We start from the raw sequence: 72,089 nt of genomic DNA, 5'->3' as shown, positions 1-72,089 counted from the left end.
ATAATCACAAACTGTGATATGTGATGGGAGGGAGGGGTGAGGAGTGCTAGACTCAGGGATGGGGAAAGTAGTGCTGTGGGAAGATGTCTCCAGGAAGGGATCATTGCACAACATAGTTTGCTCAGAGAATACCAAGGGCCTGAGGTCCCACAGAAGAGCTGGCAGCCTGAGTTTCAGGGGCACAGAGTGCCAGGGCTGCCTGGGTAGGGGCAGGGGGGTGCAGAGAGGGAGCAGGCAGAGCCTGTGCTAAGGCTGACAAGCCCTTGATTTTGCCCAAATGATAACCTGCTGAAGGAAATGATCTCCCAGGCCCCCAGACCTCTCGTTTAATTGCAAACCACGCAACCTTAGCCGAAGCAAGATCTGCAGATAGTCAGTGCTGTCATCGCCTCCGCCAGCCCTGGCTGGCGTCTGCCCCATTCTATGCCCTAAAGCAGAGGCACATGCACGCCTTCAGGAGGACACTGGGCCATGGGGGGGTCGGCACCTAGCCTCTGTGGATGTCAGAGAGCCGGGGACCCTACAGGGATGCCAGTCCCGGGTAGGTGGCCTGTCCTGTCCTATGCCCAGCATTCACAGCCCTCAAGGACTGCGGCAGCACAGGACAGGGCAGCATTGCCTCTGGGGGCAAAGTCACCAGGACACCCTCCCTCTGAGGCTCTGGAAGAGATGTTCCAGCTGCTCAGAATCATGGAGAACTCCAGAAAGGCCCCAAGTCTGGGGTTCCCAGGAAATGGAGTTTCAGAGAGGGCAAGTCGCTACTTCACGCTTTCACCCCGGAAGGTAGAGACAGGTCTAAACATCTTTGCCCTTTGCCACACTTCCATCCCTGTCCGTAACACACAAACGTGGCCACCTTGGGCTGCTGGCTGCGGACCTCATGGGAGGCAGGATTGTCATAATGAGGGGCTGGGTCTTTGGGACATAAAAACTGGGTGCTCCTTATGTCGAGAGCCCACATTTCAACAGGAAGGAGACCTCCTCCTCCTCTGCACTCATTTCATAACCTTTTACTTCTTAATTACATAAGAAATATATGTGTATTGCTGAAAAATTAGAATGAAAAAGATGAGCAAAAGAAAATAGAACTCAGCAGCAATCTCGCTGTCAAGGAAAAATGACTATGACATTGTGCAAGGTCTCTCCCAAGACCACGTGTTTATACAGCCACAGTATATATATACATATACATATTTACAAATATGCACATACTATACTATAGAGATTTTCATGGCATGGAATATACTGCAATATCATCTTCGTGGATATCATTTTTGTGGCTGCGTAATCTTCTAATGAATATATCTGCCACAGTTTATTCAACAGATCTCCTGTTATTGAGTATCTAAGTTGTTTCCAATATTTGCCATGAAAAGAACCCTACAAGGAGCATCCTTAAAGCTAAACATTCATATGTACTCTGAGCACTTTTTTAGGAGCCCTGTAGTTCAGCTGCCAATTTCATTAATCAATAATTATTGGGGCATGGAAAAATAAAGGGGAGCAATATCTGTCTCTGCATTTAGAATCACAACTGGGGGTCTGTATCTGAATATCTGGGGGTGGTTCTAACAGAAAAATTTCTTTATTTTAGAGCTACTGTTAACTCTGGAGATAATTGCTGTAAAGAACAGCAAAAAGTTGTCCTGAGGGAGATTTAGTTCTTCTTGGGTCAAGGCCAGCATTATTTCACTATTAATGAATTACCTGGCTGGGCATGGTGACTCACACCTGTAATCCCAACATTTTGGGAGGCCGAGGCAGGCGGATCACCTGAGGTCAGGAGTTCGAGACCAGCCTGGCCAACATGATGAAACCCCGTCTGTACAAAAAATACAAAAATTAGCCAGGCATGGTGACACATGCCTGTAGTCCCAGCTACTTGGGAGACTGAGGCAGAAGAATCTCTCGAACCCAGGAGGTAGAGGGTTGCAGTAAGCTGAGATCGTGCCACTGCACTCCAGCCTGGGTGACAGAGCAAGACTCCATCACAAAAAAAAAAAAAAGAAAAGAAAACAAAATGAACTACCCTTAATTGACAGTTTCTATCTTAGTACAAATTGCAAAATATTAATGCAATGGTGTTAGAAAGGGGAAACTATGCAAAAAAAAAATCCTCATTCAGACTGAGTACAAACCCAAAACACCTTAGACTTTGGCACCCACAAAATCAAAGCTAACAATGGGTTCATTTTCATTTTTAAAAAGTCATTTACTATATACCCATAAAAAGTAGTGTTTTTAAAAAGTCCTCAATGGTTCTTTTGCCTTGGGTGGGGCCAGAAACTGCAGTGTCTCCAGGATAACTTTGTTTAGTTATTAATAGCAATCAGTGGACTTCTCTTTACATTCCATGTAAATAAAGGTGGTATCACTGGGCAGACTAGCCTGAAGCCTGGAATTCCCCTGAGCCCTGGATCAGTTAGGTAGGAGGGGAAGAGTGCAAATTTCTAAATGTCAGTAGCAGAGAGAGAAATGGAGAAGAAGGTTGTGTACTTACAGAGAGCAAGGAACTGTCCAGAAATCTTGGGTGATGGAACAAGTCAAATTCAGGGCTAGCCCAGACTGGCTTCAAACACTGCCTTAATTATGCAGGTCATTGTACAACTCTCTCCTTGGACCATCTAGACAAGGCCAGTAACCCCAGCCAGCCCCAGCCCTGGAAATGTGACCTGCAATTGAGCTCATGTGATTTCAAGGTCTTTCTAGGGATTCTCTACTTCTCTTTGAGAAGTAGCACTTGGCTATTTAATACCTACTGTTCGATCCTTTCAAGAAAGTAAAAAGGTCGCAAGTAAGAATAAAGGTAGGGAGGAAGCAGAAGGGGCTGGCTATCTTCAGGAGCACTGGTAAGTGAGGAGGCCTTGAATGCAGAATGAGGCCAGAGCCACTCAGAGCTGTCTTCATGGGGCAGAGCAAAGCTTCCTCTTTCTAATGGTGAAGGCATCTCTGAATTTCAGTCAGGCCTAAGCCTCAGAGGAAGTAATAGAGTACCTGGAAGAGATGGATCTCATTCTAATGTACTGAGCTTCCCCTGCTGTAGTGGACACTGTGGTGTGCTGTGGTGTGCTCCTTCAGGACCAAGGCATTCATTCCCTTGGATTCTAGGAGTGTTGGCTGCTGACGACTCACAGCTGAGGCCCTCTCCTGGACTTGCCTTTTGCCAAGGGAACTGCCTTGCCCAGAGTTACATCCTCTCCACAGGGGCAGTTCCCATCCAGAAACTGGCTGATAAGGTGGCACAAGACCAGCCCCTTTGCCTCAATTCAGGATCACTTTGGAGGGCTCCCCAGCTCCAGAGCTCCCTGCCATGGGCTGAGTCCTCTGTCGTGACTGCAGCACGGTTCAGTTCCTCCATCTGCCCAATTCAGCATCCTCCAGTAGCCCACAGGCATTGTTCCCAAGAGCATTCCCAGTAAACCTCTATCTGACAGTATGCTTTCCGGGAACCCCACCTAAGACTCTTGCTCACAATGTTTTTAATACCATTTATTGATCCTAGTCCTTGCCAAGCATGCGAACCACTTTAGTCACTGACCCTTACAAGGTCTCACAAGGTTGGTTTTAACATCTTTTTACAAATGGGGAAAAAAGCACAAGAGAAGCGCTAAAGGTTAAATCATTTGTCTAAGGTCACAAAGGTGGAGTTGGGATTAAAATCCAGATCAGCTCTAAGACTTGGCTTTTCGTAATTCACTGTGTTCTTCAAGGCCCTGCCAAATGCCCCTCTGCCTGCACCTTCAGGATGCCATTCATGATCTCCTTATGATATTCTCATTCTTTCTCTCTCTGTGTATCTTCTTGTTTAGCCTCTCTAGGCATTTGCATTCTACATTCCATATGAATTATAGATCCAGGGTACTTCCAAGCTCCCTGGGAGAGAGCCTGCATCATGCAGACTGGGGATCCACTGTACTGCCCATCACATTCATTGCCTGGCTCATGACAGACACACAGGAAATATTTAGCATGTTGAGTTGACTTTTCACACAAGTAGAATCTCTATTTTCTTAGGGTCTCTGGGTATATGGTTTATGAAACTATATGTCTACACTGGGGTCTGCATGACATATTTAATCCTTAGTAGGACACATATCAATGTGATATCTAAGGACTATATAATACCCTGATTCAACTTTGGGGTTTTAGTAGAGATTTCTAGAAAAAAAAATAAGAGTTCTCATTGAGGCTTTGAGTGTGACATGATTTCTGAAGACATATGTAAACAAATCCTGGGACATTAGATTCTGAAACAGAGTTCAATCCTAAAGGCCCAACATGACCACTACATTGAAGAATAAAAAAATCTCTCCATCTCCATCTCCGGCATCAGAAGACCCAATCACAGCTTATTACCTGGTGAAGCCACCAATCTCCAGCTGGTTTCCCGTAACTCATGTTTTCCCTTGTGGAAAATCATCATCACCACCATCTTTACCATCATCAACCAAGTCCTTGCCATGTGCCAGGCATGGAGCTAAGCGTCGTTGAGACATTATATAATTTGGTCCTCCTAGTAACCTTCTAAAGTGAGTACCATTGTGAGTCCCATTTTAAGAATAAAGAGGCCAGGCGTGGTCACTCATGCCTGTAATCCCAGCATTTTGGGAGGCTGAGGCAGGTGGATAACTTGAGATCAGGAGTTCGAGATCAGCCTGGCCAACACAGTGAAACCCTGTTTCTACTAAAAATACAAAAATTAGCCAGGCATGGTACCGTGTACCTGTAGTCCCAGCTACTTGGGAGGCTGAGGCAGGAAAATCACTTGAACCCAGGAGGCAGACATTGTAGTGAGCCGCGATCACACCACTGCACTCCAGCCTGGGTGACAGAGTGAGACCCCATTTCAAAAATAATAACAATAATAATAATTAAAAAAAGGAGTAGGCAAAGCAAATTGCCTAGTTACACCCTTGGAAAAGTGGAAGAGCTAGGGATCAAAGCCAAGACTACTACAGCTGAGAACTAAACAGACTCCCTGAGATGGCAGAAACACAGCAGTCCCTAAGTGATGAGCTGGGATTCTTACCCCCAGAGTTCCTAAATAACCAATAAACACCAAATGAATAATGATTCTGTCACACACTTTTTTGCTAATTCTTTTTTTAAAAAAAATCTTTGGTTTTTTGTTTGTTTGTTTTTGAGGCAAGGTCTCACTCTGTCACCCAGGCTGGAGTGCAGTGGTGAGATCTTGGCTCACAACAACCACCACCTCCCAGGCTCAAGCGATCCTCCCACTTCAGCCTCCTGAGGACCTGGGACTACAGGTGCAAGCCACCACCAAGCCTGGCTAATTTTTGTATTTTTTTGTAGAAACAGGGTTTTGCCAAGCTTTGGGAACCTGGAGCTTTTATAATAGACAATAAGCCTACCTGAACTTTGACTAGGCGGACATCAAAAGTAGGATAAAATCTCAGATGCTCCACAGTTCTTGAACATTTCCTCCATCCTGGAGCAGCAGAAACTCCCCCAGACTGAAAGTTCCAGTAAGGTCTTTCTGGGAGGTGTCACCCATGGCAACGACAGCTGTGAGGTCATTGCCTCTGACACTTTCTTCACCACTAGTCATCCCAAGAGGAAAACAATAAGAGGGAGGAAAAGAAACTCTTACAGGTGGAAGAATAAAAAATAAAAATAATGCTGTTGATGCTGATGATGAGGAGGATGAGGAAAATAATATCAACAAGGAAGACAACAGCAAGGTGGATGATGATGATGACAAAGGGCTGATGATGACATTGATGAGGCTGATGATGACATTGATGAGACTGATGATGACACTAATGAGGTTGATGATGATGACAATAAGGCTGATGATGTTGATGAGGATGATAGTGATGACAATAATTTCCAGAGCAGCCACCATTTGCTGAGCTTTTCCTGCCTGGTGAGCACACACATTGTTTCACTGAATATTCATAATATGCCTGCAAGGTAAAAAACTCCATATTCTCTCACTTCCTTTAAAAATCTTTATTCTACTCTGTCTTTTTAAACCACCACTCTGTGCTAATTACAATATGTAATCTCAACCCCAACAACACATTCCTGGACCCCTTACCTTGGTCTATTTTTCCGCCACTACACTGATCACCTTCTAACATGCTATGTGGCTTACTATGTTTATTGTTGATGGTCTCTCTCTCTCCCAGCTGGAATGGAAGCTCCATGAGAACCTGGATTTTTGTGTGTTTTATTCACTGTTGCATGCCAAATATGCAAAAGGGTGCCTGGTCATAACAGACCTTCAACAAATATTAAATACATAAATGAACTTAGCTTTATGTGTTTTGGGGAAATGTCACAACCTCCCCGGACTTTAGATTCCATGGCCTTAAAATGAGAGCTTGGCGGCATCTATGGCTTGACCCGTTCCTGAAATCCTGGAGCGCCACAGATGTCTGTGCATTAATCTTCCTATATCATTACTTGACAGAGTCATCATTTTACTTTTGTCAACTGTTTCAGGTTGGATTTTATTCCTTAATCATTCACTCGTTCATTTAACCAATTAAGCATTTTCGAGTTCTTCTGGACCTAAGCACTGTCAGTGAGCAGTTCCAGCAGACACCAGGAGCACGTGGGGTGGAAGTGGTGCTTGTCATAATGAGGTTCTGAAATTCTGACAGGTGAGAGAGAGCTGCCACCTCCCCAGATGGCTTCAGCTGTGCAGGAAGTGTGGAGCCAGGAGGCCCTCAGAACCTTTTGCTTCCATGGATTTGAAGTACTAGGGAGTCACGGGGCCTGGATTCTGTGGGGTCTTTGGCTCTGGGTTCTCTTTCCTTCTCAATCCCCCACTTTTATTGCCCCCTACTGACACATACTCATCTTACTTCTAAGCAGATGTCTATCTCATTGACACACTGAATTTGGATATGGTTGCACACTGGAGCAGAAGGAGGTGAGGGTTTAGGGTTCTGGTGTGCAGTAGGATATTCAATTCAACAGTCACATAGATAAAGAAACTCCTGAGTGCACGGCTCTGTTCTGAGTGTTGGGAATACAAAGATGGCTCAAGGTGCAGCATCAACCGTCACAGAGTTGTAGTCGTAGTGGGAGGCAGGTTTATAAGTAAAGAATCCACTTTGGGAGGCTGAGACAGGCGGATCATGAGGTCAGGAGATTGAGACCATACTAGCTAACACGGTGAAACCCCGTCCCTACTAAAAATACAAAAAAATTAGCTGGGCATGGTGGCGGGTCCTGTAGTCCCAGCTACGCAAGAGGCTGAGGCAGGAGAATGGCGTGAACCCAGGAGGCAGAGCTTGCGGTGAGCCGAGATCGCGCCACTGCACTCCAGCCTGGGCAACACAGCGAGACTCCGTCTCAAAAAAATAAAATAAAATAAAATAAAATAAAAAATAAGTAAAGAATCACAAAACAACACCGTGAGTGCTTGATCTTGCAGGGGGTAATGTCATTCAGAGAAGAGAGACAGCCAGGGAGCATGCTTCTGCCAGGACATCCACCATAGTCCACAAGAAGGGATTTTCAAGATGGGTCCCAAAAAAGTGATTCACAGATTGCCGAGTGGGGAAGTGTGGTGGGGAGGACAAAAAGTGGTCTGATAAAGGGAGTCAGTGGCTGTGAAGGCCTGGAGAGAGGAGGGCTTGCCAGGTTCAGAGGATATGCACTTGGTGTGGAGCTGGAGCACAGGGAGGTAAGAAGGAGGCTCCATCCCTGGGATTCAGCCCAGCATGTGTCACATAATGGTGCTTAATAAATCTTGATTGAAAGAGTAGATGAAGAAATAAAATGGGAAGAAAATACCTGCCAGACAGAAGAGTTGCAAATTTTAAGACCCTATCTTGTTTACCCATCAGGCTCCTCTGTTGAGAATTCAGGTCCCTTGAGACAAAGTCTGGGTCATGCTCTCTACGGAGGGAGCATCAGTTTCCAGCTCAGGCCTGGCAACCTGGGCCCTTGCACAGAAAACACAGGGAGGGTGACATGTCTCCCTCTGTGCCTGTCCACGCAAAGCCACCCTTGGCAGGCCTGGGGGCTTTCAGAGGCCTGTGGAGCAGGGAGTAACGCCATTCAGTGAAGTGATGCAGGCAGCAAAGTTCTTGGTTCTGCCACAGTTCACTTGAAAGAGACCACACATTTTATGGTGTCCGGGGCCCCACATGGTCAAGCTCTGAGCTGGTTAGGTTGGCGGCTGCAGCACCTGCACTATAAATTGTGATGTGTGATGGGTTTTCCAACCCCCAATTTCCTCTCCCCTCAAATGAGACAGAGGATCCACCTAGCCCAGAGTTAGTCACCATTTGGATTGGAAGCCTAACTTAAGAGACCCCCAGGCTAGGAAGCAGGTTACATTCTATTTAGTGCTCACTGAGCTCCTCTTAATATCCTGGTCAGTACAGAACAGAGCTGGGTATGCAGTCAGGGGAAATGGCAACAGATGGAAATCTCCACCCCCTTGTGGAGGCTGGAATCCCTTTGACTGAAAATAGGAAGGGATGGGATCCTGGGTGGTTATGGGTGGTCTCCCCACCACCCAGCAGGAGGCGAGCTAGCAGCCGTCCCCACCTGCCCATGTGCCCCTGGGAAGGCGAGAACAGCGCCGGGAGAACAACAGCCAGAGGACTCAGGCTGCCCGAGTCTAATCCTAGAGCTTCCTCAAGCTGGATCCCTGGATAGTCACTGCCTATGTTGGGCCTCAGTTTCCCCCTCTGTGCAATGGAGGTTAGACAACCTCCAAGGCTCATTCTGGCTTTGGAATTGAATGAACCCTTGGGCAGTGACTGAGGTGCTAGAGAGTACTTAGTGCACAGAGACGGCTCACGGTCTGCTTCTCAGCAAGGGCTGCCTCTCGCTTTCACCAGGCATGACAGTGCCACTGAATGGGGCTGTGCTGGCTGGAATAAGCCACCATGGAGGTGGAGGGTGATGGCAAGATGGTGTGGGGCCCAAACCTCCAAGTCTAGCATCTGTTGGAGCCCGGGGGAGGGGTAAGCAGCAATCAGGCAGGTGGAGAAGGCACTCGGGGAGACCGGGGAGCCCTGGGTGCTGGCTCCAGGAACCCACATCTGTAGCACCTCTGACTTGGGACAGCAAAGAGTAGGGGCAGGCCGGGCACGGTGGCTCAAGCCTGTAATCCCAGCACTTTGGGAGGCCAAGGTGGGCAGATCACGAGGTCAGGAGATCAAGATCATCTTGGCTAACACGGTGAAACCCCACCTCTACTAAAAATACAAAAAATTAGCCAGGCGTGGTGGCAGGTGCCTGTAGTCCCAGCTACTCGGGAGGCTGAGGCAGGAGAATGGCATGAACCCGGGAGGCGGAGCTTGCAGTGAGCCGAGATCATGCCACTGCACTCCAGCCTGGGTGACAGAGTGAGACTCCGTCTCAAAAAAAAAAAAAAAAAAAAAACAGGGGCAGGGGGAGACTGCTCCTGGGAAAGCATCGTGGGGAGGGGTCCCCATTAGTTACCTAGAAAACAAGTTGGCTTTGGGGCCTGTTTCAGGGACTTTCCAGGCCCACCGTCCCCACCTCTGGTGGCTTCCCATGTGGGGAAGCTGTGTTCTACTCAACAGCATCTGCACTTCCTGAAATGTATGTCTAAAAACTGGGCACCCCTCATTAGAAAGCCTTGGGGGAGAGGAGTAATGGAGACTCAGCTGCCTTTCCTTGCCATTAACCTTGAGTCCAGGTAGGAGCACAAGGCCCACTGGCCGAGCAGGTTCTGGGGACCGCCCTGTGTGCAGGAGCTCTCTGTGTAGCATAAAGCCACGCGGGTGAAGCCTGAGCCCCATGCTCATCCCGCCTTGGTCTTCCCATTCCATTTGTTCTCACCTTAATTCTGGGCCAGGGGTGCAGGCACGAATGTGTTCCCTGGTGGAACCTGCTGGGGGCCCCCTAGGCTGCTGGTGTCCACCCCCAGTGTGAAGGGCCTGGGTGGGTCTGCAGTCCCCTCTTTCAGTGGAAAGTTTCTTCGTCTTCACCTCTGCTCTTTTCTGTCACTGTTTTGATCAAACACATGTAATTTATGGACTATGATATACTGCACTTCAGAATTGATTTTTGTGCTCAACTGGTGTAAAACATTTTTGGTGACTAATGCCTCCAGGTGAGATATTTTTTCGTTATTGATGTGTGCATGGGGCTTTTGTCCCCACGTCGTGGGGACTTCTGGCCAGGGTCACTCCCTGGTTCCCTGCAGCAGGAACACTCAGCCAAAGGCGAGGCAGCCTTTTGAACTAAAGAAAATATTAATTTAAGACATTGTTTCAACATGAAATCACAGGAGCCTTCAGAACTCCCCGTTTGTTTGATTCAGGGCTGAGTTGCACATAGTGTCTTTAGGGCGAAGACTGGCCAACTTACAAAAAGTTTGTTGCCAGTGAACTAACAGAAAGAATTCTGCAAGGGCCCCCAGAGCTTCAATTCCCTCACACAATCATTTCCAGTTGATTTGCCTGGAAAATCTCTTGTTGGAGAAAGAAAAGCAAAAATAGCCCTGTTGCATCTTTGCTACCAAATCCGGCTGGGCAGTTACTGGTTTGTTATTCCTGAAGCAAGAACTGGGCCTTGTGGTCTGCCAAGTGTGAATGCACTTATGAGACCATAGGAACAAATGGATTTGAGGCTTCCTGGAAAATATGAATCCTGTGGTCATGATACATGTGACATTCCAACAAGAGCTCCCACTAATCCAGTGCCATGTGCCTTGGGAAACCTGTGGTCAAAGTGGCATTAGTCCCATTTTACAGATTAAAAAACTGAGGCCCAGGTCCTTCAGATAGGAAGGGGGTGGTAGAGGTGAGAGTCCAAGTGTTTCTGACCCCAAACCACACACTGTCCCGTTCCACCTGGCTGCCTGCCTGCCTGGGCTGGGCTGTCCTCTGATGCCAGGATGGCCCAAGCTTCCCTCCCAGCTGAGTTCATATACACAACTCAGCAAACAGTTCCCATCCCCTTCTGCTCCTCTGGGTAGTACTGGGCAGGGTTTAGTCATTGGAAATGAAAATCTGAAGGGTAGGTTTGCAGCTTCTAAAGGGGTCGGACTTCATAGGGAGTTTGGTGAGCAGAGTCCACGTTTTCATCAGGCACAGGGCTCAGGACAACCTTTAAGGGTCCAAGAAAGTGTTTTCATTTTTATTTATCTTAAAATTCAAAGAAAGAAAGAAATATAAGAATAATGAATGCATAATAAAACATCAAGCCTGGATTATATTCATCTTTAGACCAATGCAGTTGTGAAACAAAATGTTAATTTTTTTATGGAGAAAGGGTTTCTGAAGACAAAAGTGTCTAGGGCCCCTGAAAGTCATAACACAGCCCAGACCAGGAGGCAGGACAAGTAGAGGCATGGCCCCGGGTGTCACGTTGAGCACGTGGGGCAGGTGCACAGAGAGGGTTGGTAAGTACCATGGATCTGGGCTCCTGAATGCTGGGCTGGTCTCCCCTTCCCCAAATCCTTCTCCTCCCCCAGTGCTGAAGAGCTTCCCTGGGTAAAGGAGAGAGCCCTAGAGCCCCCACAGAGCAGACGACCTCTGCACAGGGTCTTTGGCATCCTAGAAAGCCCTGGTTCCTCACCCTCTGGCTTTTCCACTCACCAATCCCACCAGGAAGTGAGGTTAACCTTGAGGGGGGCTGAGACAGATGCCTCCAAAGAAGCCAGTCCTGACCCCATGCAAGCTGCTCACCCCCACCATAAGGGACAGTCCTTCCCCCACAAAACCTGCTCATCCTCACCGTAAGGGACAGTCCTGACCCCATACAAGCTGCCTATCCCCACCATAAGGGACCATATGGCACTTCATCTTCTCAGCTAATGGCAAATAACAGCATCTTAGAGATAACCTACAAAACCCCCTCATTTCACAGATGGGGAAACTGAGGTCCCATGGGGAAAGGAACTCAGCCAAGAGGAGTTGTCTCTGCATTTCTAGAAGACCCTCTCCTTTCATATCCCTGCCTGCAGAAGATTAGCCTCCATTTCACATGGATCTTTTAGTGATGGTTGCTTGGGCTCATCAGAAAGGCTTCCTGGCAAACAAAATAAAACAAAGTGATTCACTGTCTTTTATCCCCTGCCCACATTCACATCTTCCTGCCAGGCAGAGTGCTGAGCCCAGGACCCTCCAGCGGGTGTGGGGACCAGAGGCTCCGATGACATAATCAGGGATGGGGCACTTTCTCCACAGGTGCCATTTATTTTCAAGCATCCGTTCGATCCCTGCCGAGGGATGAAAACCACAGTGTCAACTGCCTTCAACTCCACTCTTTTGGAGGCCTGTTTGGTATTAACATCAAAGCATTCTGCATATTTATCATTCCTCCCTCGGCATTAAGCAAGACGTCTGACAGGCACACAAAAGCGCCATAGTTTCCACTTGGACTCCAGAAAGGCATCAGCAGGTTCAAACCCAAGTTGAAAATTCCCTCAAATAGGTATATTTTCTTTACTGGAAACCTGGGAAGGATTATCACTTAGCATCCTCTCCAAAATCAATTTACATCCACTTACCAGTCGCTTCTGGTATAAAATAAAGGAGCTTACGATTCATCATTCAGGATTTAATCAGTGACACCCAGCTAGCTCTGATGAGAACATTTCTGGGGTGGAGGATGGGATAACAGACAATACCCTGTCTTTGGTCTTACTTTTTTTTTCAAGAGCAATCATGCCTACTCTTTGAAATATAATGGGAACACGTTAAAATATAGATTCAAGTAGTATCTGACAAAGGAAAATATTCAACACTGGTTGTGCTCAAAGTACTTAAGTTTTCTTTGAAAAGTTAAGAAAAGGGCAGCAATCTGGAACTTTGGGAAAAAATAAGCGTGCATTTGTTCATGAAAGAAACATGAATAGAAACAATTTCTATCATGAGTGATAATTTTCTTACTTCGTATCAAAACTTCGTCCTGATTATTGATATGTGCATGAATGTGTTGGCTTTGCCTCCAGTGACAGCAAACAAAGCTTGTATAACTTTCAGATTTTTTTTTTTTAATATGCTGGTGGACTCTTTAATGTGCTGGAACCTAGCAGGGGGAGCCCTAATGAGGGGCTTCCCGGCTTATGCATCTGAGCACTGATCCTCGATGCTATGGCTTTTATCCTCTGCTCATGGTGGGACCCATGATTTCCAGGTGATTGACAAGAGCTGTGAGTGTTTCAGTAAGGTGCTTGGGTTTCCTAAGGAAGCTGAGTTTGAATATGGCCCAGCTATAGACTGTGGCCACAGTGGCTTTTGCCAGTAATGCTGCCAGTGGCTGAGTGTAGCACCTTCACTCTAAAGATGAGGGAACAAAAAATCAGAGCAGAGATGGGACCACCCAGCTCACCTTGCTGGAGAGAAACAGACTGAACCTACTCCCACTTGCAGCCCTGACCATCAGAGAACCCCCATCTTGCATGAGCACCCATCCAAGCAGCTCCCTGGGCAAGATGTTTTGGTGTACCTTAGAGAGGAGGAAGCAAGAGACCCTGAAGGAGTGATTTTCCCAAAGCCACAAGCTAAGTTGGCTGAAGAGCAGGGCTAAATTCCATTTGTCTGTGACCCTGTTGGGAGCTAGTTCATTACACCAGGCTCCACAGGCTCAGCCACGAATGTGGAATATCCTAACAAGGGAACAAGGGAGGCAGGCAAGGCTCAGAGAGCAAAGCCACCAAGGACCCCAATGCTAGTTGTTCATTCATTCATTCATTCATTCATTCGTGCAATAAATATTAACTGAGCACTTGATATATACCCAGCACTGGGTAAAGCCCTAAGGCTATGAAGAAGGAGAGGACATGGGCCTTGCCCTTGTGGACATCCCAAATTACTGGGGGAGACAGGCACATAACAGACAGTGCCAGTGAAGTTATGCATGAACCAGGGGCAGGAATGTTTCTCTGCAGTAATCCTGGGAAGAGCACGAGGAACTCGGCTGTGGTTGGCCAGAGAAGCCACACAGCACAGAAGGGAGCTGGGGCTGGAGGGGGAAGGAGTTTGTCAACAGCAGGAGGGGAAAAGCATTCAGGAAATGGCCTGTACAAAGGCCCAGAGGCAGGGATGGACTCAGCTACCCAGAGAATGGGCAAAAGTTCTGTTGAGACCCAGTCAAGGAAGCTCAGGCAGGGAGCGGTTACACAGAAATCCCCCACTCTCAATGGCTCTGCCCAGCAAGGTCTTCCGTCTTGGTTTGGTCTGGTGGTCCTCGTCTGCCTGAAACATGTTGTGGCCTTTGAGGCTTCTGTGGCGGGGGCTGGGGACACACAGCTCTCAACTGCCTTGGCCTGGAAGTGTCATGGGTCACTTTCTCCCATCGCCCATTGGCCAGAACTAGTCATATGACCCAACCTAACTGCAGGAGATGCTGGGAAATGCAGGCAGTGGGTGCATGCATATTTGGTAAGCACCATAGTTTTCCAGCAGAATGCATTAGGAGGAAGGCATAAGGGAGGTAGAGGCGGACGTGGGAAGTGGTGAGAATTGAGCCAGTCAGATGGTAAAGAGTCTTGAGGAGAAACTGAGCCCAGAGAGGTAGCTCAACCTGCCCACAGTCACCTAGAATGTGGCCTCCTGACCTCTAGGCCACCGCCCTTTCCATATCCACAAGAGTCCAAAGCCAGAGGAGCAAGCCTTCTGAGTGGCCAGCATGGGTGTCACCTGCCACTGCAGACAGAGCAAAGGACATGACAGCGTCTCCTCTCCAGAGCAGCCTCGGGGGCCTTGGGCGGATTTTGGATGTCTTCCCCCACCAGGTGAAATGGACCATGGATTGTTTCCTGGTCCATTCTAGCACACTGCAGTTTCACCTTCTCCCACAGGGGCAGCCCAGACCCTGGAGCCAGACGGTTTGGGTTCCAATCCCAGTTTTGCCACAAACTAGCTGGGTAAATTTGGGTAAGTTGCTTAACTTCTCCATGCCTCAGCCCTTCTTCGACAAAACAAAGATAATTGCATCGCCTACCTTCAAGGATAGTTTACTATTTGCAAAGCAATAGCTAACTACCTGGCTTCCACAGCATTTGAGTGCTCTAGAAGGTACCTTCCATGCATTATTTCATGTAACCTTCACTTCAAATCTGAGGCAGGTAGTTTAATAGCCCATTTTACAGACAAAGAGACAGAGCTGTATCAGGCCAGTGGCAGCTGAATTTGGAACTTGGGGCTACCTGATGCAAAGCTATTATTCTTTCCACAAAGCCCTATAACCTAGAGACACTGGCTGGCTGGGAGGTCAAGCTTGTCTGGGGTCTTGCATCTTTTTTGTATGGCCTGGGGCAGCCCTGGACCTCTCTGAGTCTCAAATCACAGACTGCGTAACACTCCAGACAAACTTGCTCTCTTTCTTCTTCCAGCTGAGGTACCAAGCATTGTCCCTTAAGAAGGTTTCAGAAGTTGACTTCTTTACAAAGCACATGAATGACCCCGCTCCTCATCCTAACCTCAGGCCCTTGGGTTTTACTGAACAAAATCCTCTGCCATCCTTCCTGATTTTTGTCCCATGATCCCCTATACTTTGCTGGGCTTTGACCTGCCTCTTTAAAATTTGCAATTACCAATAATTCCCTTTGTTGCACCCAAATGCGAACCACCATATTAAATTATTAAATATAAGTGTTTCTGAAATATTTTATCTTGACATGTATCTCCGGAGTCAAATGACCCCAGGCAGTGTTCATAATTAATTTCATCAAAAGGGAAAAAAAAAGTGCCGGCAAGGGACTCCCTGAATGACTCCCTGTCCTGGAGAAATACAGCTGACACTTGGCTCGCTTCTCCTTCCCTCCCCTTCCCCAGGACTCCAGGACCAGGGAGCCTGCAGAACTGCTACATCCACAGGAGCTCGGAATTTCAGGCCTGGGGGGAACCCGCGTGATCATTTTGGCAGCTCTTTCTTTTTCTGGCCAAAGAAACAGGCCCAGAGAGGAGTGGTGACCTTCCCAAGGTGGCAGAGACCGAGGGCAGCAGAAAAAGACATGGGGCTGCCCCCAGCCAGGTCACCCACCCCTCACTGTGGCTTGGCCCCCCGCAAGACTCCGAAGCCACCAAATAAGGCTTCTTCCTCCTTTGTGACCTTCAGGACCAGATAGGTTCATTTAAACGAGTAGGGGAGCAAAACTGCTTCTTAACATAAGAAATGCCCTGAAACAAAGGGCTTTTTGTACCCCTCCCCCACCAAGCTCAGAAAGAGAGATTAAGTTTGAGGAGTCACTTCCAATCAGAAAGCTACCATTTAATTACAATGCGCAGGAAATTACAGAGTGAATGGGCAGACGGGTGATAAGGGACTGCCCTGCAGGATGACAGGCTTGAAATCCAACCACTTCATCACAGAGCTACTTATCACAAGAGGCTGTCTGGAAGGCTGACAATCTGATTGTACTGTCAACTCAATTCATAATTAATATATTTATCAAATTAATTACTGAAAATATCTCCCTGGCGCTCGCCATAAAACAGTGGCTAGCTTCATGGCGGGCTGGCTTCGTTTTCTGCTAATAACCGTGCTGTCAGTTTAATGAGGGCAGGGAGCGGCCCCTGTTTTGCCTGCCTGACAGACAAATTGCCCTCTTACAGGGAATGATCCCTAGAATTTAAGAGAAGAAAAGAAATATGGCATTGTTTGGTGACAGCCGCAATCGCAGGCTTGTCTCGGAAACTTTGCATCAATTCTAAGATACAAGAAAGGGAGGGTGGGGGTGCTTTTGGCAGCTAAATAAATACTTTATGAATTCCTGACTGATCCCTTCATCAGAGCCTCTGGTGGCGCGGTTTCTCTGAGTCCTGAGTTAACCCCCAGCCTGGCCGGAATCTGCCAGTTGAGGTTTAGATTTGAGGACATAAATTGTAGGAGACTCTCAGTCGAGGACTTTTTGTGAAGCAGGGAAGTTCCCGTGCCAAGGATTCCCAATGCACAGTGAAATCCCTTCGATGACCCCCTTGACCATTTGATCTCTGGGTGAAACGATCATTTTCTTCCCTTCCTAGGGTGGGGATCCAGGCCTTGAGAGGGTTTCTGAGTTGAGATCTTTCCCAGGGGAAGTCTGCTCCCCTTAGGGCTACCGAAGAGCATCTGGTGAGCCCCAAATGCATTGCACTATGCTCTCAACTTCCAGCATCTGGGCCAGCACCAGTCACTGGGCAAAGTTGACTCTGCCAGTCACTGGCTTGCCTGCCCTTGTGGATGCCCACCAGCCCAGGTGAGCCAAGACATGTGGGCCCAGGAAAAGCGAGGGCAGCACGATGTAGAAAGTCCGTCACTTAGCTGGATGGGGCAGTGACCTCAGGGAGCTTCATTCATCTCTGCAGAACTTGCACCCGGGTCACAGCCACCATGGAAAGCCACAGTGAGCAATGTTCTAGTGCAACCAGCAGGCTTCCTGGAAGAGGCAGCATTTCAGGAGGTTAGCAGACTAGAAGAAACAGAGAATCTCGTTGTTCATCATTGGTCAGCCAGGCACTGGGTGGGCACTGAGAAGAGAATGGTTTGGACAGAGGACAGGACCTCCGGGTGGGGAGGCCGCCACACACTGGAGGCTGCTTTTGGAGGCCTGCGGGAGGACAGCACTCACTCTCAGGCCCTGCAGGCCCATTTCTATTCCAGCCCCATCTGCACGCACCTCACTGAGCCATGAGGCCTATGGTTTCAAGGCTTCTTTGGCGCACCGTGATCATAGCCTTGCGCTTGTCCTGGTCTCTGCTCTAATTGCCTCCCAAACCCCAGTCTTCTCGGCTCTCCTCATCCCTCTGTGCCTTGCTTCCCTCCTGCTCCCCAGCCCAGTCCCTCCCCTGCACAGTTTCTCCCAGCCTGTACTCCCCTCTGGGCCCATTGCTCTTTCTCACTGGAGGGAAATAGCAATTTTCCTCAATGAGCAGGAAAAACAATCACTCACTTTTGCCAGATGCCAGGATGAGGGGTCTCAAGGGCCCTGGAGAGGCTGCACCTGCCTCTGTGGCCAGGCCTCGCCCTCTCAGCCCAGCCCTTAGCTCTGTTTCCAGGGCCAGTTCTGGTACTGGCCAGCTCCTTGTCCTCAACCGCCCTCATACCTCTGAGCTTCTCTCTCAGCATGGGGCTGCTGTGTTCCCATGCTTGGGTCTGGCCTGTTGGTGTCCACTCACTGGTACTCCCCCTTAGAGCAGAGCAGAGAGCCCCCCTTAGGGACAGCCATGGGGGAAGGTGGTACCTTTGGAGCTCATGCCACTGACATGAGCAACCCACTTTGAGGGCAGAAGGTGCTTGGGCCAAAGAAATCTCCCTATCCGTCTAAGCCCACAGGTGAAAAACCAACCTGAAGGAAAGAGAAGAAAGAAAAAAAAAGAGATCAGCCTGGTGGGCGGGGGCTAGTGTTCAAATCAGCTTAGACAGTACCCAGGTCCTGCCCCAACCAGCGGCGGGCAGTGGACAACCCCAGCCTGCATCGGTGTGCATTCTTATTCTCCTGGAACCCAAGTCAGGTATGAGAACAAGCTTCCAAACGACCAATGAATGAATTAAACTATCATGTTAATACTTTGATTAACTTAAGTTTAATAATTATTTAGGGTACTTAAATGTGTGCATGTGTTCCCTGTTGAAGTGTTTGAAGAGCTCCAAAAAAGGATGTTATCCTAATTTGAAATTGTAAAATTGTTGAGGGAATTGGTTATCTCTTGTTAATATACAAATACATGAATGCTTCATTTTCACAATGTTGTTTATTAGACAAATAACTCACAAGAATTGATAGAGAAGTTTTTTCAAAATAGCTTGCTGTGTTGGGTGAGAATGCAGGTCGAGACGGGGAAGGACCTGGCCAAGTCAGCGGGCACTGGAAGAGTCGGTCTGTGGGGTCAGCAGGGGACGTCCAGCAACATTGTCTTAGGAGGCCTTTAGTAGCAAGAGATGTGGATAATTTATACAATGTTCAACTAGCTTTTAAACAGCCAGGTTTTCCTATACAGTGACTGGGTTTCCATAAAACAGAGACAAGGCCTGCCCACTTGGCTCGGGCACGGAGGGGATGGTGTTGTAAAGTTAATGCGGTGAGAAATGTATGGCACTCTGACATTAAACCCAACATAGGACATAAAGAACTGGGCCTGCTCTAAGCAATGGCAGCAAGGAAGGAGATTAAGCGATCTTTGCAGATGGAAACCATGCCTGCTGAATGGGAACAAGCCTGTTTTTGCTGCAAAGCTGGGAGCCAGAAGGGAGAGAGGTGGTCTCGTGGCTGCTTGGCCAAAAGGTCTGTGCTGCAACCACTATGTGGGTCTTTGAAAAGCCAACCCTATCAGCCCAAGTAATTGACCATTCCTGGACCCCAAAAGTCAGAGAGAAATTGAGAAACAGAAGAGCAAAAAAGAGAAAAAGTTTGAAGCAGTGACGAAGGCTGCTGCATGGGGGTCTTAGGGAGCAAGTAAAACATCTCAGGGGGCAGAATGATGCCCAAGATTGGAAGAAGGAGAGGAAGGAGGGAATGAAAGAATAAACCAATGGCACTAAAGCAACCTCAGGCTTTCTTCTGAGGTTGAGTGGTTGGCCACAGACAATTTTTATTTTCAGAGGAAAATGATGAGGTTGCCTGAGTCAGGAGACAGGGAAAAAACCCTATGACTGAAAAACTGGTTGGAAATGAAGAGAGAAAATATTACCTGAGGGTCCCTAACACCCCTTGCATCATTCTCACTGACGTACACTTTTAATTGGGACAAAGAACAATGACATAGGTCTCAGTAGAGGGGATGAAGATGCATAGAGCAGACCTCAGGGACAGGTGACAAAGCTTTCCCCAAGCCCACAGCCTCAAGCTCTAGGTGCTAAAGAATCACCTGAGAAGCTTAGACTGCAGGTTTCTGGGCTCCATCCTCACAAAGTCTGATGTGATAGGTCATAGTACATTTTAAAACATATCCCAGACTATCCAGATACAAAAGAAAAAGATATATGAGGATCAGGCTTTGAGAAACACTAGCCTGGTGGGAAATAAGAAAGGTCAATAAGTCAAGGGAATGGTGCCAGGAATTTCCCAGAGATGCTGAAGTTCTGGAATTAAAAGTTCTTATATGTAAGGGGTGGAACATGGGGCCTGTGTTTTCTTCTCCTTCTCCTTCTTCTTCATCATCATCATCATCATCAAATCAGACAAACTGGGAAAAAGATTGTGCTATCAAGAACCAGTGCCAGGTGAATCACATTTTACATTTCCTGCTGGAACTCAGGAAGTCCAAGACCCCTGTTAGGGCCAGCGAGGAGGTGCAGGCTGGCTGCCACACTTAGCAGGTGGGGAAGAGAGTATGGTGGCCACAGCACAATGGCTGCCCAGGAGGAAAGGAGAAGGGAATGAGGCAGCCTAGGAGGAGGACTTCTTCAACCAGACAGTCAGTCAAACACCAGTGCTCGCAGCTCCTGGTACTGAGGTGGGGCCGTGGCAGAGTCAGGAGGACCTAAACTGTGGTCCCCATGCTCTTGGGTCAGACCACTTCTTCAGCCACACACCAGAATCATCACCCAGTGGCAGCACAAAAGACAGAGCGATCTGACAGAGCGATAAAGGGAAGTCACGGGCCAGTGTGATGAATTGCTACCATGGTCCTTGGTGGTCCAGAAAGTGCTGGAATCATCTGGAATATGTTCAGAGCTGCAGCTAACTTGCAGCTCGGCAAACAAAAAACAAAACAAACAAACAAACAAAAAACCCAAAAAAATCACACACCTAACTCAGAAGTTGAGAGCATGAGTCTCTAGACAGAGGCCAAATGATAGCGAGAGAGGCATAGCAGGCAAAACCCTGGTCTAAGTAGCAACCTCCCAGCAGTGCTGTGTGATCTTGGGAAAGTCACTTCCCTTCTCTGAGCTTCAATTTTCCCTTTAGTAAAATGGGGGAGCTCAATATGATGTCTTCGAGAGTCCTGATATCTCTGAAAGCCTATAAAACCATTCTTATTTTTAAAAATAATAATCCCCCGAACTTTAGTAGCCTTAAAGCCTTCTGGACAGTAAAGACATTATAATTTCAGAAATAAAGAAGAATAAACTGCTTAGGAGATGTTAAAAATACTAAAAATAAGATTAAAATGAAAACCTGACCTCTATCAGAAAGCTTATATATAAACTGAGATGAACTCTGGTGACTTATGAATCCCCTGGCCCACCCCATATTGAAGAATCTTACTCCAGCCTGAGTCTCTTTATGACAATAGAATTTGGGGTAGTGATTTAATCAGTTTGCTTTCGAGAAAAGAGCAGAGCGAATGCTGAAGTTGCTCCTCCATTGATGCTTGTTCTGCTGGCTTCTCAGATTTCCTTGTGGACAATGACTTTCTGAGAATAAAACTCTGCACCAGGAATCACAAGGGAGTTTGAGACTGTGTGGAACACCAGCCTTAATTACCAGCTCATCACTGTCATGGTGAATTAATAAATATGTCACATCCAGCATCACTGTTGCTGCCTCCCACCTTGAGCAACAGCTGAGCTCAGCTGGAGAAGGAAGCCCAGACCCCAAGTTTCATGTCCTTTAGACTCTACCAGAATGTATCTGTGTTTCTCTCATCAAAGAACAGGGAACTGCCTAAAGACATGAGGATAATGGAGGCACCCAAAGCATGGTTTACATGCAATTAAAGAAGGACTCAGAAACTTTGTAAGCCAGACAGACCTGGGCTCAGTAACTTTTGAGGAGTTAGGTAAATAAGCTGCTTATCCTCTCTAAACCTGCATTTCTTCATCTGTGCCAGACATATGGCAGAGGCCCAGGAAGGGGAATGTGACACAGAAGATATCCCAGAAAATGGGCCCATATGCTCTTCCAGATGATCACCACTTCCCATTGTGACATGGAGTCCATTTTGACTCCCTTGAACCTGGGCAGGACTCTGTGACTACTTCAATGAATAGAATGTGCCAGAAGAATCCTATGTGACTTCTGAGGCTAGATTGGTGTCTTAGTCCATTTTCTGTTGCTATAACAGAATGCCAGAAAATTAGTAAACTCATAAAGAAAATGTGTTTATTTCTCATGGTTCTAGAGGCTGGGAAGTCCACGATCAAAGGGCAGGCATCCTGTGAGGACCTTCTTGCTGTGTCATGATGGAAGACATTACATAGTAAGAGATCAAGAGTATGCACATCAGCTCAGGTCTGTCTTCCTCCTTCTATAAAGCCATAAGTCCCATGTTAAATCAAACTAAAACTGGCACAAAGAGGCCTCTGTATGAGTTTCTAACTGCAACGTAATTCAGAATGTAAACAAACAAAAACCTGACTTAAGAACAAATAGCCGAGTCTCAGCCAACCACATGCAGCCAACAGTTCAAACCATGTTTACATAAGACAGATGGGTGCTGTAACCAATTGGTTGTCTCTGTACCTCACTTCCATTTTCTGTACATCACTTCCGTTACTCTGGCTATAAATACAACCTGAATCTGTGGTGGGGCAAAGCATTATGAATTATTTTTGATCAGAACTACTGCCCAATTCTAGAATCACAAATAAAAAAGCCAATTGAGAGCTACAAAACTAGGATTGTTGTAATTTAGCCTTTTAACATCCATCATGAGGGCCCCACCTTGATGACCACACATAATCCTAATTAATTCTCAGAGTCCTCACCTCCAATCAACATTTGAATTTGGGAATTAAATTTCTAATACACGAAATTTGGGGACACATTCAAGCCACAGTAACCATAAAAGGTAACAAGGCTTTTTGGCTCTTCTGGGACATGCACCTTGGGATCCCCAAGTTGACATTAGGAAATCGGTAACCCAGAAGCCACCATTCTGAAGAGATGGTGTGGAGAAAGTTAGCAGAGATAGAGAGAAATCCAAGGGAGGGCTGGGCACGGTGGCTCACGCCTGTAATCCCAGCACTTTGGGAGGCTGAGGCAAGTGGATCACTTTAAGTCAGGAGTTCAAGACCAGCCTGGCCAACATGGCGAAACCCCATCTCTACTAAAAATACAAAAATTAGCTGGGTGTGTGGTGTACTACTCAGTACACTCAGTAGGCTACTCAGGAGGCTGAGGCAGGAGAATCACTTGAACCCAGGAGGTGGAGTTAGTAGTGAGCCAGAAGATTACACCACTGCAACAGAGTGAGACTCCATTTCAAAAAAAGCGAGAGAGACATCCAGGGGACCCTAGCTGCTCCCCTGCCTGCCTTTGGAGCCTTCCTGACCTGGGTGCCAGACAGTGAGTGAGTGAGTCTTCAGAGGATTCCAGCCCCCAGTCTTTGAGCCTTGCCAGCTTTTGCCAAGTAGAGCAGATTTCACATTCAAAAGAAAAGTTAATGCTGTTGTTATTTGATGTTTGTCAATGGTTTGTGATGCAGCCTTAGCTGGTGGGAGGAAGACTCTATCTGGGTTGTCATTGTTCTGCATGGGAAGATGCAGGAAGGAAATCAGGATTGAGATTGGAGGAGGAGAGAAAGCTCACCTAGCGGTATATGGAGAAGACCCGAGAGAGCCAGAGAAGACACCTGGTTTATCTCTCCCAGCTCTAATGGATATGGATCATTCTTAGAATGAACTGGGGGTAGTTATCTGGGCAACAAGACACAAAAAGTACTGAGAAAGCTACCTGGAGGGTCAGAAGAAGATTCTGAGGCCCTTCTTTTTTTTTTTTTTTGAGACTGAGTTTCACTCTTGTTGCCCAGGCTGGAGTGCAGTGGCGTGATCTCGGCTCACCACAACCTCCAGAGGCCCTTCTTATGATTGCTCAAAGAAAAAGGACAGAGTAAGCCAAGTGTAAGACACTCGTCTGCCCTGCCCTGGATCACCCTAGCATCCCATAGAGACAAAGGCCAACCGACAAGGGAAAATCTACCTGCAGTCATAGCAGATGGTTCCATTTCAAACCCTCAGCCAGAGATTGGCAGACTATCCCTGCTGGGCTAAATCCAGCTTTCTGCCTGTGTTTGTAAAAAATTTCCTTGGAATAATCATGCTCACATGTATACATATTGGCTATGACTGCTTTTACACTACATGGCAGAGTTAAGTAGTTATGACAGAGACTGGCCCACAAAAACTAAAATATTTGCTTTCTGACTCTTACAGAAAGAGTTTTCCAGCCTCTGCTTTAAGCTATCAGAAGTGAAATTCTGAGACACAAGGAACCCTGCCCTCGCACCGTCTCTGCTGAGAAAGGCCCACTGGGGCGTGTTCATGCTGTTCCATGCATTCACTCACTCATTAAATCCTCAGAAACACCTAAGACACAGCAGGCTCCCAGGGCCACCTTGGAAACAGAAAGATGAATCTGCACAGTCCTTATCCTGTAAGAGATCACAATGCTATGCGAGAGACAGCAGCACCATCATGGAATTCAAGTCCAGGACAGTAAGAACCAAAATGGAGGCACAGCCCATAGGAGTCTGGTAGCTTAAAGAAAGGCAACCAATCCCATGTAGGAGTGGGACGCCAGGGAAGGCTCCTGGAGGAATGATAGTGGTCCTGGGTTCTGCAGGAGGAGCAGGATATGGTGAGCATACAGGGGCAAGGTGAGGCTATTGCGGCAGAGGGAGCAATAGGTACAAATGCAGAACTGAGTTGGGGGAGCATCCAAAAACAGGCACTTCAGCTCACCGTGCTGGGAGAGCCTGGTGCCTGTCAGGCAGGGGCAGGAGAAAGGGCCAGAGATGTAGGATGGGTCAGGTAATGGAGAGCAGCCAGGCTCTGTGGACAAGGTAGACACACAGATGCCAAGTACAGCTCTGTCGCCATGAAGGATCTGAAAAATACAACTTTCTTACACTGGGGAGAGAGCAGGATCCCATGGGCTATGCCTACCCGCACCACAACAGGGATTTCTATGCTGACTGTTTTCCTGTGTTTATTGTAGTCCACCCACCCTGGGACTCTGGCCCTTCAAGGGGTCAGAGTGCAGGAGTAGCCACGAGGAACTGTCCATAAGCGGTCAGGGCCATAGGTTCCCCCACCATGTTGGGGGACACCCTCGAACTGGTGTGTTCAGTATCATTTTTACCTTAGCAAGTTTCATCTCAGGTCAACTTTCAGGTGGGGAAAAACGAGTCGCTGGGTAGAGCACATGAATGGGGAGGGGGGCACAGCGACATGCCATGTGCCATCTTCAGGTGAGCTGCAGGTGACTGGTGCCCTGGAAACCTCTCTTTGAGAATGCATCAAGACACAAATCTCAAGGAACAAGTGGGCCTTTGTTGATGAGTCTGGCATCTGGGAGCGAGCAGGGAGCAGGCATTTCAGCTTTGGCAGGATCATGGTGGATTTAAACTTGAGGGCAGCTGAGAACAGCCAAACCCTTTTGTTTCTGTATAACGCACACTTTTAAAGTTGTGTGGTCCTCCCACTTTGTCTTAATTAGAAGCAGATAACTTCATTGCTGTTTCCATAATATTGTTGCTACATGCAGAAGCGTTTCATGAACACAATACTAATTATAAACTTTGTTCCCCCCACAACCTTGCTTATGCAATTATTACTGTTATTTTCATTATAATTATTATTTTTCCCTAAAGAACTAAGGAGAGTCACTGCTATAAAGAAGGAAAATTCTGGCCGGGCACAGTGACTCATGCCTGTAATCCCAGCACTTTGGGAGGCCAAGGCAGGCGGATCACCTGAGGTCAGGAGTTCGAGAGCAGCCTGGCCAACATGGTGAAACCCTGTCTCTACTAAAAATACAAAAATTAGCCAGGCATGGTGGCGGGCTCCTATAATCCCAACTACTCAGAAGGCTGAGGCAGAGAGAATTGCTTGAACCCAAGAGGCAGAGGTTGCAGTGAGCTGAGATTACACCACTGTACTCCAGCCTGGGCAACGGAGCAAGACTCTGTTTTGTTTTGTTTTGTTTTTTTAAAAAAAGGAAAAGTCTGGAGTTTGAGACCATCCTGGCCAACATGGTGAAACCCCGTCTCTACTAAAAGTAAAAAAAATGAGCTGGGCGTGGTGGCAGGAGCCTATAGTCCCACCTACTCGGGAGGCTGAGGCAGGAGAATTGCTTGAACCCTGGAGGCGGAGGTTGCAGTGAGCCCAGATCACGCCAATGCACTCCAGCCTGGCAACAGAGTGAGACTCCATCTCAAAAAAAAAAATTTTTTTCCCCCTCAGGCCTCAGGCCTGCTTTGGCCTCCCGAAGTTCTGGGATTACAGGCATGAGTCACTGTGCCTGGCCAGAATTTTCCTTCTTTATAGCAGTGACTCTATAGCATTGGTGGGGAAACGCAGCTTCTATGGCATCAACCTTGGGCTGGACTCCATTTGTGGTGCTGGCACCCCTCTGCCAAGAAAGCCTTGTTTCCCTGAATCAGGAAGGCGGTGATGCCTGGGAAATAAACATTCAGCTTGGGTGCAGGTCCTAGCTCTGCCCCAATGTCCTGGATGATACCAGACAGCAAGTCCTCCGACATCTGCAGGCCTCAGTTTCTTCATCTGCACAAAGGGAAGCTAGAGAACTCTTATGTCTTTCTTACAATAAGCACTTTGAGCTTCTTTGCAAAATAAAGCAAATTAAATTAGAAATAAAAGCCTGTCAAAAACCTAAAACCCTAATCCTCAGAGTTAAAAGATATAAAACTCTTTTAAAGGTCTACAATGCCCCTGCTGCTTTAGTCTCTGAAACCAGTGTGCAATTGGGTCAAGGATCTATAGATGGCAGCCTCTTGCTAACTAAGATCTGAGGGGAAAAAAATGTTTCCATTGACCTACACTTTGTCAGCAAATGGAATAGGGCAAGAAAGGCAACTGAAACTAGGCAATTTATTATTTATCTTCAGAAGTCAAATAAATCTCCCATAGACCAACGTGGCCATTGGGAATATTTAATCTTGAAAATAAAAAGTGAGTGTGTTTCTAAAGTAATTATTTATAAATCATATTTTCACTAGGAGAAAAATATTCCATAAGCAAACATGTAACTTGTGAAATATTATCATCTCAGCGTTTAATCTTGTGGCATAAATTCTACAAAAGCAGGTGAGTCCTCTTTGAGATTCTCCTCAAACGATTCCTCTGCCCCACTTCAGTGGCCCCTTCGATGCTGCTCAGGTGTGAAACCCTGATCCGATGGCATAAGAGATCTGATTTGAACATCGATCTTAAAAGAATGCATTTTGGATCTTTAACACCCATTTTGTGAGCCTCATACAACCAGTTGACATTTACATTTAAAAGTCTACACCATTTGAGAGAGTTTGACTTCACTGACAATCAAAGACATTCTCATTAAAACAAAGAGATACTATGTTTACATTCTTATTTGACTGAAATTTATGAATGACAGGTATTAGGTTGAGCCATTCAAAACAGTCATTTTTATAGGCAAAAAAATGGTTGGTAAAAAATCAGCAAGTTTATATGATTCAACCACTATGACAGGGTTGTTGGCATCACCGAGAAACCAGGCCAATGGGTCCTGCTTTTGTAGGGTGTGGTCCAGTGATAATGGCCAGGCCAACAGGCAATTTTGATAATGGAGGGCAGGTGCTATATTAAGGGCAAAACAGGCTCCTCCAGGACAGGAGCCAGGGAGCTGACCCAGGAAGGTGGGACATGACTTCTCAGACAAGAAGGACATGTTTCCTTTGCAGGTAAAGCAGGGGGACCTCTTGCTAGGCCAAGGAGATGGCAGATGCAAGGCCTGGAGGTGCGAGTGCACAGCAGTGTGAGGTCCTGGAAGAAACCCAGGGTGCCAGGTCAGGAAGGGGAGATGAAGCACAGTGAGAGGGGGAAGAGGGAATGCAGGAGACGGATAGGTTGAGGGCCCTCCGAGCCGTGATGGAGAGAAGCTCTCCATCTGAAGCGCAATGGGAGCCACTTTGGCTGACAAATAGCAAGACCGGATTGGCCATTTAGAAAACAAGAAATTCCCTCTGCCTGTAGTATAGAGAATTAAGTAATTATAGAGAGTTAAGAACTGGGGTGGAGAACTTTGACCAGCTGAAGTGAGAGATGCTGACAGCCTACTCCAGGGGAGCGGCAATGGACACAGAGGTGAACAGAAGGCGTGGAGATGTTTTTTGAGATGGAATCTCAGGATTTAGTAGCTGATTGGATGCCAGAGAAAAGAGAGAGGGAAGTTTGTGTCATAGGTGATGCCCACGCAGATGGCGCACATGGGGCAGACAAGACTTGGGGAGGAGGTGATGAGTTTGCCTTGAGGCATGGTGGGTTTGTGGTGTTTGTGGGCCATCCAAGGGGGCTTTGCAGCAGCTGCTGCAGCCACAGATCTGACACTCACTGGGGAGGCCTCTGCAGGAGCCAGCACTAACTTTGGGGTTGGATGGGGCTGTTGAGGTACAATGTGTACAGCTTGTCCCCTGAATTTTCTGTGCATAGGAACCATGGCCGCATCTCGGCCCTACTAACCAGAATCTCAGAGATGGTTGCTGAGACCCTGTATCTTTAACCACCTCCCTAGGAGACAGAAGGAGACCATCTGGGGGGCCAATTTTGCAGAAGCTACAGAAGAGAAAGAAAATAATAGCAACATGTGAAAGAATCTGGAATTCAGTGTCTAAATTAAAAAAAAAAAAGAATAACCACCACTGTTGAGGGTAGTGAAAAAGATTTTCATATACTGATGTGAGAACACATGTTGAACTTGTGAGTAAAAAGACCTGAAATGTTAGTGAAAATCCCAGGGAAGAAAATCCTAGAAACAGTGTTGAAAGCAGCAAAGAATTAACTTCTTCCCACAAACATGCTCCGAATGACCAGAGCACAGATTTCACATTCCAACCTGTGTTCTTATGTTTAGTGAAGCTTTTGTCACAAGGAGCATTTAAGGATGAGAACCCAAGTTAGGCAGGGTAAACGTACACAATATGCCCAGGAAAATGGAACTTACCATCGTAAGGGAGAAACAGATTTAATACATTCATCTTATTATTCAAAGGAAACTGTAAAGCAGCTTAATAAAACATCAGAGTTCCTTACTTGGTCAAATGTGTGAATGTGCATTCATTGTCTAAGCCAGAACTAAAAGGTGCAAACCAAGATTATCAATCTCTCCCCTGCCCCGAACATTCCCATTATGCTCTGTTTATGCCTCTATTAGAGCATTCAGCTCAGCCGGCCCGGGACTGAATGATTTATGCCATGTCTGCTATCCCACCCCACAGTGCCCTGTCCTTTAGGGCAGAGATCTTGTCTTCCTCACCTCCATGGTCATTATTGGTTAACTTGAACTTTCATCATTATATAGAACTTCCCCATCTTGATTTGCAATTCCAGTTTCTCTATGTCAGAGCTTGATTTGGGATTCTCCCCACGGTTGGGCTCTCAACATGAAAGGGATCTTAAAACACCAACCATAAAACAATTTTAGGAAAAGAAAAAAGGCACCACAGAAGCAGAGGAAGGAGGAAGGAGATCCTAACACTCAGAGCAGTGTTGCATGACAAAGAGTGGGTTGAAGAGGAGAGAGATCCCTGAGCAGCCCACTTATTTGGGATTCACCAGCTCACCCGCACTCGCGCGGTGCTCTCCTGATAAGCTGCAAAATCTAAAACTCCTTATTAAATGTCAGATAAATCGGCTAGCCTGGGGCGAAGCCAATGAATGGGCAGCGTGTGCTCCAGTCCAGTTCTCGGTAATTGATGGGCTCTGAATAAGCAGAACCAATCCAGGCTGATTGCAGATGAAATGACTACAGCCAGCAAAGTTCAAATAAGAAATATGTGAACTTTAAAGTACTTGAACACAAATCAAGACAGTGAGTTTTTATAAAAATCTTTACTAGCTCAAACCGCTGAAGCTCAGAATGACCTTTATCCTTGGGGTGAGAAGCTGGTGGGGTAGGGAATGTGAACACCATATATCAGGCTCAGGGCCATGGGAAAAGCACAGCAGGGAGGGAGAGTTTGCCAGATTTGCTGCTCCCAGGCCTCGGAGTCTGCGCCTGTGTGGGCAAGGGAGGCAGTGACTTTGAGATGTTCCCTCTTCTCCATCATCATCTTGCAGGACGTGGGCCAGGACTTCATGTTTTCCTTAATCTTAGGGATAATGACGTCTTTGCCTAATGGAATCAGGACTCTCGGCTGCAGGCCCACCTTCTATTCTGTGGTCAGACATGAACAGGAGCCTTTTGTGGAGCTCCCCCAGGCCCAGCATCACAGAGGCCTTGCCGATGCTAGACACTTAAACATTTGTAGAGCACCTGGATTAGTCTGTTTTCACACTGCTGATAAAGACATACCCGAGACTGAGAAGAAAAAGATGTTTAATGGACTTACAGTTCCACATGGCTGGGGAGGCCTCACAATCATGACAGAAGTCAAGGAGGAGCAGGTTGCATATTACACAGATGGCAGCAGGCAAAGAGAGCTTGTGCAGGGAATCTCCCGTTTTTAAAACCGTCAGATCTCGTGAGACTCATTCGCTATCATGAGAACAGCGCAGGAAAGACCCACCCCCATCATTCAATCACCTCCCACCAGGTTCTTCCCACAGCACGTGGGAATTGTGAGAGTTACAATTCAAGATGAGATTTGGGTGGGGACACGACTAAACCATATCAGCACCCTTTGTGCCAAGCCCCTGTAGTTGTTCATCTCTCTCCCACTTCCAAGCCCTCCCCTATCTATTCGTAAAAGGAAGTTTCCCTAACCCCTTTTCACATATGAGGAAAAGGAAGGTTCTGGAGGTCTTCAGCTGTAAAAGAATAGAACTGGGTTTTCACCTGCATCTGTTGGACTCGATCCCCTACTCTTTCACCCCCACCAAGCTGTGTGCTTTCATGACAGACCTGGTAGGCACCATCTGCAGTCTGATTCTATGTGGGGGGTCTCCCTCTTTCCTTGCACAAATCTCCCAGCTAGTTGGTGAGAGCATCAGATAAAAACACCTCCTAGGATCATGATGTCATACTCTAACTTGTCTGGGAATTCTTTCCTATAGCAAATGTGTGTTTTAATTGATTTACTACTTCACTCAATCAACATAGATGCCTTGGGCCTCCTCTATGCACCAGACAATGAGTAAACACCCAGATGATCCTTCCCACAAATAATGTACGATCTGTAGGACAGGGGAGAAATAGCCAGAGTTCATTTGTATCCAAAGCACTAAGGGGAGAGATTGTTTTTACCTGTGGAGTAGGGAAGAGGATCATCACTGAGGGCTTCATGGAGGAGGTGGCCCTTGTATAATGGTTGGGATTAGGATTCTTATGGAATCTCATAAGAACTGTTATAATTCTAAATAATAATGACATCTATGCATTATCTCATCTCACAACTGCCTTACTAGGTTTTATTGTTTACCCCTTTTCATAGATGAGAAAACAGAAGCACAGAGAGTTAAAAGAAATTCTCCAAAAGGACACTATGGTAGAAGCAGGACTCAACCTCAAGCCATTTGGCTCCAGTGCTCATGATTCTGCCCACTGTGCAATGCTGCCCCTGTCTGATGAAAGTGGGCTCCTAGGGCAGGAACTATCTTGAACGAAGGCAGAATGCTCTGGAAAGGATGGGGCATGTGTCAGGAAGACCTGGTAGCTCTGTTAAATGGGAGCATGTATTACACGAAGGCCATACAAAGGTCAAAATGTGCCATTCATTCATTCATTCAGCCAGTACTCATGGAGCATCTACCTGGTACCACGCACTGAAGACACGGTCACCAAGCAATGTTTCCAAAGACATGGGTTTGGGCTTGAGTACAAGTCAGGGAAGATACATTTTCAGAATTATCTAGACATTTCACACGTATCCCTTGCTTGTGGCTACCAAAAGCCACTGGACAGCAAAACCAAAAATATGTATCTCAAAGTATGGATTCAGAAACTACTTGAGGTAAAAGCAACATGAGGAGAGTGAAATATAGTATGCCCAGTTAAATTAGAATTTTGGATAAATAATAATATTTAAAGTGCGTCTCTGATGTTGCAAGGAGCATAATTTATGCTAGAAAAATTATTCATTGTTCATCTGAACAATGTTCAATTATTCATCGTTCATTGGAAATTCAGATTGGACTTGGCATCCTGTGTTTTTATTTACTAGGTCTGGCACCCCTAAACCTGAGTGATCTTTTAACCAGGCTTCCTTGTTTCGCAAATGGGCCGAGGGAAGGGACCAGGTCAAGGTCACCCCCAGAGTAAGTCAGTGACGCAGAGAGGAGAGGCCAGGTTCCAAGAAGCAGTCCAGGGCTATTTCTGCTCCACAAGGCTGCCTTCCATGTCTCCAGTGAGAGGCTCCAGGAGCAGGGACAAACTCACAAATGACTGAATCAAACCATTCGGTCTTCCAATCCCAGCGGGTCCATTAAAGCTTTGTGTCAGCAGCAGTACAGGCTACAAAGCAGTTCTTAATCGTGGTGGGAAAAGTCAGAATTTTGAAAGTAAAATTCCCCAGCAGCAAGGGTTGCTCTGACCCTGGAATCAAAGACTGCAGCCACAATAGGAAGCAGTTAAGCCCCAGGGGTCCTCCCTGCCCCACCCCCTGGCTGTAATTGTAGACAGGTGTGCAATGGCCAGGCGAGGCGTGTTGGGTGAAATGCTTCAGGGAAAATAAAAAAGTAATATCGGCTGCAGCTTAGGGGAAATCAAATTTTCCCTTTAGAGCAACATCTCAGGAGACTGTGGCCAACTTCAAGGTGCCTTTATCTAAATACATTCCATTAGGAAAGGAGCAGGAAGAAGCCCTGGCCTCTACAGGTAACTCAATCAGACTCCGTGGCATTCACAGGGATATCAGTTACCATAAGCCTCGTGGGGCAGCAAGGAGATTAGGAGGAGGATTACCTGCCACTTACTATGTGTCATCAAGGCAAGAACGGCTTCAGCTACAAGCTCTGTTTTTAATCGGGTCCTGGTGGGCTTTTCTCAAAAGGATGGCTGACAGCCGTTCTAAGCATGTTTTAAACTGTCCGTCACATCAGTGATAGGGACTCACCAGTAGAGAGTGACAGCAATGTCAACAGTGGACACTGAAGGAATTTCTGACAATGGCCTTTTGTGAAATGATGAGAAGTTGGACCAGGAGGTGCTGGCCCTGTTATGGAAGCTACAGGCCCACTTAAATGCGCCCTTAAAGTCAACCTTCCTGGGCATATTTCCGCATTCTATTACACTCCTCAAACAGTCTGTGTGCTTGGACCAAGTCAATATGGTTGTCAAGGTGGCATCATCAGGTTTGACACCCCTCTGGGGACAGGAGAAGCCAGCATTAGCCCCCTCTCTGAATCTCATCAGCAAGACCAGTGACAGGCCTGTGTAGGAGCCAAGAGGCAAGGTGGCTTGAAAAGAGAGTTGGGACACAAGCCGTTTGACTGTCTACACTAACAATCGTCAGGCTATGAGAGGCGGGCCAAATCCAGATCACCAGCTGTTTTTATAAATAAAGTTTTGCTGGAAGCCAGCCACACTCATTCATTCATGCATTGTTTATGGCTGCTTTCCCACTGCAGTGGCAGAGTTGAGTAGTAAAGGCGGAAACTGTATGGCCCACAGAGCTTCAATTATTTACTATTTGCCCTTTACAAGAAAAAAAAAAAAGGGCTGCTCCTCCATTCCTTAAAGGAGGTCCATAGTCCTGTTAGCCCCAGATCTGCACAGGGTGGTGGGGGGAGGAGGGCTGGGAATGAGCGTCACGTCTTAACACATTCTAAATTCCGAGATGTCAAGAGAATAATTGTGGAAGAGGAAACAGTGCTGAGGCCCAAGAACCAAGAATTCCAGGAGGAGTCATCTCAACTAAGTTCTTTCCACAAAGAATTCAAGTTGACCAGAAGAGATAGAGTACTCACTTTTGATTAATTTTCCTAAAGCAGAATGCCCATCAGCCTCAGAGATCTCAGGTGGCTTCCTACAAGCAGGAAAATCAGGAGAGGCCGGCTTTCAACTCCTTCTGACCCTGGCATTGATGCTGCCCACAATTTGCATGCAGACCCCCTTTTATTCCATAATTTCCCACAGAGTTCATTCTTTGCTTCCTGCCTGTCACTGCACAAGGACTGCAAGGCCAGAATGGTCACTCCAACATCTCTCTACACCTTGGCTGTGGTCCCAAATGGAACAACAGGCTGCTCCCTGAACACGGCTTGTTCCCAGGCTGTAGCCTCCACAAAGGTGGCCTGCCTTCCACGGCACCTGCGGACCCCACCTGTCCCACGAGGGTCTTCTCAAGTATATCCATGAAATTCTTCCAGATGCCTCCAGTCAGATGGCTCCTCTCCCTCCCTGAGCCTCCCAAGCAATTCTTCCAAACCTTTCTTGCAGGAATGACCAAATTCTATAACTCATTGGTCTTATCTGCTGCCAGGGAAATTAATGGTTTCTGTTTTTCTTGAGTGCTACAAAGGTGTGGTGAGGATGAAAACAACACTTTATGGAAACTCTACCCACAGACCCCGAATTCCTTTCATATCAGTTGCCCACAGAGGAAGTTGGTGAGTCCTCAGATGGTAACTCTGTCCCTGTGCCTAGAAAAAAGTCTGGGGACCTCCAATAGCCAGAGCCAAGAAGAAAAGCCCAATGAAGATGATGGCAGCTTCGCAGAGCCTCCAGGACAAGGTGAATACACCTGTGCATTGTGAATGACCAGCCAGGATTAGGCCAGGAGAGAAGGCTGCCTCCTCACTATTTGTGTGGGCAAGGAGGACCACTCCAACCAGCACCATCTTCTTCACCCCTCATCCTGGCAAGGAAGATGCAGTGTTGGCCATCAGACAGCCTCAGTTTTGTGCCAGGCACCAGGGGAAGTGGAAAGCAAAACAGGCCAGGTTGCTGTCTCCACAGCACATGCATTCTGGCCCCTGACCCAACCCAGGAAGATGTGTGAGCCCAGAGATTCTGGAAGTAGGAGGAGCCACAGAGCCCTCACCCTCTGCTCTTAAAGGCTCTGGGATTTGCCTCCCAGCAGAGGCCAAGGACCATCCATGGGCAGGAGAGAGACAAGGATAACTTAGGACCTTGTCTGAACGAACCCTCCTGCATCCATCTTGGCAGCCATCATCTTCTTCCAGGGTTGGAGGAGTTTTCAGAGGGTGCCCTTTTGAATCTGAAAGTGGAGAGATCACTGGGAAGTGAATCCTCATAGTGCTTTTGTCATACCAAAGAGAAGAGGCACGTGCAGGAGCCTTGGGCCTCCGGCCATGCCTGGGACTTAGATGGCAGGCTGGAGGGCTGGTCCCAAGTGTCAGAACAGCCCAATCACCCTCCAGACTGCCTCAGGGTTTGGGGATGGCTGCAGGAACAGTCCCACAGCCACAGATTCAGACTGACTCAGGTGTCAGGGCTGATGCCCAGAGATGGCTCTGAGTCATGGCCCTCGGGTGGAAACTGGGCTCAGATGATGAGAAGGGTTTAGCCCAGATTGCTAGTGATGGAGCTGGGGACCCAGGCTGTCTGCACAGGTGGCTGCCCTCAGGCTCTGGGTTGGGTGGCCAGTGGATCCATCTTTGTGCTGAATGACTCAGAGCAGTATGTCATTCACCCCCACCCAACCCAGGCTCTTCTGCTTGTCTCTGGTTGCGAGGGTGGTTCATGGTCAAGGAGAGGTTCAGCAAGTTTGCCAAAAATGCTCCAAGGCTATCAACACCACTAAATGTTCAGGAGCCCTTCTAGAGCCAGAGCAGATCCGATTGGCCTCAGGCTCCCCGAGCCCAGCATGGAGCCTGGCACACAGTGAGTGCTTTTGCCGAATGAGCCTGTGACTTAGCTCCCCAAGAGGAGCTAAGAGACTCCCAAGGGATCTCCTCTTGCCCTAGACTGGACTCTTTTCCCTCTGCTTCCCTCTGGGCTTACTCAAATACCAAGACAGGCTGCAGTGTGCTGCATTACAGGAGGTTTCCTTGGTCTTCTGGGAAATCCTTTAAAAATACAACTTTTCGGCCAGGCACGGTGGCTCATGCCTGTCATCCCAGCACTTTGGGAGGCCGAGGTGGAGGTCAGGAGATCGAGACCATCCTGGCTAACACGGTGAAACCCTGTCTCTACTAAACATACAAAAAATTAGCCAGGCGTGGTGGCGGATGCCTGTAGTCCCAGCTACTCGGGAGGCTGAGGCAGGAGAATGGAGTGAGCCCAGGAGGCCGAGCTTGCAGTGAGCAGAGATTGTGCCACTGCACTCCAGCCTGGGTGACAGAGCGAGACTCCTTCTCAAAAAAAAAAAAAAAAAATACAACTCTTTGTCTCTCCAATGATCACAAAGTTAAGCTAAGCCTGGAGCCTGACTTCATAGGTTGCTACCTGGTTGGAGATGCCACACAGGTAAGACCTGTGGCCCCATGCTCTCCTCTCTGCCATCAAATCTCCCACAGTGGTGGGATTTCAGGCACAACCGATACATGGGTGTCAGCTGCGCCTGCTGTCAACACTGCAAAAGCACCGTGCATGAGCAGAAGAGACAACAGGGGTCAGGCCTTCCCAGTGACTTCCCAAAGTGGCTCTCTTACGTGCTCCAGTCCTTTCTCTCCCAATCCTATGACTCATGCAAGCCCTAAGCATTTAACCCCACCCCTGACAGTTGATGTAGCCTTGGACCTTTTTTTTTTTTTTTGAGACAGGGTCTCCAGGCTGGAGTGCATTGGTACAATCATAGCTCACTGCAACCTCGAACTCCTGGGCTCAAGTGACCCTCCTGCCTCAGCCTCCTGAATAGCGGGGACCACAGGTGTGCACCACCACACTCAGCTATTTTTAATTTTTTTTTTTTTTTAAAGATATGAGGTCTCACTGTGTTGCCCAGGCTGGTCTCAAACGCTTAAGCTTAAGCAATCCTTTTGCCTTGGCCTCCCAAAGTGCTGGGATTCCAGGTGTGAGCCACCATGCCCAGTCCAGCCTTAGACCTCGAGTGTCTTAAGCCCTGGCCTTTGCCAAGATCCAAAGAAGGCTTTATCTCTGTCACTATCTCCTCTCCCCATGGAAGAGTCTTGCCTGATCAGAATCAAACTGGGCACAGGCCAGTTCATAACAATGCTTTGAAACCTCAGTGGCCTTTCCAAATGCCAGCCCGAGCAGACATCCCTGTTCAGACCCCTGAAAGGGACACCTTCTAAGGATCACTTGTGGAACGACTGTCAAGGGTGGGGGAAGGGTGTCCTCAGCTCCATGCCTTATCCCACAGGAAGAGCGGATGAAGGATAAAGTGCCTCAACACACTCGCTGTCCCAGCCAGGTGCACCAAATCACTGCAGCTAGCCCACTGGGAAGCAGCTGACAGCTCGCAGGTGCCCTGAACCCATGAGGCTCACTAGGCCTGTGCCTGCCAAGCCAATGCCCCCCTTGATTGCCCACACGTGCAGGGGTCTCCCCAGCCTGTTCTCCAAACCATTGGACCAGGCATGCAGCCCTGTCTGTTGCCGGAGAGTGGAGAGCAATCTGTTTCTACCAAACACTGTTTCTATCACCTGTTGCTCTCCCATTGGCTCCTATGCCAATCTCTACCTTTAACTGGAACCACCATGGCCTCCTCCGAACCACTGGAGAATCCTTCCCCTTCTCCCTTAGCTGCTCCCCCTTCTCCTCCTCTTGTGTCTCTCTCAGTTTCTCCCTTTTTTGTACTTGCACAGGTAATTGTGAGACGGTGAGGGAAAGCCCTTGAGTATTCAGTTCCAAACACTCCCCAGCAGTTCTCAGCAGGGCACAAAGGATCGCGGTGAATGTCACATTGAGTTCGCTCCAGCTGCACCTGCCGGCAGGCCTGGCCCCTCCGGTTCACCAGGGGGTCACCGAGTGCTCGCATATTCTCCGATGGCAAGGAGAGCGACTATGTTTTCAGTTCACAGTGAGATTAAATCTACAACGTTTGACCTGTCTAATTTATTTCGTAGCTGACAGAGCAAGGAAAGCCCGTAGTAAGATCTGGATCCATTTCTTCCCCTTAAACAAAACACTGGAATTTGTAGGAAGCCAGCATCGGCGAGGGGTTTCATTCCGGACCCGAATGGGAAAACAGGGATAATGAGCACTGGACCCCAGAACTTGGGCAAAGTCGGGCAGGCCCATCACTGCCTGTCCACCGAACTGTAGACATGTGCTGAGCAGCAGGGGTGGCGGGAGGGCCTGGAGGAGTGAGAGCACCAGCTGGGGCGGCCGATCCGGGCAGAGGTCAGGACCTCAGCTGAAGTTCGCTCGATTCGGCTGACTTTTTACCATTCCTTTTACATCCTACTTCTCCTGTTTACCTTTCGGCCCAACCCATCCCTTTATCAGCCAAAGCTGTGCCAGCGCTCTCCTCCTCCCTCCCCTCTAAGGGTTCTTCCTCGCAGCCAGAGGAAGCACACTCATCCCTGGTTTCCAGGTTGAAGAAATTCAGCTGCACTTCCATTCCTGGTCCTGAGCATGGTGAGGGACAGGACAAGTCGGGAATACTTGTCAGCTCCCTTCTAGGGCAGAGAATCGGTGATGTTATTATGAGAAAACAGAAGGGTAGGAACAGACTTGAAGGATGCAGGATGGTGAGCTGAGGGAGGGCAGGCGGAGTGTGAACCACTAGGAGACAACCAGGGTGATGAAGAAGAAGAGGATGGCAGTGACAGCCGCTAATCTTTGTTGAGAACTGACCAAGGGACTCTCCAAAGCGCTTTCTATTGTTCTGTTTGATCTACAAAGCAACTGGCTGCGGTTGTGTTTTCTCTCCTATTTTACAGGTGAAGACACTAAGGCTCAGAGAGGTGAACGGATTTGCCCGTGATCACACAGCAAAAAGCAGGGAGGCAGGATCTGCATCTACCTCCGTTTGATTCCGGGGCCTGGGTTCTTAACAACACTGCCCACAGAAACTTACAGACACAGACCCAGAGCTGCGAAATGAGGTTTGGGGTCCTCTTGTTGGGGTGCGTCAAGTCTTCACAAGGTGTTTGCAAAGGCCAGTTAGAAATGTGAGTGAGTCCTCTCAGGCACACACCCCTAATGTGGCGAAATCAAATCCCCTCCCAGCCTCAGGGTTCCAGGCCTGTGTGAGGAGGCTCTTCATTAACACTAAGGATGTCTTGAACTATGGGCCCAGGAACTGTAGCTCTGCTGAGATGCATGTGCCCTCTGGGACCAGTATATGAATTTCAGCTCAAGCTGGGGCAGTGCTAGTTATTAATTATAACACATTAATTATGACATTTGGCGAATGCTTGAAACAGGACTGTGGCCCACTCCCAAGGCCATAGCTTAGTCTCGTATTTCTCACTTGAGGCCGTGACTAAGCTGCAGAATTAAAGGCAGATGAGCCCTCATGCTGGTTGGCATTCAGGGTGGAGAGGGGAGGGAGGGAATTGTGCCATTGCTAGTCTTTAAAATGCTGACCTTTGCATACAAGAAGCTGAAAAGACATCACACATATAGAGAAGTCCAGGAAAATGTGATAAGAGGTTATGACCCAAAAATGAACACAAACCTTGCAATAATTTCAGCCACTAAACAGTGAAGCAGATTAGGCGTGAGTTTTTTTTGGAAAGAACAAGCTTGTATTTTCAATAATTATCCCAAAGTGAAGAAAGTGAAGAAACTGGGAGGTGCTCCTGGCCACTCTTCTGGTTTGACCAGTGTGCATTTCATCTTTGGACCATTATAAGGGGCCAGTGGAGATGACGCTGGTGTTTTTAAAGAAGAATTTCTAACTCTGACCTTGGCTCCCCAGAAGAAGGTAAGAATAAATTCAGCCGGAGAGTCTGCGGTGAGCTCCTTCTGGCGTGTGAGTATAGCGTTAATAACAACAGCTAACATTCACTGGGCACCTATTATGTGCCACGCAGGGTTTTAAGGAATATTAATAGATTAACTCATTTAATCCTCACTGTGATCCTGTGGCAATAATGTATTTCTCATCACTATCTGACAGATGAAGAATCAAGGCACAGCGGGTGGGAAGGGGGGGCAGTAACCGGTAGTAAACAGTAGCCCAAAGTCTCCCAGCCAGTAAGTGCAAAAGCCAGGAATTGTTCCCAAGGGTCAAACTCCATGGTTTACCTCTGAACCATTCTGCCAAACCACTCAAATTTAGAAGTACCAGAACCATCAGATGTATATACCCAAAAGAAAGGAAGACATATGTCCTCACAAAAACTTCTATACAAATGTGCCTAGCAGCATTATTTATAGTAGCCAAAATGTGTAAACCACCCAAATATCCATTAACTGATGAATAGATGAATGTGGTGTGTATGTATTTATATATGTGTATATATATATGCATGTATGTATGTGTATATATATATGCATATATATGTACACACACACATATACATTCATGCAATGGAATATTATGCACCTACCAAAAGTAATGAAGTCCTGACATGCCACAATGTGGATGAACCTTATTAACATGATGCTAAGCGAAAGAACGCAGACACAAAAGATCCCATATTGTATGATTCCATTTATATGAACTGTCTAGAATAGGCAAGTCCATAGAGATAGAAAGCAGGTGAATGGTTGCCAGTGGCTGGAGAAGGGAAAAATTAAGAATAATTAATAATAGATATGCGTTTCTTTTCAGGGTGATACAAATGTTCTGGAATTAGATAGTAGTGATGGTTGCCCAACATTGTGAATACACTAAATAAAGTCACTGAATTGTACACTGTAAAATAGTAAATTTTATGTTACATAAATTATCTCAATTAAAATTCTTTATCAAAACAACAAAGAACCACCTGACATATCAGTGATAACACTCTCAGCCTTGCCCTTGGCTGGCCCCTGGGTTGCAGCATGGCTGCTCCAGCTCCAGCTACCATACACAGACACAATGCATGTAGTGGAAGAGAGGATTTCTCCTCTAAGTGATTGTCTTAGTCTGTTTGTGATGCTGTAACAAAATACCTGAGACTGGGCAACTTATAAACAACAGAAATGCATTTCTCACAGTTCTGGAGGTCAGGAAGTACAAGATCAACACAACCACGGGTTCTGGTCTGCTAAGAGCTCCAGTCTACTTCCAAGATGGCGCCTTGGTGCTGTATCCTCTGGAGGAGACGAATGCTGTGTCCTTACAGGGCAGAAGAGATGAAAGGTCAAAAAGGAGTGAATGAAGTATGAAGCCTCCTTTATAAGGGCATTAATTTATTTACAAGGATGGTCTAATCCTCTTAATCATGGCCTAATCACCTCTTAATAACACTGCATTGGGATTTACATTTCAACATGAATTTTGGAGGGGACACAAACATTTAAACCACAGCAGTGATTTTCAAAGAACAAAGAAGTCTGCCCCCCACCCTGCACCCATGGAGCAGACATTCTCTCACATTTCAGTGGTCAGGACTGGGTCTCTGGCCCTTCACTAAACCGGCACTGGCAGGGTGTCTAGGGGATTATTGATCTGTTTAGACCAATCAGGATTTACCTTTGAGTTTCTTTTTTTGTCAGGAGGAGTGGACAAAACTAGGACTCTGTCTGAAGAAAGAAAGGCAATGGCCATTTGTAAGCACTCAACAGTGTCCGGGATACTGTCACTTTAAAATACAGATGCCCAAGGCATGCCCCCAGGGCTTGGTTTAAGAACCCTGCACTTGACATAAGCACTTCTGGTACCTCGGAAAGGAGTGTCCTGCAACCATACTCCAAGAAACATTTTTCAGTTGTTCAAGCTTTCCTGTTTCCCCAGATCTTCAATTAATTTACTATTCTCCCCCATGCTTCCTCCTCTGAAAACATACTCCAAAAAGGGAGGGAGGAAGGAAGGGAGGGAAAAGAGGAAGATGAGAGAGAGGACAACATTTCCTGAGCATCTATCCTGGGCTTTTATACACAGCTCCACACTGTCACTTCAAGGCAACTATTATTCTGCCCATTTCAGAGATGTGGAAACTGAGGCTAAGACTATCAGCAACTCACCCAAGGCCACGTAAAAGTGGAGGACAAGGAATTCAGACCTGGGTCCTGGGTCTGGAGCTGCTTCCCCCAGATCCTTCCTTCTCACCAGACACACTGATCAACAGACCAACACATAGAACTTCTAGCTTAACGGAGGGTCCAACTTGCCTAGAAAGTGATGGTCTCTTACCAAAGAGAGTTCAAGACTCGTACCTGGAATAGAAAGTCTTTCATTTTTTTCATGTCAGAAAAAAAAAAAAAAAAAGAAAAAATTACTCATTCTCCCAGTATTAAATTTGTGCACCAACACCCTTTGGCCTTTTTTGCTTTGATAGTGTTTTTTTTCTGCACTTGGCTTTGAAGTCACTAAAAAGATAAACTGAATGCAGCCAATCATCATGCATTTATGCTAAAAAGACAAGCATTCAGAACGTACCCACTTCCATTTGTCTAAAGCTCTGTGTCCCCACACCAGTGGGTCTATTTTGTACTTTACCAAATAGACCCCAGAAGTGCTTTCACCTAGAACCAGCTCATTCCCCTCTTCCATCAAAAGCACTTTTTTCCCCTTTCGCTTCCCAAGTTCTTTTCTATGGATTAAAAACCCCTTGGGACTATGGTTTTAGAAGAAGTAGAAATCTGAATTTCAATGTAAATGTCAACTGTGCACTCAATTTCCATTGAGATTTTCCCAGGACTGTTCCTGAGGGAGGAATCCAGAAGTCACTTGCCATAAACATTACTATTGGAAGTTCTCAGACAGAAAGAACTTCTGTCTGGCTACCAAGAAGACACCTGTGAAGGCTTTGGGGCAGGGGAGTTCAGACATGATGGCAGTCTCCAAAGAAAGGTATCAGCTGGGCTGGGATGTTGAAATACAGAGTAGGGGCTGACAAGGTGAAGTTCTGAGCATTCAGGGAAAGGTTGGTTTTTCTGTTTTGTTTTTTGAGAAAAGTCTCTCTCTGTCATCCAGGCTGGAGTGCAGTGGTACGACCACAGCTCACTGCAGCCTTGACCTCCCGAGCCCGAGCAGTCCTCTTGCCTCAGCCTCCCAAGTAGCTGGGACTACAGGCATATGCCACTGTGCCCAGCTAATCATTATTATTATTTTGGTAGAGGCGAGGTGTTGCTCTGTTGCTAGGACTGGTCTTGAATTCCTGGGCTAAAGCAATCCTCCTGCCTTGGCCTCTCAAAGTGATGGGATTACAAGTATGAACCACCACACCCAGCCTCAGGGCAAGGTCTTATTTGTGCAAATCTAACTGAGTTGCTGGTGAACATACTTGTGAAATCACCCATGAAGATTGGGAATGGCTCATGAATCTGCAGGTTGGATAGAGAAAAAAGCAGCTCCATGGGAGGCTGGAATTCATGTGGGGCCTGGCAAGTAAAGAAGGATTTCCATGGAAGGAAGAAGGCAGTGACTTAGAGTATAAGAGTAAGTGCTTGTGGGCAGAGAGTTTCTAGCAAGGGAGGGCTGCAGCCCAGGCAGAGCCAGGCTTGAAAACTAAGAACATTTGCACAAACCCTGTGAGCTAAGTCTGATTTGTTAGCCTTAAAAAGTAAAGTGTTTGTGGGAACATCCCTTGAGCATCAGGGAAGCTCCGATGCAAAGTCCTCTCACGTGTCTCACGTGCAGTAGATGACAGGTTCTCAGGAGATGAAGGATTTGGCAACATGGAGGAGAAGGATCTGCCAGCACTGTCTTCCAGCCCCCAAGGCAGGATCATTTCAAGCCAATAGAGCATTACCTCTATAGAGTTAGCATAAGTCAGCAGCACATCAGACACGTGAGGACTCCTGTGAGATGGGTGGGCTTCTGTGAAACACTGACCTAAGGAATTAGCGTAAGAAGGCATCAGCACAGTTCACACCAGATGGGCACCAATGACAACGTGACCAACCTTCTGCCTGCACACCAGGCACTGCTCCAAGCGCTTAGCCTGCATCATCTCATTTAGCTCATCTCCAGCTCACCACAACCCCCAAAGGAGCTTCTGTTATTATCATTCCCATTCTACAGATGGGGAAACTAAAGATCAGAGAGCGGTAACAGGGCCCGGGTCATACAATTCATAAATGGTGGAAACAAGTTCCAGTCTGAGACAGCCCCACTCCAGGGCTGGTTTTCTCTCCACAAGGAGTTGAATCGATACTTATTGGCTTGGATGTGAGTCAACGATCCCTGCCTGTATTGATCCCAACTCTTCATTAGGGTTGTGACCTCCATGCTGACCCTTCACTGAGGACCTTAGATGAAGCGGGCACTAATTCAAGAGGAAATGTCCAGGCCGTTCCATCTGCCATCATGTCATCCTTTGGAGGAACTGAAAGCAAGTCTCCCAATTTATATGTTTGCATCTCAAGTTGGGAAATGTCCTATTAAAACACCAGCTAAAAGAATGCAACTCAGAAAAGTCTGGGGCTGAGTCTTCACTTAGACATATGCAAAACCATGCCCAAATTACACTACTCACTTTTCATCCTGCTGTTAAACTGTCATGATGGGAAATAAACAAAGTCCCAGTGCACTGTTTGGCAATTAGCAATTATATCTCAACCTCTTTGGTAGCCTTCACACTGCTCTGTAATTGTGAGATGAAAAAGCTATAATTCAAATGGTTGGCTATAAGTGTGTGGATATCTTGCTATGACAAAGCAATTACCCAAGAGTCATTATCCTCATAAAGTAATCAGTAATTGTAGGTAAGTAATGATTATGTAGCTAACAAATTCTGTATTATTGACTCTTAAAATAAATATTAAGATTTATCTTTTCATGCAGCCATATAGATTATATATATTCTAGGCCTCTGAGGTAGAGGTGCTTTAAACTAACAGAACATGAGATAGATTTGCATGGTACTTCTGAGTCTACAAAATACTGTAAGGTGCCTCTTATTCATGATCCACACGATCATGACATAAAGAAGTCATGGTAACTTAAGTCAGGTACTTAATTCTCCATGTTTTACAGAGAAGTTTGAGTCTCAGAGAGGCAAAGTAACCCATCTAAGCAGACACAAAAGTTCTTTTCTTAGGGACCCTTAAGTGCATGAACAACTCTCTCCCTGGACTGCCTGCCCTTCCCCTCCCAAGGCTCATGGGCTAAGCCCAGGACTTTTCCTTCTCTTTAGAATGCTATGACTGTAGTCCACGTCAATGAAATAGAATAATTCACGCTATAATGACATTCCCTCCCCCACAAAATCAAAAGGCGCTATATACTTCAACTATACTTTATTGCCTTGTTCAGTAAAGTTAGCCAAAGGTCATAATTCTTTCATTGTGTCTATACAAAGCCAAATGGCCATTTAAAAAGTGTGAAGCTAAAAACGTTCAAATGAAATGATTCCATATCTACCACTTGAATTTTATTACTTGCCTCAGTTTGACCAATATTATCATAAATGCAGCCTGATTGCTTTGTAAAAACAGAGTCAAGAGCCACAGCCAGGAAGTCCCCACAGCATCTGGCCCACAGGACAGGACTTCAGATCTGAGCCGTTCAAACTCTTGCTTTCAGAGACCCTCATGTGGAAACAAGATGGGCTTCATCCTCTTTTATGTGGTCATAGAATTGCAGCCATTGAGAACCTGACATTTCTTTGATTCCTTCCTTTTATCACTAAAAAAATACACACTGAAGCCCTACTCTGTGCCAAGCAATGGCCCTGGGGCTCCCATATGGGCAGCATAGGTGGGCCTTCTGCCTTGCAGAGCCTGGCATCCATCCCAGATGGGGAAAGGAAAGGCAGGAAGAGGAGAGGTGATGATCCCATTTCAAAGGCAGGCTTGGATGCTGTTCAAATTCCAAAGTTTTATTAAATTCTATCCACTTTTCTCTATTTTTATGTCAGTATCTTTAAAATATCCCAAGTTTTATTCTTCCTTCATTAAAAACAAAATAATAATTTAACAGAAAAATCACCAAGTCAGTCTGTAGGTAAGTATGTGTCACCCCAGTGAAGCTGGATCCCAAGTGGTTCAGTCTCTGAATGGCATCATGGTCAAATGAGCGTGGTCTGGCGACCAAAAATTTATTACAGCATTTCAACTTCTCTACATACATTTCTTCTTACACTCATTCCTACATACATGCATACATGAATACATACATACATATATACATACATGAAGGGAATATATGGCCCAGGACACTTCTTAAATTCCTTTTCTATTGTGTCACACTGCAGCTGCTCAACTACTCCTCTCTTCCAAACATCTAGAAGACTCCAGTGGCTTCCTTTGAGGGTCCTCCCAACAATATTGCCCCCAGCCCCCAGTCTATACACTTCTCCCCCTCTACCTCTCCTCTTCCCCCTGAGCCTGCCACAAACGTTCAAGAAACCTCTTCAGTAATGAAGGGTGCTTCTGAGAATGGGGAGGAGCAAAGGCTGAATGGACAACCCCAGAATGTCTCTATATTAATGAATCGTGCCCCTCCATTTGGATATTTACAATCAAGTTCTCTCTATGGAGTCTTTTAAATAGATCACCAATTTTAAATAGATCACCAAAGTGGGCTACTGATGAAGACTGTAGCATTCCCATCTCTGGAGATAATGAAAAACAAAAACAGGAGATTCACACTGGGGCTGATTGGAGGCATCAAAATATTTGTTTAACATCTGCTTTCATAGGGATTGTGAGGGCCAGCCACAATCAGCGCCATTGTTCCTGGAGCTAATCTCATAGATTTACCCTTTTCTTGAGTTTTAATTGAATTGCCCTACAGGTAAATACACGGAGCCCTTTCCAGTGCAGACACCCTATGCGTGGGTATCATCCTTGCCCTGGATTCTTTGTGTGTCAAACGCAAGCCACTCCAGACCCCCAGAGTCCAAAGTAGTTAATTAACAGAAATCAAAGGAGCCTTTGTTGCTGCCCCAAATCTTCCTCTCTTCTCCAGATGGGGACAGATTCACTCACAATTTAGTTCCATTTCTGAGAATGGTTTCTCAGGTTTCCCTTGTCGGTGACTAGAAAGGGCCAGGTGCCATCAAGGACTCCTGCTCCTGGGTCTCTGCCAAAGACTGAATCAAAGGAAGCAGAAAGGCCTCAAATCAGTGGTCCAGGACCATCAGGGACCACGAGCCTATTGGATGGGGTCCAGGTTGGGGGTGGTGTAACCTGCAGAGAGAAGTGAGGGGGCTGGGGTGGGGGCTGCTGTGGCGGGTGATTGATGATGTCACAGAGCGCTGCCTAGAGCAGAAGCCCCAGAGGAGGGGGCTCTGAGGCCTAGGGGGCTCTGCTCACCACCCGCCCACTGGAGACCCCATGCAAGCAGAGTCTAAAGGCACCATGTTGGTGCCTGCTCACTTCAATGAAAGGTCAGAGTCAGAATTAGCTTTAAGAAATAAAAAATAAGGGGGCTGCTTTAGGCACCAGCTTTATAGAATCAGAACAGTCCAGAATAAGCAAAGGGCATTCCTTCTGTCTTCAGCCAGGTCTAGGTTATAAAGAGGGAAGAGTAGCGATGAGGTGCAGCAGAGAGGATATGGTATTCAAAAGTCATAAAAAATATGGACAAGTGAACCAGAACTTTAAAACCCAGGAACCCGGGAAAAGGAAAACATCACATGCAATGTCTAATTCAATAAGCACAAATCTTTGCATGGTGGATATTTGCCTAGGAAAGAATTGACACTCAAAGAGGAGATCGTCAATACTTAGCACCACCCAGCTGGGATTAAACCCAGGCCTGTCAGACTCCAGAACCTATGCTTTTCCCAAGAAACCATGTAGCTTCCTGCAGAAACTAGAAAGCACTTTTTGGAGCTTGAAGGAGACAGTTTTAAAAATGAAAGGCTGTTCTGCTTCATACAGTGTGTAATGAGGTGCCAGGGTTTATTTTAATGCTAAGAACCGAGCATAAGCTGAAAATAGACGTAGATTCAAGAATATTTTCATATGGTGCTTATGCAGACCCAGGGGCCAGATGAGAAGGAAGGGGAAAGGGAAGGAGGGAAGAAGGAAGTGAGGAAGGGGTGGGGAGCAGTAGTGAGGCCCCATTCTCTTCTATTGTCAGCCCAGCACATAATTCATATCTATACCTCCTGTCTATCTACCTACCCATCCATCAATACAGATATGCCTTTAATTGTTTTTAAATCATCTTAAAATTCCACTGGTAAAATAATAAGTTTAAAATTAACAGTTTTGGCCAATCATTTTTGCCAGGTGGGTCTGGAAATACTGGGGCAATCACATGAACCTGCAAAAAGAAAGAGCTCCCCCTCTGCTCTGACTGCACCTCTGTGCGCCAAGCCTTCAGCATGGCATGAGCACCTGGGCATTTTCAAGGCCCCCAGGACATACAAGGCCATGTTTGCTTCTCTGCAGGAGCCCAGGTTTCACCAGCTCCATCAAAAGGTGGAGTTTGAGTGATGGTTGCTGGAGCTACACAGTGACTCTCCCCACCCGCCATGTTGGTGCTGTGGTTGGCGGAGGGAGTGCTGTCCCTGGGCTCAAGTCTTGTTCCACTTTCTCGCGTTGGGTGGTTGTGGGATCTCTCAGAGCCCTAGATGAGGTCAGCGAGATGGGAAAACAGGCACTCCCTTTCCAGGATTCGGTGAGAATGAGTGAGGTGCTGCATTCAAACTGCAGGATATGAGATGCGTATTGATACTGGGAGAGAGAGATTACAGGGTTTATAAATTTCCACTCCACCCCACAGCGCATCTTGAAGCTGCTCCCACTTGGGTCTTCCATCCCGGGACTGCCTGGCAACACTGAAGACCAGGAGATCAGGAGCCCTGCAATTTTATTAACATGTGTGACATGGGGCTTTCCCTCATTTGTCCTAAACAAAACAACTCGCAATGGTGAAAAGTCAAGGAGTTCAGAAAACAGTGTTTTGTGAAATACAATTCTCAGTGAACTGGGAGCAATATCAACTGAAAATAAATAAATAAATAAGAATCATCATAAAAATGAATAGAATCTACTGAAACCAAAGGGGACAGAAAAGCCTCAACCTCAACACTGTTTCAAATTGAGTCATAAGGTGAATTCCCAAAATGCACCAAAGGCACGTGCTATCAGCCCGGAGCCCCGCCCTACACCCTTGAGCCACTCAGTCCCACCCACCATCTAAGCTCCCCGAGATGGCAGCATCTAGGTTGTCCGGAGCTCAGTGCCAGGCCTAGATCGCAGCTGGCTAGTTCCTGCCCTTCTCCCCATCCTCTCCCAGTCTGAGTCACGCTAGTTCCTCAAAGTCTGTGCCACGCTCTCTCCCACTTCCATCCCCACTGCATGGAACACTTTTCCTTCCTCCCACATCACCTTTCGTCCTTATCTTTTACCTGGGAAAGTCCTAGCAACGTTCCACTCTTCTAGCATCAGCTTGAAGTCCTTTCCCCTGGAGGCTCCATCCCAGCCTGGCAGGGTGCCCACGGGTGCCTTCCAGTAGCACCTGTTCTGTGGTCACCCTGCCCTGGAACCCCTTCCAGGCTGTCAACCACCTTATGCAGGACTGGTCCACTTGTCCTCACTGCACCTGTAATGCCCAGGTCAGCGCCTGGTGCTTCATAGATCCTCAGTAAAGCCATGTTTGGAGAGGGTGTTTGCCAGTCCAGGGCTGTGCCCTTTCGCTTCTGGCAGGAGAAGCCATGAAGTCACTGGTTGTTCCTTTCAGCCTCAGAGGAATGGGCAGAACACAAGCCCCCATATGTTGCTTTCAGCAGTCCTAGTGAAATTCCCCGGATCTCTTTCCAAATCCACAGATGAAGACAACTTTATTATGAATTTTCTAGAGAGCCCTGGCCTTGCCCTGCATTGCTGTCTGAGCCTCTGGTCTACACTAATCCCCAAAGCACACAGCAGGGCAGCCCAGTAACCAGCCACCCCTTCTCCTTCCCAGCCTCCCCGTCGCCTCTAGGGCATAACCAAACTGTGGCCGTGTGGCTGGGAGACATTTATCACGGAATTACAGCTCCGGGATGCGGTGTCCGTGGCTGTGACGTGATGACTGTGTATTTCACGCCTCTCAGTTTCCCAGCTGGGATTCAGAGATTTAAAGACATGAGAGATGTATTTTTAAATTTATGAGAGGGCCACTGATTTAATTAATTGTGCCCGAAGAGTGCAGTCAGTCACAATAAGAATTCTTAAAGGTGAAGGGGACCAAAGGAGGCCGGTCTCAACTGTTTGGGGCTGATAAAGCTTGTGTTTCTTCAATAAAGCCATCTTGCTAAGGATCTGGGTGTAGAACAAATTCTTTAGAGGGCATGTCCATAGGCAGATGATGCACCCACAAGCATTTGGGGAAACACCCAATTGGAGAAACACCCACCAAAACAGCTCTTCTTTGAGAAACTCCGTGTAACATGATCCTTCAAAAAGGACAAAAACCGATTCATCTGCCAGAAGTAGCTTCTCCTTTCACACTGGTTCATTCTGTCATCTGACTGGCGCTGGCTGAGCTGGAGCCCATTCTCCTGGATTCTAGGAATTAAGTTTTCCCCAGCAGCTACACCAAAGACAATATACTCCCGTCGGCTGACCAAGTCCCAGATTCGTGCACCAAAGACACCTGCAGCCTGCCTGGTCCAACCTGCGAATTTTACAGATCGGAAAACTCAGTCCTGGAGGCCTTTCCTGGTGAGAGACAAAGCTAGGGTCAGAATTCAAGTTTCCTGATCCCATTCAGAGCTCTTTCTGCTGATGGTACCCTCTCTCTTGGCTGGGAGGGCCTCAGCTAGTATTTTTTTCAAAATGTGCAATTATTTTCTTTACTTTTAGATTTTAACTCTTGCACAGGATGTTTTAAATGAACTTAGGGTAATTTCTGCCAGAATTACCACCTTTTTTTCTTTTTATGCACTTAAAATAACATCAACATTTTACTCTGATATCCTAAACCCAGAGGCTGGGCCTGAGCAGAGACACAGCCCCGTAGACATCAAGGTCGAGGCTGGGGTGAAATCACTTCCACTGCCAACTGAACTCCATGTTTCTGTTCTGGAAGATCTAATGGAGAACCCAGGAGAGAGGACAGCAGGGAGGAGAAGGCAGCCCTAATTCAGATGCAGATGTCACTTAGAACTTTTTACTTACACCTATAAGAGGAGTCTGTCAATATCAGAGACATGCTGGCTGTCATCTGGATATGATCCCCCAGATCATCTCCAATCAAGAACTCTCAGAGAGGGCAGGTGGGTAAGTCTGAGACTTTAGAGTCGGAACTGGCAAGTAGCATTTCTTACCCCTGAAAACCTTTCTTTACCCTATGCCACCCATCCTAGGTCATTCCTATCCCCCAACACGAGGCTTATCTCTCTTCTTGAACACCATTGTCACAGTGCAGGCTGGGTGTCTGTTGGCCCATCTGACTCCCCACTGGGCTGGGAGCTCTTTGAAAGCAGGGACCTTGTCTGTGCTGTTGCATCTTACTGTTCTAGCAGAGTGCCTGGCACATAATATGTTCTCAAGAAATGTCAATGGCTTGAATGAATGAACAACCTCAGAGATCTGGCTCATTCACTCACTTTATAGAAGAGAAAACTAAGGTCCAAAGGGGTCAAGTGGGAAATTAGAAGTGGAACCAGAGCAAGGATCAGGGCCCCCACCCTGACTTCTCTGGACTTCATATCTCTGCAAATTTACAAGGAAGCAATAAGGGTTAACCTGAACTGCTTTGTTCTGCTGTCCCAGCGTCATGCAAACCTCCTCTTCTCCACCTCTCACTCTCCAGTCCACTGCCAAGGCCTTGGAAATCCTGCAAGTTTTTATGCAAATGACCTTTGGAAACTAAAAGAAGCCAATGTTTATTTTTCATTCAAAGGTCCAGATGGGTTATATCTGCTGGGCCTGGCTGTGCCCCTGCTATCAGATGGGCATGCAAATGACCCCACTAGAAAAGACCTGGAGGAGAATAGCTCTGTTTCCAAACACACAGACATTTGCCTGGACATTTCCCTAACTCATTTCCCTTTTCCATTTCAAACAATGTACAGATCTCACAATTCCCCAGCCTAGTAAAATTCTAACAGCAGGTCGATAGAGGCCTATTGACTGGGAAGAACTTAACTGCCTTCCAGCTAGGTAGTGAGAAGTGGCCTTACCTCCTCACCTCAGCACCCAGAAATTTTAATCTAGCATGAGACCCACTTTACTAAGAAAAAAGAACACGGGCCATTTGCCACCATCAGGGACCCAGGGGCACCTGGGAGGAAGCCCTTTGATGAAGGCTCTTAAAAAGAGCCATTGCATACCGAACCATTGCTCTAGGTCATCGGCTCAGAATATCAAGATGCAAGTTTTTTAAATGCTAGTTTTATCCCCAGTTCCCAACTGCCTGTGTCATTGGGAGGCCTAATGACCAACCTCTGAGCACCATGAGATTACTCCAGGCCAGGACAGCTAGACCTTAACCCGCAGGCAAAGCACAGGCCTTCCTTTGATGCCATTTTGAAATGATCTCAAGCACTTACATAGTTTGCTATGTGAATGACATATGTTTTACTGTGTATTCCACACTCCCTTTGAGAATGGAACATCTCATCAGACCCTCTGTGTGAAAACTTGGAGTGAACTCCCTTCCTCTCAGGAATGTGATGTCAAACCTTATCAGAATTCCCATTTGTGAGTTATGGACCTCAACTACTGGACTTCAGAATACATATTCTGTTACCAAGAGTTTAATGAACATTTGGAGAGCTTAGGCTGTGGTAGTCTACACTGTTGGCTGCTTCTAAAGATAACCAGTGTGTCTGCCATCACAGTTGCTTCTCCAACACCAAGAGCTCCGATGCAACTGGGTGACACCCTGTTAGCCTCGGGGCTAATCACCAGCTCCAGCACAGTCCCCTAGTATGGAGGGTCCTTACACTGGACCTCCAGATCTCTGCCCTGATGGTTGAGCCAGCTTCTCTGAGAGCTGCTTGTAGGAAGGTATACTCCAACCTTTACTCAGACCTTACCTTCCCCAGAGAGACCTGCTTCCATCCTAAATGAGCAACCAGACTGTAATAATTTTGGAACCCACTCACTAAGTGGTTAATGTACTTCATCTATCAAGCAGATCCCCTGTGAGCTTTCTTCTCTTTATTCTTTAAGCATCATGATCCTAAGAAGAGATTTTTTTTGGTACAGCAATACACCATGAAATTCAGAAAATCATACTTTGACCATTTCCTTATTTCCACCATATATAACATTCTCCCTTCTCAGGAAGGACAGACCTAGGGGCCTTGTTTTAGGGTCCCTGGGACCCATCTGGATCCTGAAGAGAAATCTGGTTGCAGGAAGCCACCTCTCTGAGCAGAAATACGATGACATACTTACCATAGGACCCAGCAATTTCACTCTTGAGTCCAGACAAAAGCTATACACCAATGTTTGGAGAAGCTTTATTCATAATAGCCTAAAATGGCAAGTAATGCAAATGTCTATTGATTGGGGAAAAGATAAATTGTGGGGTATCCAAATAAGTGAATACTGTTCAGCAATAAAGGAGTAAACTACTGATGGCTATAACAGGAGTGAATTTTAGAGCATTATGCTAAATAGAAGCCCAGGCTTGGAGTGGAAGTCTATAAAGGAGTGTGTTAGTACATTTTGCATTGCTATAAAGGAATATCTGAAGCTGGGTAATCTATAAAGAAAAGAGGTTGATTTGGTTCATGGGTCTACACACTTTACAAGAAGCATAGCCCTAGCATCTGCTTCTGGTGAGAGCCTTGGGAAGCTTCCATTCATGGTGGGAGGTGAAGGGGGAGCAGGTGTGTCCCATGGTGAGAGAGAGAGAGCACAAGAGAGATGCCAGGCTCTTTTAAATAGCCAGATCTCACGTGAATTAATAGAGCCAAAACTCACTCATTACCACAAGGGCATCACAAAGCCGCTCATGAGGAATCCACCCCCATGACCCGACCACTTCCCACCAGACCCACCTCCAACACTGGGGATCACATTCCAACATGAGACTTGGAGGGGACAAATCCAAACCATATTACTTTGCGAGGTGATGGGAATACTTTCCATCTGATTATGGAGATGGTTGTACAACTGCCTACATGTGTCAAAATTTATCAAATTATACACTTGAAATTGGTGAATTTTATTGCATATAACTTACACCTCAATAAGCAAGATTTTTTAAAAGAAGAAGTAGTATCATCATGGTGAGGTCATTTCTGTTGAATTAGAGATTAACCTTCTCTGAGGATTCTCATTATCTACCTCAACAATGGTATTCAAAACACAGACCAAAAAACCTCTTCCTTACAGAGTCACAGGGCAGGAGTGCCAGAGAACAAGAATGTTTCCCCCTTTTAACCCAGGATAAGCTGTTCATCCCTGTGGAGGGGAGAGAGTGGAGACTTCAAAGGCCAAGTTAATACTCAGTTCTGACACTGACTGGCTGGGTGAACTTGAGAGAGAGTCCAACTCTGAATTCTCTTATCTGTGAAATACCAATAAAAATAGCAAGTCCCAGGGTGGAAATAGCCCAAGTGTCCTTCAGCAGATAAACAAACTGTGGTCTGTGCACACAATGGAATATGACTCAGCCATAAAAAGGAATGGAGTTCTGACACATAAGCCAGCATGGATGAACCTTGAAAACATGCTAAGAAGCCAGGCATGAAAGCACATGCGTTGTATAGCTCTGTTCCCATGAAATATCCAGAATGAGTGCATCCACAGAAGCAGAAGGCAGATGGTCATTGCCAGGCTAGGAGGAGAAATGGAAAAAACTCTTCAGTGGGTACAGGGTTTTGTTTGGGGTGATGCAAGTGTTTTAAGGTGGTGGCTGTAGAACACTGTGATGTACTAGATACGACCCAATCGTTCCCTTTAAAATGGTCAATTTTATATTATATAAATTTCATCTCAAGTTTTAAAAGTAGCACTTCCTTCCTTGGTGCAGGAGGGATGGAGAAAATGTGTAAGACAGGAAGCACCTCCGCGACGTGCCACTGAGCTTGCACCCCGGCCTTTCTTCTGGAGACTCCGAACTCCTGTGGCTCGTGTGTGCCGCCTCCCCTGCGGGAGGTGACAGCAGCTCCTGGAGGACTGAGATGGCAACCTCCCACGCCAATCCAGATCCCAGCCTCCAAACCCCTATCCCTGCTGCCCCTTGAACACCTCCCCTCCCTGGAATTAGGCTTGGACTGGAAGATGAGCCACTTAGGAAAATAACATCATTTGTGTGTCATGGGCCCTGCCCTGGCCCCAAGTGCCGACATTTGATCTCTGTCCTCTGACCCCGGCTCTGACCCATGCCTGATCCCGTGGCCATGCCAACAGCAGCCCAGGCCTGTCAGGAAAGCAGCTTTCCCAAGGAGGCCCAGACAAGCCTCGACTCCTGGCAGCTTTTGCCTTTTGAGGGGCCTGTTAGACCAGGTATACAGAGCACAGTGCAGGATGGCCCAGGAGATTTTTAACAGGCTTGTAAGGAGGGGACTAATTAGTATCTCATCAGAATCTTATTAGTGCGGGAACATATTGAGGAATAGTAATCCTCATTCATTAACACTGTGTTTTCTAACGGAAATCAATGGGCGGCCCTCATTCTGGGTGGATTTCTGAGAGCAGCACTCTGTCCAAGTGTGAAGGGAGGTCTCAGACACTGTGCAGGCTCCAGAAACAGAGAAGGAGAGTTTGGCCTGGGTCTTCCTGATGTCCATGCCAATGAAATAAACACCTCAACCTCCCTAGCCTGTGGATTATTTCGAGACAGAGTCTACCTGCTTGAAAAGGAAAGGCCCCTTTGGACGAGACGCTGTGTGCATCACACAGCCACTTAACCCTTCCATGGCCTAGGACTGCCATCATCAAAGTGAAAGGCTTGTGCCAATAGACCTGTCCCCAGGACTTCATCTAGCTCTTTCTGTGAATCTCGTTCATCATCCTGAGAAAGTGCTGAACTTTCATAAAAATCACTGGGAACAAGGAGGGAAGGTCCAGGCTAGAGAGAGAGACTCGGGCATCATTCCCTTATCGCAGGTTAGGAAGGCTGTCAGGGTCATCAGGCCAGGCCAGGCCAGTGGACCACACAGGGTCTTGGACCCACTCCCAGAGTTTCTGCTCCAGTGGGCTGGGGGAAGGCCAGAGAAGTTGCAGCTCTAACAAGACCCCAGGAGATGTTGGCCGCAGGTCTGGGGGCCACACTTTGAGAACCACTGGTGTGGAAAGAGGAAAGGGGAAGGGGAGAGGAGGTCCCCGCGAGGCCAGGAGCATCCCTGAAGGTTCAGGGTGAGGGAGCAGCCTTTGAAGGAACAGGCAGGGCGGTTCCAGCGAAAGGAGGACCAGAAGGGGTGGAAGTGTTCCCCCAGAGGAAATGGAGCTTCAAAAAGGAGGCTGTGCCCAGTGTCGCAGAGACACTGAGCACGAGGAGAACCAGAAACAAGGGGAGAGGCAGCCGGCAAAGCTCCCCACAGAGGGCGGCAGGTGCAGGCCCCGGAGGAGATGAAGGTGGGGAAGAGAGGCACGTGACCACTCTTTAAAAACAAGAGACGTGCTTCCTCGACTCAGCCGCATTTCTGACACACGTGGTCTAGGCATGACAATGAGCTCTCTGGCCCTGACTTACGGAAGGTCCATGACACACCACAGTTCTCGATGTGGCTTTCCCCCTGGAATCCAGAAGGAATGCAACTTGCTCAGGGACAGAGGAAGAGACAGGGCCTGGATTTGAACCGAGATCTGGCACAAGTGATTCCAATCCCATGCCTCTCAGTCAGGCCAGGTGGTAGGCGGGCATCATGAAGTCCCCATCTCCAGGGGCATGTCATTGGGAAACAACCACCAGGCTTGCCCACCTCCTCTGTTCAATGGGGCTAATGCTGCCAGCCAAGGGCTGCATCAGCTTGTGCCACGGAACCACCCTGCCCATGGAGAAGCATCACAAGGCACTTTCAGCATTTACTAATGGACCCTAGAAAATGTCTCTCAGCTCCACCAGTGATGATTAAGGCTGACCACAGAAGCCAAAACAGTAACATTTAGGATTTTGTAGGTCAGTCCTTGCACAGCTGCTCAGGCCAAGGGGCATAGATTGGTGATGCTGAATGGCATTTTCTTTCAAAGCTGAGCCCGGCAGAGCCCTGGGGCAGGACCTTGCAAAACCATTGTGTGAAGGAGACCGAGTCCCTTGGGGAGGTGCCAGGAAGCTGGGCTAACCCCGAATCCCTGCAGATCAGCAAAGGATGCCTGTCAGCTGAGGAGCAGAGGAAACTTTCCCTGCAGACTGCCAGGCACCAGGGAGCCTAAGAGGTCACTGGCCTGGGACCCCAAGAGCCAGATGTTATCACAGGCTTGGCCCGTGAAACCTGAGCCTGGACACTGGCCCGGCCCCTCGCAGCACAGATGACATCCTGGGGCAGGCGCCAGGCAGAGATCAAGACAAGGAGCTGTTCCTGGCCTGGGATGCTAGGGATGCTGACCAGGGCTGGCAGTCGCTTGCCTCTTTCCCCTCCCCTCCTTGCTTCTCCCTCGGCCTAGTGCACAGCACCATTGCAGGCACAATCTACCCCCTGCCCCTGAGCCAGAGGGAAGTTGCCAGGCAGCTTCCTGGTGATGCTTGGGGATTTCCCTAGGGTGTTGGGCTGGGATGCAGGACAGAGACTCAAAGACAGGCCAGGGAGATGGAATCCCAGCAGAGCTGCTCCCACCTGACCCAGTACCTCAGCTGGACTCAGATTCCCCTGAGGTCCCACTTGGGCACCCTCCCCTCCAGCCCACTGCATGCTACCTCTAGTTCATTCCAGGTCAGCTGGAGATGTCTGTTTAAGCACCTCTCTCTCAGGGAGGCCTTCTTGATCTCATTGATTAGGTCACATCCACCTGCTATATCACACTCTCCTATGCATTTATCTCTGCAGTTATGTGCTCATTAACACCTCTCTCTCCCACTTATGAGAATCTCTGACATGTGGGGTCCTGGCTACTTTGGCACGGCTTTACTGGTGAGACAATGGTGAGCCAGACACCATGGAGGTGTGGACAATACCTGTCTACACCACATTCAGCCTGGGCACAGAGAACCAAAACTACACCTGTCTACATGAACAGGTCTGTGAGTCCCATTGTTTTCACTAGCATGACTTGTCTTTTCTGGAAGCCTCTTGCCCAGGCAAATGACTTGATTGTTCATTAGAAAAACTTCCCCAAATTGCATCAACTCTTCAATGGGAATTGTCAACAGACAGTTTTCACCCTAAGACACTTCAAATCCTTCACTCCCAAAATACTCACCTCACTGTTTCCATCAATCCTGAACTGTTGTATAATGATCCTTAGCTAATCCTAATACAGCCTTCCCACACTTCCCACACTGAAAGATCCCCCCAAACCAAACTGTCAATTCTCAGTAAATTCCAACCTTGCCTTCTATTCCAGAGGTTACCAAAACTCTGTAGAGGTCGCGTTCTTTCTTACCACAGTGAGCAATAAACAGCTTTGTTGTTATCAACAGCTTGTGTTGATGTTATTTGGGGAACCAGCATTCAACAGAGAAATTCAATAAGTATTGCAGAATGGTGAGCAGATGTGCAGATGGATGGGTAAAGATGGATGGATGGATGGATGGGTAGGTGGGTGGATGGGTGGATATGTGGAAGGGTGGGAGGGAGGGAGGATGGATGGATGGATGGATGGATAGATGGATGGATGGATGGATGGATGGATGATGGATGTGGGTGGATGGATATGTGAGTAGATGGATTAATTACTGGATTCCTACCAATGCTGATACAGCAGGCTTCGTGTCTGGGGTGAGGCAAGGCTGGGGTAGGCCTCATCCTGGTCTCATGAGCACAGGAAGTCTGTCCGGTGAGAGAAGCAGCATTCCCTCTGCAAGGAAGCCCCTTGAAATTATAAAATTTAATTCTCAAATAGCAAATCAAGATGATTTCAGTTGAAATTTGCAACTGAAAAGACCCATTTGAAAACAGCTCTAGAGATGGCTGCCCATCCCAACTTGATATGATGCGTGTAGATCAGTATCAAATTAAATTTCCCTATTGTGCGTTCTCTGTGGTGGGCACAATGCAGGGTGTTTCTATCCCCCATCCTCCTCTTGGTGATATCCTTTTCAGCTTAAATTATACAGAAGCAAATAATTATCAGGGCCTTCTGTTTACCCTCCTTAGAAGATTTAATTTATCCCAATAAACATGGGGAGGCAGACCTTTTGGATTTGAAATAACATATAATTTACTTCTAACAAATGCTCGGGGTCTGGGAGAAAGCCCATTCATCAAGCCGATCTGAATCCCAGGCAGCTTTACCAAAAGGACCTTTTGTCTAATTGTTTTCCATCACAAACAACATGTGGGGAGGAGATTTAGGCAATATTTCCAAACACTGTAAGCTACATAATTATTGTCCTTAGCAAACCTGATGATAGTTTTAGAATCACAATGGCAATTTATCTGCCTAATCCCCCATTCACTATGGCCCATCACAAGTATCATGTGGTTGAGGAGGCATTTAATAACATTCAATTCAAAACCTTAGATTTAAATAACACTAAGGTGGTGACTCAGGCCCAACAAAACCCAGGAAATCCAAAGGGGGCTAGGGTACCATTCTTGATGCCTGGCATTCAGCCAAGGGTGCAGGATGGCAGAGAGTGGGCTCCAGGCCACCACTTTCTTTCCCTGGACCTGGCACAAAAGACATCAGCACTGAGAGTAGACAGTGGCTGAACTCAGTGCTACCAACCTGCCTGTCTGATGCCATCCAAGAGGCTGTCAGCCTAGCTTGTAGCTTTTTCTTTTTTTTTTTTTCTTCCAAGCAGCAATGGCATGGCTTCGACTGCTCTCCGTGGACCTAACTCTGTCCTGAGCTTCAGATCTTGGTACCTAACTGCCCCCTGGACATCTCTTCTGATTATTCACTGATGCTTCAAACAAGGCTGTCCAAACTTCAACTCCTCATTGTACACCCCTCTACCTTGCTCAATTTGCTCCTCAGTAAATGGCCTTCCCATCCACCCAACCACCCAAACCCAAAACCTGGGGGTCAGACCTAACCTCTCCTTCCCTCACTTACTGCATTTTCACTTGGTCAGCAAGCCCACTTGTGTCTGACCCCTCCATATTTTCCACGCCCAACCCCTCTTACGCTCCACCCCATGGCCACTTCCCTGGTCCCCGCTGTCGTCTTTCACTATGTTACTATAAACCCTCCTAGCTGGTTTTCCTGCCTCTAGTCCTTTTCTCTTCTAACCCATTCTTTTTTTTTTTGAGACAGTCTCACTCTGTCACCCAGGCTGGAGTGCAGTGGCATGATCTTGGCTCACGGCAGCCTCCGCCTCCTGGATTCAAGCAATTCTCCTGCCTCAGCCCCCTGAGTAACTGGGACTACAGGCATGTGCCACCATGCCTGGCTAACGTGTTTTGTATTTTTAGTAGAGATGGGGTTTCACCATATTGGCCAGGATGGTCTCAATCTCCTGACCTCATGATCCACCCGCCTTGGCCTCCCAGAGTGCTGGGATTACAGGCGTGAGCTACTGTGCCCGGCCTAATCCATTCTTTTCAAGACAGCAGATATAAAATGTAATTCTCTAACAGCAAATCTGGACTATTTTGAAAGAAAGATGCAATTCAAAGGCAGTGTTTGAGACACAGTCTTGGCAAGTGGGAGGCATTCCCTTGTTTGATAACTGCAAAGACTTTGTTACCCTCAGGGTCAAGTCCAAGTTGCCCATTGTTTTCCTCTCCATCTCTCCCATAGTCTCCAGTGATACTAGGAGTTCTCCACATGTGCCATGTCCATAGTATCAAAATCAAGAAGCTTCAAACCCAGGGTGCTATAGGTTTCCATGAACTTCCCCTCAGAGCAATCGGGAGCAGGGGGTGCCTGAAGAAGGACTCTGGGGTGTGGATTTCACACTAGTCCTTCAACCTCAATCAGCTCCTGGGATTTCCACATGGAAGAAGATATGATTCCCACTAACAAGATGAAGATGATTCTACCTCTGTGCCAAATTCCGCAACCCTTTAGAGAGAGAAGCATATGAAGGACGAAGGAATAGAGAAGACACAGGCTTTGAACTCATGAACCGGGTTCTCATTGTTGGGTTCCTTACTTCCCAGCTTGGTATTGCCGGCTTGGTATTGTCCACTGGTAAGTTATGGAGTCTTTCCATACTTCTGTTTCAAAGTAGGGTGTGGTACAATGAGATGCCATCTCACCCCAGTTAGAATGGCGATCATTAAAAAGTCAGGAAACAACACATGCTGGAGAAGATGTGGAGAAATAGGAATGCTTTTACAATGCTGGTGGGAGTGTAAACTAGTTCAACCATTGTGGAAGGCAGTGTGTCAATTCCTCAAGGATCTGGAACTAGAAATACTATTTGTGGGCCTGGCGCAGTGGCTCACGCCTGTAATCCCAGCACTTTGGGAGACCGAGGTGGGCAGATCACGAGGTCAGGAGATAGAGACCATCCTGGCTAACAGGGTGAAATCCCGTCTCTACTAAAAATACAAAAAATTAGCCGGGCATGGTGGCGGGCGCCTGTAGTCCCAGCTACTCAGGAGGCTGAAGCAGAAGAATGGTGTGAACCTGGGAGGCGGAGCTTGCAATGAGCGGAGATTGTGCCACTGCACTCTAGCCTGGGTGACAGAGCGAGACTCCATCTAAAAAAAAAAAAAAAAAAAAAAAATACCATTTGACCCAGCAATCCCATTACTGGGTATATACCCAAAGGATTATAAATCATTCTCCTATAAGGACACATGCACACGTATGTTTATTGTGGCACTATTCACAATAGCAAAGACTTGGAACCAACCCAAATGTCCATCAATGATATAGTGGATAAAGAAAATGTGGCACATGTACACCATGGAATACTATGCAGCCATAAAAAAGAATGAGTTCATGTCCTTTGCAGGAACATGGATGAAGCTGGAAACCATCATTCTCAGCAAATTAACACAAGAACAGAAAACCAAACACCACATGTTCTCACTCATAAGTGGGAGTTGAACAATGAGAACACATGGACACAGGCAGGGGAACATCACACACCAGGGCCTGTCTGGGGGTTGAGGGGCTAGGGGAGGGATAGCATTAGGAAAAATACCTAATGTAGGTGACGGGTTGATGGGTGCAGCAAACCGCCATGGCACGTGTACATCTATGTAACAAACCTGCACGTTCTGCACATCTACCCGAGAACTTAAAGTATAATAAAAAAAAAAGTGGGGGGTGGTAATAGACCCTGTTACCTAAGATTGTTATGATGGTTAAATTAAAACTCCTCACCCCGTCAAGCTGGAATGTAGCCCCTGTTAACTTGAGATCCCCCTTCTTTGGCTAGCTAACTTCTGCTCTCCCAACAGAATCCTATCTTTCATGTCCCATCTCCCAGGACACCCCCCTCCCCACTGGGCCGGGGAAGGATAAGGAGGGCCCTGTCCAGTGAATTCCTTGGCCTTCTCATTCAAGTCTGGTTGCCTGTTTGTTCATTTGCCTTTCACATGGGACCCTGAGCTCTATACATGCAGGGACCAGGGCTTGCTTGTCTGTGCATCTCCAGCACTTGTGACATGTCATACTCAAGAGAGCTGAGGCTGACCAGCTGAAAGGAGGATGCCCTAGCAAAGCACCTCATGTAGGCCACAGATATTAATGGACAACCTCCCCTCACTGTCCTCCTCTTCTCCTTAGCTGCTTGTCAAAAGCCTGGGCCAATTTTTATTCTGTGCCTTGAGGTCTTGTGTACTTTTTTTTTTTTTTTTTGAGTTGAAGGAAACACCCCACCTTTAACAGTCATAACAGCCTCAGTCACAGAAACATGTGTGGGCTCTGGGGGTCACAGCTGCCTGTGCCTTCGCTGACTTAAGGATGCAGAATGTCAGGGTCACCTTCACCAGGCTCTTCTTGGAGATGCCTTCCTGGGTCCTGGGGTGACTCTCTGTCCAGTGAATTCCTCTGGCCTGACAGCAAGTCTCGCTGCTCCTTGGCAGTGCAGGTGTAGGGAGCAAGCTGTCAACTGCCATGCTTTAAAAAGGAGATCGGGGCCTGCTGGACCATCATGATTCTAAGCCCCCGTGTGTGTCTTTCCTTTTTTGCAGGTCACTGTCTGGGTGGTCAGGATGGTGGCTCATGGGGGCAGCACCCACATGGGGATGACACGTGGAGTGAAGTGTCCACCTGCCTGTGTCCACCCAGTGAGGCTGGGATGAGACCCTGTGGATGGATGGCTGGTGACACTTGGGAGCAGCCACAGACAAGCCGATCACTCAGAGACTTAGGGCCTCACTGGGGAGGCGTGAGATTTCCTTTAGTCCATGGACACCAAGTGAACACCACTCTACGCCCATATCCAGCATTGATGACAAAGAAGACAGACCCCAAGAAAGGGCTGGTGGGGGTTACACCATGCTAGGAAAGTTCCTGGGACTGGTAATGAGCTAGACTCCACCTATTGGTTGTGTGACTTGAGAAAGCAACTTAATCTCTCCAACCTCATTCATTCAATAACTACTCATCAGGTACTCGCTGCATGCCAAGCATTGTTAGAGACTTTCGATGCAGCCTTTTCTACAAAATAGGGATTTTTACCACCTACCTAATAGGACTGATGTTAAGTCCATAAGACATAAAGCAATGACTATAGTACCTGGCCCTCAATTAAGGTGAGTTATAATCTCCTACTAACATACCTCTCCTTTTGGAAATTGGGGGTTGGGGTGTGATGGATAAGAAGCAAGTCAATTCAAAGTCTGGTATTCAAGAGAAAAATACCTAATGGGTGGCAATAGCAAATTCCCAGCCATTTTGCTCTCTTTTTTGAAAAGAACAGACCAGGCAAGGGCTTGGAATGACCAAAAGTTAAGGCAACAAGTGCAGTGGCAAGGACACCAGGCCTAGTCTGCCCCGCTGTCTTGCTGTGTGACTTAAGTTAAAAGCTTTGCCCTCTCTGTTCCTGGCTTTCCTCATCTGTCAGAGGAAAATAATAATATCTGCCCTGCTTAGTCCTCATCGTAGTAACATAAAACATAAGAATGTATCTTAATGTGATAATGTAAAACTTAAGTTATCTATGATGCTTAAGTTAATGTATCTGAAAGTGCTTTGAAAAATACAAAATGTCTTAGTCCATTTGGGCTGCTATAACAAAATACCTTAGACTGGGTAATTTATAAACAAAGTTGTTGCCCATAGTTCTGGATGCTGGGAAGTTGGAAGATGAAGGTCCCAGCAGACTCGGTGTCGGTCGAGGGCCTGTTCCTCATAGATGGAATCTTCTACCTGTCTTCACATGGTGCAAGGGATGGACAAGCCTCCTTGGGCCTCTTTATAAGGGCACTGATCCCATTGATGAGGCTTCTGCCCTCATAATCTGATCACCTCCTAAAGGATCCACCTCTCAATACCATTGCATTGGAGATAGGTTTCAACATAGCAATTTTGGGAGAACACAAACTCTCAGGCGATAGCAGATACCACACGCAAAGTAAAAATGCTGCTTTGACAGTATTTCCATGGTTTTGTCACCATATCTTAGTTTGTATTCCCTGAAGGCAGGCCCTGAGACAATGGCTGGGCTGCAGATCGATTATTTGGGAGAGGATCTCAGGAAGCAAGCGCTTGATCGTTGGGCAAATGATGACAAGAAGGGGAAAGAAACAGTCAGGGGTGTTAATGAGCAGGTTACTGCCATGGGCAACTGGGGCTCAGTCCAGATGGAACACTCAGGGGAAGTGTTTGCAATGCACCCCGGGATTATCCTACCAAGAGACAGGCAGACTGGGGTGTTTACTTAATCAGATTCCAGCCCTTGTTGGTTGAAGTTCATGTCTAGGGCAGTTAAATCTCTGGCACTTCTAGGCTGCCTGAATGTGAGCTGAACATACCCCCAAATACAGGCTGAGAGCTTTCCTGTGCCAGAGAAAGCTCTCAGGCCTAGAAGCAGAGAGACAGTGTCCTTTGCTGCTGCAGAAAACTGAGTATTTATGCCCCAGGGGACATGGTATCTGCCATACCAGTTACTCCCAGTCATATGACAATATTATAGCCAACATATTTTCATTATTCTAGCGATGCCTTGCTTATCCAGACAATATTTACTCAACAACTTTAATGCTCAGAAAAATTTAAAAAACAACCAAGAGATGAAGTTAGGTGTCCAAAAATCCATGTACTGAAGTGCATTTGACAGAAGCTTCTGCTTGCACACCATGTGCTATGGGTTAAGCCTTGGAAGTAGCCTGGTGAGTAAGGCAAAGATGCCTTGCGCTTGAGGAGTTCACCTTTTAGGGGGAGAGAGCAGCCCCTAAATTTGATATGTACTAAGGATAAATCAAACAATGGGCAGAAATAGAGAAAGGAGAGAGTGGGAGAGCCTGTTGCTGTCAGGTAATCAGGAATAGTCATTGAGGAAGTCGCTTTTAGGCTTAGAAGTAAAAAATGAGGAAGAACCAGCTATAAGAGTGGGGCAAAGGGTGGCTCTGGGACTAGGAGGTAGCCTGTATAAAGGCCCTTGGCAGAAAAGACCAACAGTGAGGAAGTGAAGGAGGCTCAGTGTGGCCAAAGTGGGTTAAAGCAAGGAAGAGAGTAGTCAGATATGAGGTTGGAGAGACAGGCCAGGCCAAACCACACACGGCTGAAAAAGCTATGGGCAGGATTTGGGCTTTATCCTTGGGGGCAATGGGGAGCCACTGAAGATTTAAAAGCAAGACAGAGAGCTGCTCAGATATGAAAACCCCAATGACCACTGTGTCTTCTGAGTAGGGGAGATCTAAAGAAGGGCAGAAGAGGGAGGGGGGGGCCAGGTTGAACGCTGTGGATGGAACCCAGGCTGGAGAGGTCACTGTATTTTAGCCCTAAATGAACCCTTCCAATCTTCACCCAGAGGTGACTTACCGGTAATTTACACTTAGGTCTATCACCACGGTTATTGTGGCTCCTAATCCTGAAGCAGGACTTCCTCGACCTCCAACGGTTTCATAAGCCTGGGCCAGTGGACTACTCTTGAAAAGGATTGTCACCAAACACAGCAGCTTCTTTTTCCAGGAAATCCACTTCAGTGCTCCAGGGAGGCAAGTCGGCAGCGAGTGCTCATAGCAACAGCTTACACACACGCAGCGCTTTCCATGTGCCGAGCACATTCCACACACTCTGGATGCAGTAACTTATCCAAGCCTCACAAGAGCCTGGTGCTGCAGGAACTAGTATTAGCCCATTTTATAGAGGAGGAAGCTGAGGCATGGTGTGATGAGGTGACTGGCACATAAACCCAGGCCGTCTGCCTCCAGAGGGCAGGCTCTTAAGTCCAACACTGCTGGCTTCACATTCATTCTAACTAAGCCAACAAATGCAGGCGCCTCTGAGATCTGGCTACCTTGCGGACCCTGTGCTGGAAGAGCTGGGCGTCTGGTTGTCGGGGATGGAAATGAAAATATTAGGGAGCGTGAGCCAGGCAAAATGATCCCCCATGTGTTCCTCTCTGGGTCACGTGCACTGGTTCACTAATGTGTTGGGCTTTTACAAAGCACCTCCTGTGTACAAGGTACTGTGCTGCAGATTGGACATGGAACAACCAGAAGAGCAAGGGTTTCAGAATCCCAGTCCTGCTCTGCTACCTACGAGTGTCATGACCTTGGGCTGGTTGCTTAACCTCTCTAAGCCTCAGTTTTCTTAACTGTAAAACAAGAGTTGCAGGGGTTGGGATGAGGAAATAAAAGAAGGAAGGAAAGAAGGCAGGGAGAGAGGCTGGGTGTGAAAGCAGCTTGCAGAGGCTGCACAGCTGTGGGTTGAGTAAATTCTGCAAAGGCAAAGCACTCGTGAGTGAGGAGCTTGCAGCCTGGGCTCGGGAAATTGTCTCCCAACCCATCTGGCTTTTCAGCTCTTTGGGAAAACAAAGCTGACAAAAGTTTGCACTTTGTAAATGTGAACTATTTGGGCCTTAGGCCCTTAGCTGCACAGAGGTAAGTGAAACCTTTCTTTCAGCGGATCCAAATTTCCTTCTATAACTTGAATCCCAGTACGTCCTATTTGCTCCCACTGAAATCAGCTTGATTACTACCAGTGTCAGGGACCTCACTGCCTACAAGGCAATCCCTTCCATCTTAGTCATCCTCTTGAGAGCTCTCTTAGGTTGTATCTTAAATGAGTCGCTTTTCTTATGCCCACAATAGACTGTTAAATGAATGGCGCTTCCTGGGTACCTTCTACTCAACAATTAAAGGTCAGAGGAAGGTCACGTGGCCAAGGAGAAGTCCCAGGCCAGGCCCTCACATCTCCCAGATTTAGAGCAGCATGTTTTAATAAGCATATGATTTATGAGGGCCATGTGCCCCCTCGTTATTTGAAAATGGTGACAGTGGCTTTCTTCACGTCAGCTGAGAGGATGAATCCCATCCCCCTTTTCAGTTTTTCTCCGTATTGTGCTCCTTTTGGAGAAAGGCCACTTCCCAATAAATAAGTAACAACAAATCACAAATAAAATAACACCGAGTCCTTTCCATCGTAGAGTCACACATGATTTACCAGGACTGAAATTCACGACCTGCAGCGTCTGAGTAAGGGGGGCAGAGGGGACAAGCTCACGGAGCCTTCACATTATCTGAATCCCAAATATGTGCCTCGAAGGGAAGGGTTTCGTTTCTATTCTCCCAGAGAAGAGAATCAACAGAGAAATAATGACAGTGTGCAGCGAAGGGAACGAAAGGAATAAATAAGCCCCCCATGAGCTGGATTCAAACATTTATTTTACATGAAAGGGGGCTAATGACATTCAATAGGATAGAGGAAATCAAAGAGTCACAGCCAGTAGCCACCCTTTTAAACCAGATTTTGAGCACAGCCCCCCAAGGGCTGTTTCTACCAATTTTCCAATAAATCACGTACTGACTTTTAGAAGAGACAGATATTTAATTTGTGCATTAGAACCACAGGACCATAACCAAAGGCTGCGGCCCTGGAGTCCCAGGTTCTTCTTACACAGTCCCTTAAACCACCCGGCTATAAAATGACGGGTTAATTGGGTAATTAAGCATTGGGCAGGCTGCAGGATGAGGAGGTGACGGCTGACCTCGGGGGCTGGGATCAAAGTTCATGGGTTAAAGGACCTGGCCCATGTGAAACCCACTGCTTCCTCTTCTACTTCAGGTAGTTAGATTGTAATTAATTAAACAGATGGATCTGTCTGGAGGTTGAGTACCTGAGAGTGGCTCATTACACACTTCCTCCCCGCTTGTCCCAGCTGAAGTCAGTCTAATTTGCATCTTGAGGGCAGGAGACAGAGGAAACACAGCCCGATCAAGGCTGGTCCTCCAGGCAGCCCAGGTGGCAAAGGAAGGAGACCCTCATCCTGATGGGAGCATTTCAACCCCAGGCCTATACACGACCTATGCACATACTCCTCCTTTATCTGCTCATGCAACAGCTTGTTCACAGCTGATCTGGATGATACAGTGGGGCTCACGGTCAGTCCAGTGGAAGGGGAAGATGGCAAGAAAGTAGCACAGCCCTGATCAGCTTCCCAGCGGTAGAGTCCAGGGAATGGAAAAGGCCAGCAGGTTCAACACGGTTCCCAGAAACCAACGTGTGCATCTGGGGAAGTGTCCAGTGTCTACTCTCCTAGAGGAAAAACCCAACAGAGAAATAAGGGCCGGGCGCAGATCATGCCTGTAATCCCAGCACTTTGGGAGGCCGAGGCAGGCAGATCATGAGGTCAGGAGTTTGAGACCAGCCTGACCAACATGATGAAACCCCATCTCTACTAAAAATAGTAATTAAAAAAAAAATTAGCCAGGTGTGGTGGCACGTGCCTGTAATCCCAGCTACTCAGGAGGCTGAGGCAGGAGAATTACTTGAACCTGGGAGGCGGAGGTTGCAATGAGCTGAGATCGCTCCACTGCACTCCAGCCTAGGCAACAGAGCAAGAGTCCATCTCAGAAAAAAAAAAAAAGAAAAAAGAAAAGAAAGAAAGAAAGAAATAACGACATTGTCTGAGAAGGGGAGGTACCCAGTCCTGATAATGGGGAGATTTTCCCTGGCATAGAGTCGGGGGCTTCCTGAGGAAGCAAGGAGCTGAGATCTGAAGGAACCAGGATCCCAGGGGAATGGAGGAGGCAGCAGAGAAGAAGAAAGAGAAACCTGACCAGGGACTGAGAGGTCAGAGTGGGTGGGGAGGGAAGGGTTAGGGCAGGCGAGCCAGGCCAGGAGGACCAAGCACCACCAGACTGGCTCCTGGGATTTACCCCCCGGCATAGGAGTTTGACAGGCATATGGTGGGTGAGTAACCAGTTAGGTTCACAAGGTCTCAACAGGATCCAAATCCAAGCCCAAAGCAGAGGCCTCAGCCCAGCTAGGAGGAAGGATGCTGAGGTCTGGCACCCCTACGCCTCCTGTAACTGAAACAGCACCCCTTTCCCCCACCATATTCCATAAGGCAGGTGGCTTGGCAGTGGGAGCGGGGAGAGCCCAGGCCTGGGAAGGTTTTTAGTTCCTCCCGAGGAGCCCCTGGTGTGAGGGCATGATGGCTCCTGGGCTGTCTGATGGTGGTGGAAGAGCAGGGGCTGCAAGGAGGAGCCTGCTGGGAGGATGGGGGCTTCTCCTGGCCATGCCTCTTCGGCCCTCTTTGGGACTGAATGACGCTGCTGGCACCAATGCCTTGAGGAGGAGAACCCAGACTGGGCCTCTTGTTCCACCCAGAGCTGGGCACAGCACAGGGAAACGCAATCAACTGGACTGGGAGTGGGGACTAGGGCCCATAAACTGTGCCCCACCCTGGGCTGCCTCCCCTTGGCTTGCTCACCTCCCACACTGGAGGGCTGCCTCTCGGGGGCTCCCCCTGCCCTTTGCACCCTCCCTGCCTGCAGTGCACATGGCCCACTAATGTTCCCAAGTTCTCACATGCCTAGCTACCCCAGACAGTGGGTCCTTCACGTTCTCCCTCCCTTCCTACCCTCAGCCCTCAACACAAAACTGTGTGAGTGGCATCATCCTAGTGGCAGCCCTGTTCCCACCTGCCACCTTCACTGCCACAGGAATAGTCCTGCATCAAGAGAAATGGCTTACTGGGCACATCAGAGCCAGGCCACAGGAAGCCGGCCCAGCACTGCACCTACAAGGGCTGTGAGGCTACTGAACAGCACCCCTCAGAGCCCAGCAGGGCAAAGACAGGCCAGTCTTCCACAGGGCACAGCCACGGTGACAAAGCAGCATCTGTGTATAGATGGGAAGCTCTGCTGCTGCTCTCTAGGCGGCTGGAAATTCTACCCCAAGTTTGCACCATAATAGAAGAGACAATGGAGAGGTTTCATCCCTTACTGCAGGGTAGAGCGCTTGCCCTGAAACATAAATGAGGTACAGGCATAAGGCTTAGAAAACTCTCAAATTATAACACCTCTGAGATGCCCATTGTGTCCACGCTGACTCCAGCAGGTTTGCATGTCCCTGCATCCCCAAAACAATAGCTTCAGTAGTCATCAGATGGCCAGAAACCAAAGCCACTGTCATTAAAATCCAAGAGGTGCTATTAATTAAAGTGCCCCTCACTCATTATGTAGAGAGAGCTGCTATTTCCATTTGAAGCCTGCTAGTTGGATAACTGCTTCCATTAAAACAAAAACCTCCCTCTGAGATGCAATTTAACATGCAAGTGCTTGGGCTTTCAGATAGGCTGCTTCCGCTGTTGAAACACACACACCTGAATTTCTGGGCCACGGTTCCCAGAGTCTGTCTGTCCACAGGACTACCAGGAAACAAGCACCATCTCCTGAATTAAACCCTGCTTGCCATAACGTTATCACCAAAGTCAGCAAGGCATGCCAGGTCGGAAATCCAGCAAATGCCTCGAACGTCAGCCTTTCAGAAACCATTCACTCACTTATTAATGTGTGCACACTGCCCTCAGGGTTTGAGCACCTCTATGGGGCTGGCCACTGTGACAGGCACTGGAATAGTACTGTTAGTCCAGCAGATACATGCCTGCCCACATGCAGTTTCCAGGGAAGCCAGGGGGTAAAAGCAGAAATGAAACCAAGAACAGAACGAACAGATGTACAGTGGGCATAGCCCTGGTGCAGAGGCCTGCTAGCCAGCCCATGCCATCAAGGCACAAGGGGCACAGAAATCTCCATGCAGAACCCCTGGGAACCAGCTGGCATCAAGCAGAGACCCCAGAGCTGTCCATGTGCTGACAACCTCTGGATGCAGTGAGGTATTCCAAGAGATGTTGCAGTCTCGTGAATTCAATACAAGAGCTACAAACCAATACAAAGAAAAATGTTAGCATGTGCTGTAAAATGGGGCATTTGAAGGGTCAGAAGGCCCATCTTGAGTCCCTCTCTTTATTTATGAGATGCAGGCTCCTCCCTGACAGTCTGCTGTGAGATGCTCTAATTCTGGAAGCAGTCAGTCTCCCAAAGCAAGAGGAGGTAGAGACTAGGGTCTTCTATCTTACATCACACCCAGCAACATCGACCCACGGCCCACATTGTGGGTCAGTCACCCATTGAACTTAAATTCCCAAGTCCCGAGTTTGCAGTATGAGGGATAATTGGAGAGAAGAAAGGAAGAAAAGATAGAGAGGGGAAAGAAAGGAAGAAAGGAAGAAAAAGAGAGAGAAAAAGAAGGGAGAGAAGAAGGGAGAGAGGAAGGGTGAGGTAGAGAGGGAAAGAAAAAGGGAAAAAGGGAAGGAGGGAGGGAGGGAGACAGAGGAGGGAAAGAAGGAAGGAAGGGAGGAGAGATGGGGAGGAAGGGAAAGAGGGAGAGAGAAAAGAGAGAAAGGGAATGAGGAAAAGATCCAGAGCCATTTTGTTCAGAGACAAGTTCACTGCTTGACACACAGTAGGTCCTCAAGAAATATTTTTTAGAGGAGCGATAGATGAAGTCAACGGCTATGACCTAAACCTGCCATAAAATTCCTTTTTGGTATGGCATAAACCACTAGGTCATTGATGAACTGGTATTATTCCATGAGCACAAATGATGGCTCATGAAAGCCATGCAGGTGATCAAGGAACTTGAGAAGCAAAAGCTGCCGGCCTTGGGTTTGGAAGCAGCTGTGTCCTTAATTACGTGGCTTGATTTATACTCTATTAAATCTGTATATAAGTAACCCATTTCTCTGAAAGCATTTAAACCTCTTATATTCCACCAAACACAGTGCTTTTATTTGAAATAAATGTATCCAGCTCTTTGGGGAACATATGGTATATTTCTCTCTTATTAATAATTCAGTTCAAATGAGCAAAAATTAGTTGGTGCAGTTACGGCTGATTTTGTCCTGAAAAGATCTGCATTAATTTTAGACGTTTTGTAAATTGGGCTATTAAATAAAAGCATTATATGTGAATTACCCTTTAAATTTTAAGCAACTTGGTAGTTTAATGGTATTTTCTAGTCAGATTCATTTTCAATGTCTAAAAAATTATAGTCATTATGGTAAGACACATTTTTAAAAGCTGTTCCTTCTATCCAATTACACATTGTACTAATAAGTAAA

General features: G+C 47.3%; 1 long non-coding RNA gene across 2 annotated transcripts; it reads left to right on the top strand.

Moving 5' to 3' along the window:
• Positions 1 to 46,850: 46,850 nt before the first annotated feature.
• On the top strand, positions 46,851 to 63,267 carry LOC129006070 (uncharacterized). 2 transcript variants are annotated; one of them, XR_008491903.1, is made up of 4 exons: positions 46,851 to 46,995; positions 48,342 to 50,266; positions 50,532 to 50,820; positions 62,704 to 63,267. It is a non-coding gene; the product is annotated as an uncharacterized LOC129006070 (long non-coding RNA). The 2 variants fall into 2 exon arrangements; XR_008491902.1 differs by lacking the exon at positions 62,704 to 63,267 and adding an exon at positions 54,537 to 55,323.
• Positions 63,268 to 72,089: the final 8,822 nt, after the last annotated feature.

The sequence above is a fragment of the Pongo pygmaeus genome, chromosome 8 (assembly GCF_028885625.2).
Source record: "Pongo pygmaeus isolate AG05252 chromosome 8, NHGRI_mPonPyg2-v2.0_pri, whole genome shotgun sequence".
NCBI classification, from domain to species: Eukaryota; Metazoa; Chordata; class Mammalia; order Primates; family Hominidae; genus Pongo; species Pongo pygmaeus.
This window is presented reverse-complemented; position numbering and strand designations above follow the sequence as displayed.